Source organism: Panthera tigris, chromosome A1 (assembly GCF_018350195.1).
Source record: "Panthera tigris isolate Pti1 chromosome A1, P.tigris_Pti1_mat1.1, whole genome shotgun sequence".
NCBI classification, from domain to species: Eukaryota; Metazoa; Chordata; class Mammalia; order Carnivora; family Felidae; genus Panthera; species Panthera tigris.
In genome coordinates, this window is record NC_056660.1 from 135438186 (window position 1) to 135509774 (window position 71589).

Below are 71589 nucleotides of genomic sequence, written 5' to 3' on the forward strand. Positions count from 1 at the left end.
TAGTTTTTCACTGCTATTTACTCAGTGCCTAGAACTGTCGCAGGCCCACAGCAGGTGCTCAATAATACTTGTTCCATGAACAGCAGGAGCAGCGGGGTCTTCCCAGAAAACCGTTGTCCATCAAGGTTCTGGCCCAGCTGCTTCTGCTGCTGCTGCTGCTGCTGCTGCTGCTGCTGCTGCTGCTGCTATTAGAGTCATTCACGCCAACCTTTTAGAAATAATATAACAAAAATCAAGCTCGTCAGATCCTGGTAGACGGCGATCACTCTTCCCACCTCTTTGTGAATAACTGCTGGAAATGGGGTAAGAGGACCTTCCTCGCACCCTAAGTCAGCTCCAGCTACGTGTCCGCCCACGAGGGTCCAGCACCAGCACCGGCTCGAAGCAACCGGAACGTTTCGTCCGTCGCCGCCGCGCACAGGGGAACGATTTCCGCATCGTCCTTGGAGCGGACTGGGCGGGGCTTCCGGGTAGAGCGGCATTCTACGAGACCGGTGAGTCCGCGGCTAGAGCTCCTAGAGGAGCCAAGGTGGGCACCGGCTGTTTGGGGAGCGCGGCAGCTTGGAAGGCTTTCGCGTGCGGGCGCGGAGGCTGAATGGTTCCGAGCAGCCTCGTAGGGATTCGTGAGTGGGAGGGAGCGTATGGAGGGGGAGGAGGGCAACTTCCGTGTGGGAGCTGCAAAGAAGCGTGTGGGTCTGTAGTCCAGGGAATGGCTTTCCTTCCTTAAGGCAGAACGCGAGTTTTGGGAATTGTGGTCCTGGGTCCGAGTTTGACCTACCTCCAGCTATGTGACCTCGACAGAGTTTACCAGCCTTTTGACTCTTCGAGTTCCGAGTCTGAACACAGGGCAGTGATCACCCGTGCCTGGCTCGAAGCGCTTGGCAGAGTTAGGTGTGAGTAAAAGCTTCATAAATTGGGACGTTTGGTCCAGATCTCATTTGTTTTTGGAAGCATTCTGAGCTCATGTGCCTGGAATCACACCAACAGGCTTACCCTAGGAGAAATAGCTCTTCTGGGTTTGGATTCCCATGAAACGAATCAACTTTTGGAGATGCTGACCGAAGAGGTCACTAAGTACATCTTTTGCCAGGATGCATAACTTCTTTCTTTACGAATAACATGCATTATAAACATCCAGATTCCCTTGGAATATCAGCAAATATCAGGGAGCTTAATACCTCTGTAATTTCCCATTGCACACAACTCTAAGTCCTTGTATCCAATGAGCCAGAAGTGTTCCTGTTTGCAGTCTTCTGCTTGTCAGTTCTGTTTCTCAGCTTTCAGAGAATTAAAAGTAGAAACTAAGAATAAGATAACAGTTTAAATATTGATAGGACGGTTGGCAATAGTGACATTTCTAAGAATTTGAGTTTGAAAACATCAAGAACACTATGTAAACTTTGATTTTTGTAATTCACAGTAATTCAGAAACTTTGATGGAGGATCAAAATGTTCAGTTTAGTCGCCATATGCTGTTTCTACATGGACCATTAAGTTTACAAGCACCAGCATAGTGTGTTAGAATAACACAAATGTTAGAATTAAGTCACTTGTCATTTCATGCAGTCTACCTAAGTTCATACTATAGTAGATCACCAGACTCCATGAAACAAGTAGATCTCTTCCAATGCCAGGGAGTGGTTTGTGACTTAAATGAGAGACATACAGAATTTTAGCAAATAATACCTGATAATAGCAGATGCCTCAGAAAGCACTGATGCCACAAAAGCAGTTTGCAACTTGTCAATAGATTTTAATTCCAGAAACCCATTTATAGATCAGTTCTTTAGATCTTAAAATGTATTTTTCTATAGTGTAAGTGGAGGGGCGCCTGGGTGACTTAGTGGATTAAGTGTCCAAATTCCACTCAGGTCATGATCTGTCAGTTCATGAGTTCCATTCCCACCTGGGGCTCTGTGCTGACAGCTCAGAACCAGGAGCTTGCTTGGGGTTCTGTGTCTCCCTCTCTCTCTGCCCCTCTCCCGCTCACACTCTTTCTCTCTCAAAAATAAATAAACATTAAAAAATTTAAATATATATTATATATATATAATATATATAGTGTGAGTGGGGTGTAAGGTCTTGCATATGATCCTTATTACAGAAATTAATTTTTCCTCTGCCAGTGGTGGGATTTGTTTTGTCCTTAATGTCTTCTTGGCTCTTAGGATTCCTTTGATCTTTCATTTATGAAAGAAGGAAGCTGATAGTGAAAGTGTAGGGTAGGCATGGAGATTCCACTGGGGAAGAAGGGAGTGTAGAAGTGACTAGGATGTTTTATTACTTGGTTATGGTTAATAGATTACCCCCCTATTACCTGTTTTATCCCTGATTATTAAAGAAATACATGCTTATATGAAAAATACAAAAATATGGGGATGCCTGGGTGGCTCAGTCCATTAAGCATCCAACTCTTGACTTCGGCTGAGGTCATGAGCTCAGTTTGTAAGATTGAGTCCCGTGTCGGGCTCTGTGCTTTTAGCCCCCTCCATGCCCCTGCCCCCACTCGCGTGCATGTGCGCTCACTCTTTATTTTTTTCAATAGTTGAGATAATAATATAGTTTTAATATTGTGTCCTTTTTTGAATTTTGAGCCATAAGCCTTTACCATTTATAAATAATAAATTTCAGGAGTGCCTGGGTGGCTCAACTGGTTAAGCACCGACTTTGGCTCAGGCCATGATCTCATGGTTTGTGGGTTGAAGCCCACCATCGGGTTCTGTGCTGACGGCCTAGAGCCTGGAGCCTGCTTTGGATCCTGTGTTTCTGTCTCTCTCTGCCTCTCCCCTGCTCGTGCTCTGTCTCTCAAAAATAAAATGAACATTAAAAAAATTATAAATAACAAATTTCATTTTATTTTTTATTTATTTTTATTTTTTTAATTTTATTTTTTATTTTTTAAAATTTACACCCAAATTAGCATATAGTGCAACAGTGATTTCAGGAGTAGATTCCTTAGTGCCCCTTACCCATTTAGCCCATCCCCCCTCCCACAACCTCGCCAGTAACCCTCAGTTTGTTCTCTATATTTATGAGTCTCTTCTGTTTTGTCCCCCTCCCTGTTTTTATATTATTTTTGTTTCCCTTCCCTTATGTTCATCTGTTTTGTCTCTTAAAGTCCTCATATGAGTGAAGTCATATGATATTTGTCTTTCTCTGACTAATTTCGCTTAGCATAATACCCTCCAGTTCCATCCACGTAGTTGCAAATGGCAAGATTTCATTCTTTCTGACTGCCAAGTAATACTCCATTGTGTATATATACCACATTTTCTTTATCCATTCATCCATCGATGGACATTTGGGCTCTTTCCACACTTTGGCTATTGTGGGTAGTGCTGCTATAAACATGGGGATGCATGTGTCCCTTCAAAACAGCACACCTGTATCCCTTGGATAAATGCCTAGTAGTGCAATTGCTGGGTCGTAGGGTAATTCTATTTTTAGTTTTTTGAGAAACCTCCATACTGTTTTCCAGAGTGGCTGCACCAGCTTGCATTCCCATATTTATTTATTTTTAATATGATTTATTGTCAAATTGGCTAACATACAATGTGTAAAGTGTGCTCTTGGTTTTTGGGGTAAATTCCCATGGTTCATCGCTTACATACAACACCCAGTGCTCATCTCAGCAAGTGCCCTCCTCAGTGCCCATCACCCATTTTTCCCTCTCCCTTACCCCACCCCCCCGCATCAACCCTCAGTTTGTCCTCTGTATTTAAGAGTCTCTTATGGTTTCCCTTGGTTCCCCTCTGTTTGTGACTATTTTTTTCCCCCTTCCCTTCCCTTCCCCCATGGCCTTCTGTTAAGTTTCTCAAGTTCCACATATGAGTGAAAACATATGATATCTGTCTTTCTCTGACTGACTTATTTCACTTTGCATAATACCCTCCCATTTCCATCCACATTGCTGCAAATGGCAGGATTTCATTCTTTCTCATTGCCAAGTAGTATTCCATTGTATATATAAACCACATCTTCTTTAGCCATTCATCAATGGATGGACATTTATGCTCTTTCCGTAATTTGGCTATTGTTGAAAGCGCTGCTATAAAAATGGTGGTACATGTGCCCCTATGAATCAGCACTCCTTTATCCTTTGGATAAATTCCTAGTAGTGCTATTGCTGGGTCATAGGGTAGTTTTATTTTTCATTTTTTGAGGAACCTTCACACTGTTTTCCAGAGCGGCTACACCAAGTTACATTCCCAGCAACAGTGCAGGAGGTTTCCCGTTTCTTCACATCCTCACCAGCATCTGTCGTTTCTTGAGTTGTTCATTTTAGCCACTCTGACCGGTGTGAGGTGGTATCTCATTGTGGTTTTGATTTGTATGTCCTTGATAGTGATGTTGAGGATCTTTTCATCTGTCCGTTGGCCATCTGGATATCTTCTTTGGAAAAGTGTCTATTCGTGTCTTCTGCCTGTTTCTTCACTGGATTATTTGTTTTTCGCATGTTGAGTTTGGTAAGTTCTTTATAGATTTTGGATACTTACCCTTTATCTGGTATGTCATTTGCAAATATCTTTTCCTATTCCATAGGTTGCCTTTTAGTTTTGTTGATTGTTTCCTTTGCAGTGCAGAAGCTTTTTATCTTGATGAGGTCCCTATAGTTCATTTTTGCTTTTAATTCCCTTGCCTTTGGAGACGTGTTGAGCAAGAAATTGCTGTAGCTGAGGTCAAAGAGGTTGTTGCCTGTTTTCTCCTGTAGGGTTTTGATGGTTTCCTGTCTTGCATTTAGGTCGTTCATCCATTTTGAGTTTATTTTTGTGCATGGTGTAAGAAAGGGATCTTGTTTCATTCTTCTGCATGTTGCTGTCCATTCCTCCCAGCACCATTTCCTTAAGAGACCATCTTTTTTCCATTGGATACTGTTTTCCTGCTTTGTCCAAGATTAGTTGGTCATACATTTGCGGGTCCTATTCTGGGTTCTCTATTCTCTTCCATTGGCCTATGTGTCTGTTATTGTGCCAATACCATACTGTCTTGATAATTACAGCTTTGTAGTAGAGATTAAAGTCTGGGATTGTGATGCCTCTGCTTTGGTTTTCTTTTTCAACATTGCTTTGGCTATTCGGGGTCTTTTTTGGTTCCATACAAATTTTAGGATTGTTTGTTTTAGCTTTGATAAGAATGCCGGTGCAATTTTGATTGGGATTGCATTGAATGTGTAGACTGCTTTGGGTAATATTGACGTTAAATAATATGTATTCTTCCATGAGCATGGAATGTTTTTCCATTTCTTTGTGTCTTCTTCAATTTCCTTCATAAGTTTTCTATAGTTTTCAGCATACAGACCTTTTCATCTTTGGTTAGGTTTATTCCTAGGTATTTTACGGTTTTTGGTGTGATTGTAAATGGGATCGATTTCTTGATTTCTCTTTCTGTTGTTTGCTTATTGGTGTATAGAAATGCAACTGATTTCTCTACATTGATTTTGTATCCTGTGACTTTGCCAAATTCGTGTATCAGTTCTAGCAGCTTTTTGGTGGAGTCTTTTGGGTTTTCCATGTAGAGTATCATGTTGTCTGCAAAAAAGTGAAAGTTTGACTTCTTTGCCAGTTTGGTTGTCTTTGGGTTAGGACTTCCGACGCTATGTTAAACAACAGTGATGAGAATGGACATCCCTGTCGTGTTCCTGATCTCAGGGGGAAAGCTTTCAGTTTTTCCCCATTGAGGATGATGTTAGCTGTGGGCTTTTCATATATAGCTTTTATAATATATAAGGTAATATAAGCATATATTAGGTATGTTCCTTCTATCCTGACTTTCTTGAGGGTTTTTATTAAGAAAGGATGCTGTAATTTTGTCAAATTCTTTTTCCACATCTATTGACAGGATCATATGGTTCTTATCCTTTCTTTTTAATGTGATGTATCACATTGATTGATTTGCATATATTGAACCAGCCTTGCAGCCCAGGAATGAATCCCACTTGATCATGGTGAATAGTTCTTTTGTATGCTGTTGAATTCGATTTGCTAGTATCTTGTTTAGAATTTTTGCATCCATGTTCATCAGGGATATTGGTCTGTAATTCTTTTTTGTGGGAGTCTCTGTCTGGTTTGGGAATCAGGTAACACTGGCTTCATAGAATGAGTACGGAAGCTTTCCTTCTGTTTCTATTTTTTGGAACAGCTTGAGAAGGATAGGTATTAACTCTGCTTTAAATGTTTGGTAGAATTCCCCTGGGAAGCCGTCTGGCCCAGGACTCTTATTTGTTGGGAGATATTTGATAACTGTTTCAATTTCTTCGCTAGTTATGGGTCTGTTCAAATGTTCTGTTTCTTCCCGTTTGAGTTTTGGTACTGTGTGGATATCTAGGAATTTGTCCACTTCTTGCAAGTTGTCCAGTTTATTGGCATATAATTTTTCATAGTATTCTCTGATAATTGCTTGTATTTCTGAGGGGTTGGTTGTGATAAGTCCAGTTTCATTCATGATTTTATCTATTTGGGTCCTCTCTCTTTTCTTTTCTTTCCTTTTCTTTTTGAAGTTTCTTTTTTTTTAATTTTTGGGTTTTTTTAATGTTTATTTATTGTTGAGGGAGAGAGAGACAGAGCATGAGCAGGGGAGGGGCAGAATTCAAAGCAGGCTCCAGGCTCTGAGCTGTCATCACAGAGCCCGATGTGGGGCTTGAACTCATGAACCGTGAGATCATGATCTGAGCCAAAGTTGGACGCCCAACCAACTGAGCCACCCAGGCGCCTCTCTCTTTTCTTTTTGTGAAGTCTGGTTAGGGGTTTATCAGTTTTATTTTTTCATAAAACCATCTCTTAGTTTCATTGATTTGTTCTACTTTTTTTTTTTTTTTTTGGATTCTATATTGTTTATGTCTGCTCTGATCTTTATTATGTCTTTTCTTCTGCTGGGCTTGGGTTTCTTTGCTGTTCTGCTTCTAGTTCCTTTAGGTGTGCTGTTAGATTTTGTATTTGGGATTTTTCTTGTTTGTTGAGATAGACCTGGATTGCAATGTATTTTCCTCTTAGGACTGCCTTTGCTGCATCCCAAAGAATTTGGACTGTCGTGTTTTCATTTTCATTTGTTTCCATATATTTTTTAATTTTTTCTTTAATTGCCTGGTTGACCCATTCATTCTTTAGTAGAATATTCTTTAACCTCCATGCATTTGGAGGTTTTCCAAACTTTTTCCTGTGGTTGATGTCAAGCTTCATAGCATTGTGATTTGAAAGTGTGCATGGTATGATCTCAATTCTTTTATATTTATTGAGGGCTGTTTTGTGACCCAGTATGTGATCTATCTTGGAGAATGTTCCATGTGCACTCAAGAACAATGTGTATTCTGCTGCTTTTGGATGAAAAGTTTTGAATATATCTGTTAAGTCCATCTGGTCCAGTGTATCATTCAGGGCCATTGTTTCTTTACTGATTTTCTGTTTAGATGATTTGTCCATTGTTGTTAAGTGGAGTATTAAAGTCCCTGCAATTATCACATTCTTATCAATAGGATTGCTTATGTTTGTGATTGTTTTATATATTTGGGTGCTTTCATATTGGGTGCATAAACATCTATCATTGTTAGCTCTTGTTGATGGATAGACCCTGTAATAGTGATATAATGCCCTTCTTCATCTCTTGTTACAACCTTTAGTTTAAAATCTAGTTTGTCTGATATAAGTATGGCTGCTCCAGCTTTCTTTTGACTTCGAGTAGCATGGTAGATTGTTCTCCATACCCTCACTTTCAATCTGAAGGTGTCCTCAGGTCTACAATAGGTCTCTTGTAGACAGCAAATAGATGAGTCTTATTTTTTTATCCATTCTGATACCCTAGGTCTTTTGATTGGAGCATTTAGTCCATTTACATTCAGCATTATTATTGAAAGATAGGGATTTAGGGTCATTGTGTTATCTGTAGGTTTCATGCTTGTGGTGATGTCTCTCGTCCTTTGTAGTCTTTGCAACATTCCACTTACAGAGTTCCCCTTAGGATGTCTTGTAGGGCTGTTTTAGTGATGATGAACTCCTTCAGTTTTTGTCTGGAGGAACCTTTATCTCTCCTTCTATTCTGAATGACAGCCTTGCTGGATAAAGGATTCTTGGCTGCATATTTTTCCTATTCAGGACATTGAATATTTCCTGTCACTCCCTTCTGGCCTACCAAGTTTCAGTAGATAAGTCTGCTACTTCCCTTATGTGCTTACCCTTGTAGGTTAAGGCCCGTTTGTCCCTAGCTGCTTTCAGAATTCTCTCTTTATCTTTATACTTTGCCTGTTTCACTATGATATGTTGTGTAGAAGATCGATTCCTGTTATGTCTGAAGGGAGTTCTCTGTGTCTCCGGGATCTCAATGTCTGTTTCCTTCCCCAGATTGGGGAAGTTCTCAGCTATGATTTGTTGAAGTACACCTTCTGCCCCTTTTTCTCTCCCTTCTTCTTCTGGAACTCCTATTATATGGATATTATTACATTTACATTTTCATTGAATCACTTAGTTCTTTAATTCTCCCCTCATGGTCTAGAGTTTTTTATCTCTCTTTTTCTCAGCTTCAACTTTTTCCATAATTTTATCTTCTATTTCACTTACTCTCCTCTCTGCATCTTCAGTCCTTGCTGTCACCACATCTAGTTTATTTTGCACCTCATTTACGGCATTTCTTAATTCATCTAAGAAATAGTTCCTTGATCTTTACAGCAATAGATTCTCTGCTGTCTTCTATGGTTTTTTCCAAGCCCAGTGATTAATCTTATGACTATTATTTTAAATTCTTGGTCAGATATATTGTTTATATCTGTTTTGGTCAGTTCTTTACCTGTCATTTTTTCCTGGAATTTCTTTTGAGCATAAGTCTTCCATTTCGTCATTAAGGCTAGTTTTTTGTCTCTTATGTGTTTTAAAAGCTTGTTATGTGTCCTGCACCTGTGAGCACTACTGTATTAAAGAGTGGTGCTGCACTGTCCAGGGCCTGGCCGTTCAGGAGGTGTTTTTTGGAGTGTGTTACTTACTCTCTGTTGTTGTGACTGTGGTTTTTTTATGTTCCTACTCATAGTGATGTTTTGGGCCCTCCACCAGGTGTGCTTTGATTTGTTCGTTGAAGTATCCCTGGAGAAAAAACAAAACAAAACAAAAACAAAAAAACCACAAAACAACAACAACAACAAATATCAAAGGGGGGGGTGGTGTTGGTGGAAGAGGCCTTATCCCATACAAAGAGAGAAACAACAGGGGCGGAGAAAAAGAAGAGAAAATAAAATTGACCAGTCAGAGAAACTATATGGGTTAATCCAGAGAGAGAGGGAGGAAAACAAAAAAGGAGATATAGAACAAGTATAAAGAGAATAGATCAAATATGTCTGCTTAATCAAAAAGAATGAAATCCTGCCATTTGCAACTGCATGGATGGAACTGGAGGGTATTATGCTAAGTGAAATTAGAGAAAGACAAATATCATATGACTTCACTCATATGAGGACTTTAAGACACAAAATAGATGAACATAAGGGAAGGGAAACAAAAATAATATAAAAACAGGGAGGGAGACAAAACAGAAGAGACTCTTAAATATAGAGAACAAACAGAGGGTTACTTGAAGGGTTGTGGGAGGGGGGATGGGCTAAATGGGTAAGGGGCATTAAGGAATCTACTCCTGAAATCATTGTTTCACTATATGCTTACTAATTTGGATGTAAATTTTAAAAAATAAAAAATAAAACTTTAAAAGTAAGAAGGTAAAAAAAAAAAAATGCTTAAACAAAACAACAACCAGAATAATCAGACTAGAGGAAGGAAGAAATAAGAAGGAGAAAAGGAAGAAAAAATATATATATAATAAGAATTGTCCAAGAATTAAATCAGAAAATGCAAAAACACTGAGTGCCTTGGAATCTCGGTGGCAGCACTGGTCTGGAAGAGGGGCTGTCTGGTTCATCAGCACATCAGTTCTGCTCCAGTAGATAAGCAATTACCAGGCATGGAGGAGCGGGGTTTGGTGTAGGTGGGTCCTGCCTCCACCATGGGCCTGCTGTTGGTTCCCTGAGGCCCCACCTGTGGCCCTCCAGGTTGTCCCCGTGGGCCCCTGGAGATGGCTCTGTCACTCTGCAGCCGGGACTCTTGGAATTCAAAGTCCTTTGGTCTAAACACTGCTGTGTTTGACGGACAAGGGATCTTCGGGTCCCCCTCCTTCTCTGCCATGTTGGATCTGTCAATAAATTTCATTTTAAAACTTCTGATTATGATGGGCTGCCTGCCTGGCTCAGTCAATAGAGTATGTAACTCTTGATCTTGAGGTTGTGAGTTCCAGCCCCACACTGGGTGCAGAGCTTACTTAAAATAAATTTTTGATAATGAGAAAGTTCACACACACAAAAGTGGACAGGTAATACAGTGAATCACCATGAATCCGTCACTCAGCTATAATAACGATCATTTGCAGCTAATCTTGTTTCATCTACTCCTTCACTCACTTCCCCTAATTCTGTGGCCTTATCCTATGACACATCTATAATGCATTTTTGTTTTTAAAAATTGTAAAAAGATGCTTATCTCCATTGGTGCCAGATTTGTGCATAAATGTTTGTATTTTTTCCTAAGAATGGGAAAAGGTTTCATGAGAATTTTGTGAAGTATTTTCAACAACAATTAGTGAATAAATTGCTAAGAATTCAATGATCTTGCATTCTCCGTTTTTATTTATTTATTTTTTACTTTATATGTTTGCTTCCCTCTCTTTACTTTTCAAATTGAAATGTATGAATTTGGTGGCAAATATTTTTAGAAAATTCACGATCTAGTGATTTTTACAGGATATTGAATAATACATTTAAGAGAAGAAATGGATGACGAACCTGAAAGAACTAAGCGATGGGAAGGAGGCTATGAAAGGACATGGTGAGTAGGGCGTTCTTGTTCTCTTTCTCTTTTAAACATTGTTTCTCAGTGTTGTTTTACGGCTTTATCTCTCTTCCAGTGACTGTTTTTTTTTTAATATTTATTTATTTTAAGTTAATTTATTTTGAGAGAGGGAGAGCTCAAGCATGAGTAAGGGAGGGGCAGAGAGAGAGGGAGACATAGAATCCCGGGCAGGCTGTCAGTGCAGAGCCCGACGCAGGACTTGAACTTACTAACCTGTGAGATTATGACCTGAGCCGAAATCAAGAGTCAGACACTTAACCAACTGAGCCAGGCACTCCTTGGTGATTGGTTTTTCTAACACATTTATTAAAATATATTTAACACATGTTTTCACCACCCCAGTAAGATCCTTCATGCCCATTTGTGATTAATTCCATTCGTACCTCTAGCCCTAGGCAACTACTAATCTACTTTCTGTCTCTATGGATTCGCCATTTTAGATATTTCATATAAGTGTAATCATATAATATGTAGTCATTTATGTCTGGCTTCTTTCATATAACAATATTTTCAAGGTTCATCCGTGTTGTAGCAGTAGCAATAATTCTTTCCTTTTTATTGCTGAATAGCATTATATTGTATACCATGTTTTTATTCCTCTATTCACCAGTTGATGGACATTTAGATTGATTACAACATTTGGTTTTACGAATAATGCCACTGTGAATGTTCATGTGCAAATATCTGTGCAGATACACATTTTCATTTCTTTTGGATTAATAAATTTTTAGCTTTTCTTTTCAAATGAGTCATTATTCCTTATAGGGAGATTCTTAAAGAAGATGAATCAGGATCACTTAAAGCTACAATAGAAGATATTCTCTTCAAAGCAAAGAGAAAAAGGTATGTAAACTGTTTGTAAGTGTGTTATAAAAGGTAAAACTGACTCCTTTAAGTCTTTCTCTCCACCTATACCCACTCTTTAGTATTTCATTACAGCTGTGTTCCAGGGAAACTGACCTTTAAACTCTTGAATAGGGGGAAGGAACCAGCAACCTAGCATCTCAGCAGGGAATTGGGTCTTCAGGGACTATCCAAATGCCTGTAATTATGTGGATCCCATAAGTTAATAATTTATTTCACTAAAATTCTGGTTACTTGAAAAGTTATATTGATTTTCGGGGTAATAAAGGACATTCTATTAAAATGTTTGCATAATTTTAACAGAGTGTTTGAGCACCATGGACAGGTTCGACTTGGAATGGTATGTTAATTTTTTTATGTAATTTGTTTTATTATTTATTCATTTTAGAGAGAGAGCGAGTGGAGCAGGGGCAGAGAGAGAGGGAGACAGAGTATCTGAAGCGGGTTCTTCACTGACACAGAGAGCCCGTTATAGGGCTCGAACTCATGAACCGTGAGATCATGACCTGAGCCAAAGTCAGATGCTCAACCAACTGAGCCACCCAGGTGCCCCTATTTTTTTTTTCTTTACCAGGACAGAACTAGCTGGGTTACAGAAACATTTTGTCTTGACAGAATAAACAATACTAAGTCAACAGACCTTTTAAAAGGATATATTAAAAATATAAGTTAAGAGGGCTCCCTGGGTGCCTCAATTGGTTGAGTGTCTGACTCTTGATTTCTGCTCAAGTCATAATCTCATGGGTTTGTGAGTTTGAGCCCCTCCTTGGGCGCCACCTTGGGCATGGAGCTTGCTTAACATTCTCCCTCTCCCTTTGCCCCTCTCCCCCGCTCGCCCGCACATACCCCCACTCTTAAAAAAAATAAAGTGTGTGTGTGTATGTGTGTGTGTGTGTATAATATGTAAATAGTAAATGACATTTTTATTTCTTGGTCAAAAATGTTTTTGAAAATTGTCTTCATTTTTGAATTGTCTACCTTTTTTTTGGTAGATGCGTCATCTTTATGTGGTAGTAGATGGATCAAGAACAATGGAAGACCAAGATTTAAAGCCAAATAGATTGACTTGTACTTTAAAGGTATAGTAAAATCATTCTTATTTATACTAAATGTGGGAAAGGACACTGAATTCTAAAATAAATTTTTTTTTTACTATAATAGCTTTATTAAGATGGAATTCACATACCATAAAATTAACTTATTTCAAGTATACTGTTAAAGTTTTTTGTAAATTTACAGTTGTTCAACATTATTACCACAGTCAATTTTAGAGCATTTTTATTATTACTAAGAAAAAAAAAACCTGTACCATTTAACAGTCACCCCCTGTTTTCCCCCAATCCATCTCAGGCCGAGGCAACCACTAATGTGCTTTCTGTCTCTATAGATTTTCTTATTTGGAACATTTCATATAAATGGAAACATACAACATGTCATCTTTTGTGACTGACTTCTTTCACTTAGTATAATGTTTTCAAGATTCATCTGTGTTGTAGCATTTCAAGTACTTCATGTCTTTATTTTTGCAAACAATATTCCATTATATACAACACTGGGTTATTTCCACTTTTGGGGGGCTTTATGAATAATACTGCTGTGAACCTTCATGAACAGATTTTTATGTGGATCATCTTTTCTTTTCTAATGCTTAATTTTAGCCTGGGTGTTTTGTATTTCATGCACTTTTCCGTGACCTAAGAGAATAGCAACTGGGATGGAGTGTGTGCATGCAAGGAGGGAGCTCAGCTTGGGTGGCGTGCAGGCTGTGTTGGGTTTCTGGGGATCCGTTTTTCTCTTTTGAGATTATGTTGTCCTGTTTCTTGTTTACTCTTAACTAATGGGCAAGGGAGGGAGGGTGTAATGCATTTCCATGAGGAGATATTCTCATACTTTGAACTCTTCCCCCCAATTAAGCGTGAAGTTTGAATTGTTATCTTCTGACAAGGAAAGTCTGTTTTTGATTTCTTTCCCTATGCATTCATAATTTCTGGCAGAAGAGGGAAAAAATAAAAATACTTCTTCTCTTTAGTTTTTCCCAAAAGCAAGTGTATTGGTGAAATTTTGTGGGACTTGTATGAGTCATGAATGGGGCTTCAGAGGAGTAGGGTGAGGGAGAAGCCATCCTTCTTCAGAATCCTCTGCTCCATTTTTTGTACACAAGTTCTTAAAATTTACTAGATTCGATTTGTCCTTTACCTTCTCTTTTAGTGAATTTGTGTGCGCTTATTCCAATATTAGTCAGCTCTCTACAGTTTAATATCCACAGCATTCTCTCTTTAACATACTCCAATTGGAATGTTGTCTTCACGACTACATTTTAAAGGTCCACCATAACCTCCAGGATGTGAAATTCAGTGCCTTTTTATCTTTATCAGAAACTGAAACAGTTGACCACTTCTCCCAGAAAGGTGTCCCTCTTTTGTTTTTTGGTTAGTGTGTGTGTGTGTGTGTGTGTGTGTGTGTGTGTGTGTGTTTGTGTGTGCACGCGCGTGCTGTAAGTAAACTCTACCCCTGATTTGGGGCTCGAAGTCTTGACCCCGAGATCAAGAGTTGCACTCTCTAAGGACTGAGCTAGCTAGGCGCCCCACCCATTCTTCTTTTGACTTTGGTTATAGATAGTCTCTTGATTTGCTTCTCAGGCTCCTCTCCAATTTTCGAATGCTGGAGTGCCTTGGAACTTGGTCACTCTTTTTCTTTCTATCCTCTTCCCCTGAGTAAATATCGTACATTCCCATGAAGAAATTTTTTTAAAGAATGTAATTTTTTTTGAGTTATAAACTATAAGTAGAAGTGCTACCACATCATTTTGAAAAATGATACGCCAAAATGGCTAATTATTTATGCTCTTAATTTCTATCCTCCTACTCCAGTCAGCATCTTGCTTTGTCAGTCAGTTATCCCTTTTCCTTACCGAATTTTCACTGTCTCTGGACTTAATTCAAATCAGTCCCCTTAGCTTATAAACATATTCATATTATTCCTAATTTGTCAAAACCCATCCCCACTTCTGCTCATTCTCCTGTGTTTGGCTTCATTGGATCTTTCCATGTTTAGATTGTTCCTGTCTCACCATCTACCATTTTAAATTCAGGCTTATTTAGTGTTGTGATTTTTATTTTTAATATTTTTAAACTTATTCTCATTTAATGTTTTTACTAAGCATTTTTTAAAAATCATAAAGTGATGCTTAATAAATAGGTTTCACCAAACATGTTCTGTATGGTTATTATTTTGCCCTTAACTAGTGTTTTTGTTTTCTTTAAACAGTTGTTGGAATACTTCGTAGAAGAGTATTTTGATCAAAATCCCATTAGTCAGGTATGTAGATAAGTGATAGAATTCACAATTAGATTCCTGATACTACTGCCAATTATAATTTATTTTTAGAACATTGGGCATACATTCTGTGGATTATTAAGTGATCCAGATTGTGTACCAGTTTCTGGTACATTTGTCAATGAAAAGTAAGGTAACTCTAGAAATTAAATAATGTGCAGTGAAATCATAGCTAAATTTATGTCAAAAGCATCATGAGAAAAAATTTCTCTTATTTCTTTTGTAATTACTAATTTAGGTTATGTACATTCTTTTCAAGAAAAAATAAATTGTTAAATTAATGATCATTTTTGTTTTTATTTTGAGATTGGAATAATTGTAACAAAGAGTAAAAGAGCTGAAAAACTGACCGAACTCTCAGGTATGCATAAAATTACCTTCATAGGATTCAAGGACTTGGCTCTATTTACTCAACCTTGTTTGTAACCCTGTTTATAAGGTTGCCTAATAAGTAAAATGAAGACTTCTTTTATACTCTCATTGTGAAACACTTAATAAACCCTCCATTAAATCCTCCATTAAACTCTTGGTATTTAAGATGAACTGTTTTAAATTGAGTTCTGTACAGTAATGAATACTACTGCAGTGAATGTAAATGTTTAAGATTCATACAGTCTTATCTCGAAAGAATTAAGATAAAATTATTGTAACCATTCTAAAAATCCACTTAGTCTTAAAATTAATTTTTTAAAAGTTAAACCTCTAGGGGCGCCTAGGTGGCTCTGTCGGTTGGGCGACCTACTTCAATTCAGGTCATGATCTCACAGTTCGTGGGTTTGAGCCCCGTGTCGGGCTCTGTGCTGACAGCCCAGAGTCTGGAGTCTGCTTCAAATTCTGTGTCTCCCCCTCTCTCTCTGTCCCTCCCCTGCTCTCACTCTGTCTCTCTGTCTCTCAAAAATAAATAAACATTAAAAAAATTTTTTTTTAATTTAAACCTCTAAAGAACAAAGAGTTTAAAAATTGAATTGTAGATATTGTTAATAACTCAGTTTTTCTGCTTATATGGCATGCCTAACTGAATTTTATCATCTTAAAAGTTCAGGAGGGGAGCCTAGGTGGCTCTGTCGGTTGGGCGTCCGACTTCGGCTCAGGTCATGATCTCACAGTTTGTGGGTTTGAGCCCCGAGTCGGGCTCTGTGCTGACAGCTGACAGCTGACAGCCTGGAGCCTGCTTCGGATTCTGTGTCTCCCTCTCTCTCTGCCCCTCCCCCGCTCACACTCTGTCTCTCTCTCTCTCTAAAAAATGAATAAATGTTAAAAATTTTTTTTAATTAAAAAAATCCTCTCGATATTCTGATAGGCCTCTTGAGGGCACCCTTTGTCTCTCTGATTAGAATCACTGTTATAAACCACACTGACAGTAATGTAGTAGGCTTTTTTCCTGTACTCACAATATAGTAGGAGATGAACAAAATATTTTGTATGGTATGGTAGAATGAGAAGTGGATGGAGAGCCAGGAAATGTAGGTTTAAGTTCTGGTCATGCCACTGGGTAGGTGTTTGTCTTGTGGCCAATTATTTAACTTGTTAGGTTTGTTTCTCACTTAAGAAAGGAGGAATTTGGACCTAGTGAGTTACTTTGCATTTCTTTCTTTTCTTTTCTTTTCTTTTCTTTTCTTTTCTTTCTTTCTTTCTTTCTTTCTTTCTTTCTTTCTTTCTTTCTTTTTCTTTCTTTCTTTCTTTCTTTTAATGTCTATTTATTTTGAGAGGGGGAGAGAGAGTGCTAATCAGGGAGAGGGGTAGAGAGAGAGGGAGAGAGAATCCCAAGCAGGCTCCATGTTCAGCAAGGAGCCCAACACGGGGCCCAATCCCTTGACCTTGAGATCATGACCTGAACAGAAATCAAGAGTTGGACGCTTAACTGACTGAGCCACTCAGGTACCACTATTTCTTTTTTTTTTTTAATCTTTATTATTTATTTTTGAGAGAGAGAGAGTGTGTGTGTGTATGTGTGCAGGCAGGGGAAGGGCAGAGATAAAGGGAGACAGAGAATCCCAAGCAGGCTCTGTGCTGACAGTACAAAGCCTGCCTCAGGGCTTGAACTCAGGAACTCAGGAACCGAGAGATCATGACCTGAGCCAAAATCAAGACTCGGGTGCTTAACTGACTAAGCCATCCCAATGCCCTGGTAATTTTCATTTTTTAAATTTTATGATTACAAGAATAAATACTTGAAAAATATATTAAATAATGGCAAATGCTTAGTATTTTAAAACCTATTTAGATAAATAAGAACACCAAGAAGCTCCAAGGAGATGAATGGACAAAGAAGACAGATAATTCATACCAGAATAAAAAGAAAAACTAAATAGCTCTGTCATCATCTCACGGTTTATAAGATTGAGCGCCATGTCAGGCTGTGCACTGGCAGCATGGAGCCTGCTTGGGATTGTTGGGATTGACTCCTTTTCTCTCTTTGCCTCCTGCCCCCACATGCACTCTGTCTCTCTCTCTCAAAAGAAATAAACTTTTTAAAAAAATTTTTAGACAAACAAATGATCAAAAAACAAAGCAAAACCACTCAACAACATTTAGTTGTTTTATGTATTTTCAATGAGGAGAATGAAGTTTGAGAAGCAGTATACTGCTTGTTGAACCACGGAGAAACTGGTACTTATAGTGCTTATGGGCTGATTAATTTTTTAACATTTTTGGGAAAAGACATAAAAATGGTTGTTCCTTGTAATTTATACTTAGGAAACATTATGAAAGAAGAAAAAGCCTCATTTTACAAATATACTAGTGACAAATTGGGAAGAATTGTTCAACAGTATGGAGGTAGTTGGATGAAGTATATGGTAAAATCAATTTAATAATGTTTTGATTTTCATTAAAGTGAAGACCGTGTTGAAATAGAAAATGTCTAACTATATTTCATTGAATCTCAGATTACATCATTTGTAAGATGCCTTTATTTTATGAGCCATCAAGAAGGAAACACTCTAGCAGTTAAACTTTGACATAGTATCCGATGATGATGTAAATTGTTCATACCAAAAAAAGAAAAAAATTATATTTTACACTAGCTCCTTGATAATTTGACATGTCTGATACCTATTCTCAAGAACTTGGCAATGTCTCCTCACTTTATATGTACTGCTTGGTATGAAATAGACCATCTTTTCAGATGTTGCTTCAGTAACAGAAGATAACACAGCTATGTTTATTTGTGGAAATCTTCCTTTCTTAGGTCATATAAAATTCCTTTTTTATCCCCTGAATAAAAATAGGAAATTACAGTCATTCTTCTTTCAATGCATTTTTGCTTCACTAATAATAAATTTATACTTCACTGCTCTGTTCTTTGCCTTTCTACATAAAAATATCACCTTTTGCATTATAACCTTTTTTAGAAATACTTTATGTTATGTTACATTACATTATGTTAGAGAGAGAGCGCACAGGCAGGGGAGAGGGGCAGAGGGAGAGAGAGAAAGAATCTTAAGAGGCTCCCTGCTCCACGCGGAACCTGATGTGGGGGTCAGTTCCACGACCCTGGGATCATGACCTGAGCCAAAATCAAGAGTCAGATGCTCAACAGACTGAGCCTCCCAGGGCCCTAGAAACACTTTAAATGGCAGTTAAACTGAACATGAATAGGACAGTGTATGTAATGCAGTTGGTACAACATCCCAGTAGCCATTCATAGGTTCACATGTAACCGGGCAGTGATGCTGCCTGGCTGCTACTGGTTGTAAGACACAGTGTGATTTCGGAGATGTTAAAATGTTAAAATGTATGAGTTTCTAAAATGATGAAATAGGGAAAAAAGTAAAAAGTTGTGCACTTTAATAACATTTAAAGTATGTGCTAATAGGGCGCCAAGCTGGCTCAGTTGGTAAAGCATGCGATTCTTGGTCTCAGGGTCATGAGTTCTAACCCCATGTTAAAAAGAAACGTGTGTTGGGGCACCTGGGTGGCTCAGTTGGTTAAGCATCTGACTCTTGATCTCAGCTGAGGTTTTGATCTCAGTTTTGTGAGTTCAGGCTGGTCATGGGCTCCTTGTTGGATTTGGAGCGTACTTAAATTATAAGAAAAAAAAATGTGTGCTAATAGATAGAAGCAGGTTATTTTTATTCTGTTTTTCAATATGAAGTAAAAGTTTATGTAACAAACATTCCTCATAGAAGAGTAACTTGCTATAAAAATGTAAATTGAGGAGATTCTGTTCTTTAACAACATGGATAAGTAAATTTAGGGAAAACACAAATTTCTATAATGTATAATAAAATTTTATTATAAGTAGATTATTACATTTCTATTTTAGGAAAACACAAATTTCTATAATGTATAATAAAATTTTATTATAAGTAGATTATTACATTTCTATTTTAGGAAACCCAAGGAAACACATTACATCTTTGAAGAAAGCTGTAGATATGACCTGCCATGGAGAACCATCTCTCTATAACTCATTAAGCATGGCTATGCAAACTCTAAAGTTGGTATTTTACATTTTTTTATTTATAATTCATTTCAAGCTTTTTGAGTGAATTGAGATGATAATGTTTTGATATGTGTGTCCATAAACTGAGCTGTAACGAAACTATTATTAAGAGAAATATGTAATGTCATTGATGATGTTTAGTGTGGTATTGATTTGTAATTTTTATTTTACATTTTAGCTGGTAAGATAGATTCTTAAAGATTTTAGAAAAATATAACTAAAACTGTAGCAGTATTAGTACAAAGAAAATGTTGATGGGAAATGTTTTTTTGAAAATTGATTATATATGGAATTTAATGTGAAATTAATTGTGAGTTTGTTGTACATTTATTGACGTTTCTTGTTTTGTAGTATATCTGCTAATCAATAGCACACTTTTCCAGCAAGTTCAAGTATGTGGAATGTAGCTAAGACCCTAATAGAAATATTCAGTTAGTATTAGCTCATATATTTTATTCCTGGATTGTCCGTCCTGGTTTTTGTACTTTTATATAATAGGTATTTTTCTAGTTTTGAAGTAGGTGAGGAGGTAACACCCATATTAAAGGTAGGCACAATAGCAACATCCACAAATGAAATCAGCCCAACAATGAAGATAAAAGCAAGAAAGCTAGAAATAACTGACAAAATTGCCCCCCAAAAGCATAAAAATCTGTTTAATAGAGTGGAAAACAGCTCATCACATCTTAAAGTCCCATGAATTATTGTGTAATTGATACACAAAAACTACTGTTGGTGAGTACTGTGAGTCTGAATCAAATATGAGGTTAAATTATAGCCTTAAAAAAGAAGTATGTTGGGGTGCCTTGGTGGCTCAGTTGGTTTAGCATCTGACTCTTGATTTTGGCTCAGATTGTAAGATCAAGCCCCATGCTGGGTTCTGTGCTGGGTTCTGTGTTGGGTGTGGAGCCTGCTTAAGAGTCTTTGTCCCTCTCTCTCATGCTCTGTCTCCCTCAGCTCCTCTGCTTGCTCTGCACTCTCTCAATAAATAAATAGATAGATAAATTGATCAATAAGTCAATCAATAAGTGTAAAAAAGAAGTATGTTACTCTTGTCAAGATACACCTTAAAGTCGATCTATATGGTATTTTCATACTTTCCAATGTACACTTTAGACTTTGTATGAAATGAATCTCCTAGTTTGTAAGCTTCATGATGTCAGGAATGTTGTTCAGTCTTGCTTATTACTCTATCCCCAGAACCTAAAAACAGTATTCAGTCAGTATTTATGGAATGAATGAATGAATCAATTTTTTGTGCAGCTAATTTTAGAAAAATTTACATTGACGTATTTAGAGTATACTCGCAATTCATTCCTTTGCGGTGTTAAAACAGTAGTCTAAATAAATAAACCACCTATACTGTTTTTTCTAGGTAAATTAATTAATTAATCTCCTAATTGGAATATGTTTTATCTTTCTGTAGACACATGCCTGGACATACAAGTAGAGAAGTGCTAATCATCTTTAGCAGCCTCACAACTTGTGATCCATCTAATATCTATGATCTAATCAAGGTAGAATCAGTACATTTCTTTATAATAAAAGCCAGAGGAGAATTCTGTAGTGAATTTATTACTAGTTTTCAGAAACTTGTTTTTCAAGCACATTAATTCTTGCATGTTTTTTTCTTCCCCCCCAAATGCTCCGTTTACGTGGATTTTATGAAGACCCTAAAGGCAACTAAAATTAGAGTGTCTGTTATCGGATTGTCTGCAGAGGTTCGGGTTTGCACTGTACTTGCTCGTGAAACTGGTGGTATATATCTAGAATCTTCAGTATTTATTCATAATTACTATGTAAGAAATAACAATTGATTAATTAAATTAGGATGTTTTCGGGGCGCCTGGGTGGCTCAGTCAGTTGGATGTCCAATTCTTGATCTCAGCTCAGATCATGATCTCACAGTTCTTGAGGTAGAGCCCTGCGTGGGGCTCTGCACTGGTAGCGTGGAGATTGCTTGGGAATCTCTCTCTCTCTCTCTCTCTCTCTGTCTCTCTCTCTCTCTGTCTCTCTCTCTGGCCTTCCCCTGCTCTTTCTCTGACTCTCTCTCGAATTAAATAAATAAACATGGGAAAAAATTATAAATTAGGATATTTTCAAGCTACTAAATTTGAATCACTTCATGTCCTGAAGTCTGTAATATGTATAGTCATCTTTTTTTTTTTTAATTAAAAAAAAAATTTTTTTTTTAATGTTTTTATTTATTTTTGAGACAGAGCATGAACGGGGGAGGGGCAGAGAGAGAGGGAGACACAGAATCGGAAGCAGGCTCCAGGCTCTGAGCCATCAGCCCAGAGCCTGACGCGGGGCTCGAACTCACGGACTGCGAGATCGTGACCTGAGCCGAAGTCGGACGCCCAACCGACTGAGCCACCCAGGCGCCCCGATAGTCATCTTAAATGTATTATTGATTCTGTAAGATATCATCTCAAAATGCAAGAACTTTTTAGTAGTTATGGCAGTATTTAGAGGAAGTGTTATGACTCTTGAAATGCTAGAAATTTCACTAACGTGTAATACTTTGTAAGGATCTTAGGGGCACCTGGGTGGCTTAGTTGGTTAAGTGTCCGACTCTTGATCTTGGCTCAGGTCATGGTCTCACTGTTTGTGGGATCGAGCCCTGCATCAGGCTTTGCCTGCTTGGGATTCTTTCTCCCTTCTTTTCTCTCTGCCCCTTCCTTGCTCAACCTCTCTCTCTCTCTCTCTCAAAATAAATAAATAAAACATTTAAAAAAATAATAATAAAGATCTTATAACTTGGCTCTAATTAAATTGTAGTTATAGTTATTCCTAGAGAAGTCAATTTAGAGATGTCAGTTAAACGAGGTTTTTGAAAAATGATGATTTAACTTAAATACTTAATTTTGAAAATGTACATTTTCAGATGGTATAACTTACAGAATTATGTAGAAATTACAATTGATACTCATGTCTGGAAAGCTGATTTTTTTTTCTTTTACTTTTCGTCTTCCTAGGCACATACCATGTTATCTTAGATGAAAGCCATTACAAAGAATTGCTGACACATCATGTCAGTCCTCCACCTGCTAGCTCAGGTTCTGAATGCTCACTTATTCGTATGGGTAAGTGTTTATTTTATGTTGTTGTAAAATGGATTTTTAAAAATGACTGGGGTCAAATTAGACTTGCTGTTTTCATTTGTACAAATTTATTTTAATGCTTAAGAATTTATTTCTTTTAACTTAAATATTTTATAATTAGAGAAAATTATCCTGTTGAAGCAATCTTGGAAAGTACAAAGAAGTTAAAAGAAAACTAAAACCGGGGTGCTTGGGTGGCTCAGTCGGTTAAGTGTCCAACTTCGGGTCAGGTCATGATCTCACAGTTCATGGGTTTGGGCCCTGTGTGGGGCTCTGTGCTGACAGCTCAGAGCCTGGAGCCTGCTTCGGATTCTGTGTCTCCCTCTCTCTCTCCCTCTCCCCCACTCACTCTCTGTCTTTCTCTTTCTCTCTCTGTACCTCAAAAATAAATAATAAAACATTAAAAAAAATAATAAAACCATTTGTTGTCCTGTCACAACAGCCATTACTGATTTTGTTTTATTTTTAAAGCTAGAAAGGTACAAAGACACTGCATTTATAGAAAAACTCTTATTGTGTTAAGAAATTTAAAAGATAAGCTACAAAATTCTTTGTACTGTTTGATCAAAGCTATGTAATACAAACTGCAAACACAGAAGGTTGCAGGGAGGTACATCACATTGTTTAAAAGGGATTTTGGGGGGTTGCAGCTGGCTGCCTTAGTTGGTAGAACCTGTGAGTCTTGATCTCAGGGTTATAAGTTTGAGCCCCACTGTACGTGTAGAGATTACTTAAAATCTTTTAAAATAAATAAAGTAAAATATTTTTTTTAAAAGGGATTTTTTTTCAAGAAAAGAAGAATGATGGGTTTTGCATCGTCTGAAACAATTTTTCGTTTTCTTCTATTTTCCAAAACTTTTATAATGAACACTTATCATGTTTACAATGGAAAAAGGCATAAACTTTTTAAGTATGAGAAAGAATTTCTTTATACATTTTTTTAAAGTTTATTTATTTATTTTGAGAGAGAGAACGAGATGGGGAGGAGCAGAAGAGAGAGGGAGAGACAGAATCCCAAACAGACTCTGCACTATCAGCATGGAGCCCGACGTGGGGCTTGAACTCATGAACTGGTGAGATCATGACCTGAGCTGAAATAAAGAATTGGATGCCTGACTGAGCCACCCATTCTCTGTCTCCCTGCCCCTCCCACGCATATGTGCTCGCTCGCTCTCTCTCTCTCTCAAACATTAAAAAATAAGTTAAAAATAAAAATGTTTATTATTTATTTTGAAAGAGAGAGCATAAGCAAGCGCTTGCAAATGCCGCTGGGGAAGGGTCAGAGAGAGAGAAACACAAGCAGGCTCAGTGTTGTAGCGCAGAGCCCATGGGGCTCAATCCCAGGAACCATGAGATCATGAACTGAGAAATCAAGAGTCAGAGGCTTAAGTGACTGAGTCACCTAGGTGCCCTTTGATTTATTTTGTTGTGTTTAAAAAAAAATTTTTTTTTAATGTTTATTTATTCTTGAGAAAGACAGCGTGAGTGGGGGAGGAGCAGAGAGAGAGAGACACACACAGAATCCAAAGCAGGCTCCAGGCTCTGAGCGCTCAGTGCAGAGCCTGATGCAGGGCTCGAACTCACTGACTGTGAGATCATGACCTGAGCTGAAATCAGCTGCTCAACTGACTGAAGCACCCAAGCACCTCTTGTTTTCTTTGCTAATACACATTTGTTAACTGTTAGTGAGATGGAATGCTTTTCTGTCTTTTTTTAGTCCATTTCTAGTACTGGTCAACCTCTCCTGTTTCCTTATCTGTAAAATGATGTGTCTATCTCGTGTGTTGCAACAATTAACGTAATACGCTTAAAGCATACAGAATAATACTTGCCATAAACAATTAATATATTTTAAATGTTATGGTTGGCTAATTTTTTTTATTTACTGATAACATTTCTTTAGCCCATTTTAAAGTTATTTAAACTTATAATAATGTATTCTTCAAATTGATTTGTTAGAGCCATTTAGGAATATCAACCCATTTTTGTCACCTGCCGCAAATATTTTTTCATTTGGCCATTTACCTTTACCTTTACTTGTTTTGATCTGTAGATAGACTTAAATTTTTTATGTAATGAAATGTTTTTTTATGGTTTCTGCTTCTCTTGGACTTGTTTTCAGAATTTAAAAATATGTATGGAGGGGGACCTGGGTGCCTCATGTTAGCCGCCAACTCTTGATTTTGGCTCGGGTCATGATCTCATAGTTTTATGACATTTAGCCCCACATCGGGTTCTGCACTGACAGCATGGAGTCTGCTTGGGATTTTCTCTCTCCCTCTATCCCTACTCCTCTCCTGCTTGTGCTCGCGTGCTTTTTCTTTCTCTCTCAAAATAAAGAGATAATCATTAAAAAAAGAAAAAAGAACTTCCTTAAAAAAATATGTATGGAAAGCAAATTACATGGGTTTGGGCATTCCAAAATTTTAAACATAGAAGTATATTCTTATATAAAATGAAAGTGGACAGCTATGTAATAGACTTCTCAATTGTGTCAGAAGGATTTAAAAATTACAAACATTTTCTTTTTAAAAAGCAGCACGTGTTGTTACTGAACTAGAAAATTATAAACTTTAGAATCTATGGCCATATGTATGGACCGATCTTTCCCCCATATTCTCAACTTTTAATTTTTTTATAACCTGGTATTACTATACATACTATAAACCATTCTAAAAGGCAGGAGAGAGAACTTTTGTACAACTTTGTGGGCTTTCTGGTAGGAACATTTTTAGCTTCCTAGTCCTAGAATTTTGCTATGTGCTTGGAAAAAGAAAGTAATACATTTTCTTCTATGAAGGATTTCCTCAGCATACCATTGCTTCTCTGTCTGATCAAGATGCAAAACCCTCTTTCAGCATGGCGTAAGTAAAAACTTTGAAACTGTCAGTGATGATGTTTTTACGTTTTAAATTCCTTCCTATAAGTTATAAGTTAAAAAAAAAATGCTAAAGTTATATGGGCTTGCAGTGTATCGGCTTTTGTAAAAGGTTACCTTCTATGTAGCTATAACAAGGAGTGAGGACTATCTCCTTTACTCCTGTGGAGTAATCTTCAGGATATATTATTAGGTAAAACAGCAAAGTAGAGAAAAGTGTATAGTATACTGCCAGTCCTCTAAGATGAAGGCAGAGATTTGACTAGATATACAGTATGTTTATATTAATGATAAAAAGACTAATTGAAATAAAAAGTAAACACTAAAAAAATGTTTACCTGAGCAGTGTGTAGAGAAAGGCAAAGGGATGGCCCCTAGACTTTTCTGAACATACCTTGTTTTAACTGTAGAACTTTATATTTTACATAATTATAAAGCAAAGTTAAAATAATTGTTAAAAATCACAAGTAAGACTTGTGTCTCCAGCTATAAAGGTACCATAGGGACTGAATTTACTTTTCTCCCTCCTGCCAGACAAAACATATAACAATGATTTTCAGACATGGACAACAGACAGTGCAGGTAAATGATCCCTGAAAGAAGGGAAACAAATGAGGTGAGCCCTGTGAGTGCAGCTTACTGCCTAGAAGAAATATCTAGGCTGCATTGTAGGAGGGGAAACCCACACAGAGCCTAGAGGTCTTGATCAGTTGAAGAAACAAAGTTCAGAGTTTGGGGAGGCTGAAATGGCTAGAATTTTCTAGGCACAGTACTAGAAAGTAAAGGGCTGTACAGAGAACTCTTAGGATTGCAGGGACTTCCCTGGAGTCATCAGCTGAGTTATGGTTATCCCACTCCTATGACTGCTACTAGAGGCCCAGGAAAGAACCACTGAAGAGGAACAGGCAGCATAGTCACTGGAGCTCACACGGGGCAGGAAATATTTCATGTTCTCACAGTCATTGTGGAGAAACCTTTTAACAATGGGCATTGAACAGTGTTCACAGCAATGGAACCAAATTAATTCCAGACTAACAGCTATTATGGACAGCCTAATGAAATAAAAAGCAAGTTTTGAACAGATCAAACTATTTCCAAGTATATTCTAGAATATTCTATACTTCATTTCCAAGTACATTCTAGAAAAAGCCCCAGTATATTTAAGGGAATACCAGAAAAATCCGGCACCTAAAACATAAAATTCATAATGCCTGGCAGCCAATCAAAAATGACCAGGCCTGCAAAGAAGTATGAAAATATCACCCATAACAAGGAGAAAATCATTGAATAGAAACATATCCAGAAACAACACAGTTGATGGAATTAGTGGTTAAGGTGTTAAAACAGCTATTACAAAAAAGACCCAAATCAAAGTTCTAGACACAAATGTCTGAGATGAGAAATACCCTGGATGGGATTAACAGCAGGTGAGTCCCTGAAGAAGAAAACATGAGTGAGAAGAAGAAAACATGGGGTGCCTGGCTGACTTAGTCAGTAGAGCATACGACTCTTTATGTTGGAGTTGTGAGTTTGAGCCCCATGTTGGGTGTAGAGATTACTTTTTAAAAAACCCAGAAAACAAAGACATTAATGCACACTATTCAAAACAAATGCAGAGAGAAAAAAAAGTAAAGAATGAACCTTGCGTAAGTAAACTATGAAACAACTTCAAGATTTTACAGGGTAGGATACTCTCTTTTGCTGTAACCATTCACATTGTCATATATCATTTTAAAAGTAATGTTTCCTCCCACAGGCACTTGGATAGCAACACTGAGCCAGGACTTACATTAGGAGGGTATTTCTGCCCACAGTGTCGAGCAAAGTACTGTGAACTTCCAGTTGAATGTAAAATCTGTGGTAAGAAACAAACTATCCTTTATCCAGTAAATTAATCTTTAATAGCTTCTTACATATATTGCTATTAAAGTAAATGTTAGTATTAAGCTCTGCCTATGTTTCTGTATTTAATCTGTGAGAAGAGTATATCTTTTAATTGAATGCTCAGTACTTCATTTCTAAGAATAACCATGGCATTCTAGAACAGTTTTCTGATTCTCTTTCTGAAATGAGTATGTTCTTTAAAGGTATTGCAGTAGATCTGGTAGACGTTTTTGCAGCTCTTACTTTCTTTTTAAACTAAAAAAAAATTTTTTTTTAATGTTTATTTATTTTTGACTGAGAGAAAGAGAGAGACATAGCGTGAGTCGGGGAGGGGCAGAGAGAGAGGGAGACACAGAATCTGAAGCAGGCTCCAGGCTGTCAGCACAGAACCCGATGTGGGGCTCAAACTCATGGACTGTGAGATCATGACCTGAGCTGAAGTCCGATGCTCAACCGACTGAGCCACCCAGGCGCCCCGCAGCTCTTACTTTCATAAAATATATATGTGTGTGTGTGTGTGTGTGTGTGTGTGTGTGTGTGTGTGTGTGTATGTGTGTATATATATATGTGTGTGTATATATATGTGTGTGTATATATATGTGTGTATATATTATATATATATGTGTATATATATGTGTGTATATATATATATGTGTGTATATATATGTGTATATATATGTGTGTGTATATATATGTGTATATATATGTGTGTATATATATATATATGGAGAATGAGGAATTAAAAGTAATAGAATTGTAGCATTTTGTTTCATTTATAAGTTGGCTAATGGCCAAGAGAGGTCCACACAATTAGTGACAGAAGTAAGACTCCATCCTGGAATCTCCTTTTTAAGAGACATGTAAATAAAGAAATGAATACCAGCAGTCCTAAAAAAAAAAAAAAAAAACCTTGAAAATATTTAGCCTATCATTTCACATTTTAGCTGTTGTCTGTTTTTTTTTTTTTTTTTAACATTTATTCATTTTTGAGAGAGAGACAGAGCGTGAATGGGGGAGGAGCAGAGAGAGAGAGAGGGAGACACAGGGTCTGAAACAGGCTTCTAGCTCTGAGATGTCAGCACAGAGCCTGACACGGGGCCCAAACTCACAGACTGGGAGATCATGACCTGAGCTGAAGCTGGATGCTTAACCGACTAAGCCACCCAGGTGCCCCTCAGCCATTGTCTTAATGAGGTTTGGGCTATTAAATATGACTCTGTGTTTTATTTGTTAGGTCTTACTTTGGTGTCTGCTCCCCATTTGGCACGGTCTTATCATCATTTATTTCCTTTGGATGCTTTTCAAGAGATTCCTCTAGAAGAACATAATGGAGAAAGGTATATGAGTTTTGATTAATTTGTATCTACTATACATGGTAATGTTTGAATGCATTGTCACTACATATAAAAAGATAGTCATATTAATTTGGGCAAGATTACTTCTGATACAGAGAATAAGATGGTAGAATGCCTTCGTTATGACTGAAATGACTCATTATTAGAGAGATCTGGATTTCCAGAAATTAATTTTCCTAAACCCATCGATATATAGTAAGTGTAGTCGTATGCTGATACATCAGCTCTCCAAAACAACAAAAGAGCCCTGATTTGTAGCCTTAGCCAGTTTCTGTGGTGTAAAACCAAAGGATTTATCCAGAAGGTCTAATACTGTGGTCTAATGTTCTTTAGCTATTTCTTTCCTAAAGGATACTTTCTACTTTTGAAGGACAGAACTTGGTGGATTGAAATGGATTGCCAAGTGCCTAACATAGTTAGGAAATATAGACCCACACTAAAATTTATTGCTGTGAAATTTTAGAATATGCAGCAAAATACTAACTGTAAGCATTTCTGGAGAGGGAAAGTTAGGTTACATAATCTGGAATTAAAATTATTTTGCTTTTCAGCAATACTGGATGCTGCCAGGGAGCAATTTCCATCAAAATTTGGAGTGACAATTGTTACCAACCTAAATTACATACCTGGCAAACCTATCAAGTAAATGTAGGTAGAATAAAGACATTTTCAGACTTGTAAGGCCGCAAAACAAGACTTTCTGGGGAAGCTGTGGAAGAGATGGTCCAAAGGAACTGAGAAAGAGAATAACCAGAAGAGAATAGGAATATTTATCTAAAGAAAGCCCTAGGAATATTTATCTAAAGAAAGCCCTAGGATGATGCTAAGGGGAGATTACAGAATGACAATTGTGTATCAGATATGGAGAATAAATAATCCAATTTGGAGAAGGTCTGAATGCTCCAGCCAGGAGAGATGTCACCTGGAGGATGAATTCCTGATGGAGGCGAACATAGAGAAGGCTTTGAGACTTCTCAGGGAAAGGTTGGGGCTGAGTTGGTGATAATTACATAGAAAACTAAGGTTGTGGACCACAATATAGTTATTAACTCCAGGAAAAAAAATATTTTTTTAAGTTTATTTAGTTATTTTGAGGGAGAGGGAGAGAATCTGCTCTCAGAGTCCCATGCAGGGGTCTATCTCACAAACCGTGAGGTCACGACCTGAGCTGAAATCAAGAGGAGTCAGATGCTTAACCAACTGAGCCACCCTGATGCCTCCAGTGAGAAAATATTTTTTTAATGTACTTTATTATTATTTTCTAAATGTTTATTTCTGAGAGACAGAGCACGAGCAAGGGCGGAGGGGAGCAGAGAGAGAGGGAGAAACAGACTCCAAAGCAGGCTCCAGGCTCTGAGCTGTGAGCACAGAGCCCAACGTGGGGCTCAAACCCATGAACCACCAGATCATGACCTGAGCCAAAGTCAGAGGCTTAACCAACTGAGCCATCGAAGTGCCCCAAGAAATATTTTGAAGAAAAGAAGAGTTTTATTACATGACTCAGCTGAATATGTTTATGTAGTCATAATAAAACCAAACATTTAATATTGTTCTATTCAAAATTATGTCTTTACGTAGAAAGAATTGAGAATTTGTTGTGTGTATACATGCTGTTGGTTCAAGAAGGTTGAAAGAGAATTAAATTCTCATCTTCCATAGTAGGAGGTCTATAGCCAATGCCAGAAAAAAACGAGATCTCACTGTAAGCGTAGGTAACTATCAAACAGTTAAAAGTTTTGCAAGTGGGGAACTGGAAATGAAGTGGGGGTGGATGGGGAGAGGGCCTCTATTTTTTTGCAGTCAGGTTTTTTTTTTCTTTTTTTTTTTTAAGTTCATTTATTTATTTTGAGAGAGAGAGAGAGAGAGAGAGAGGCACAGAGAGAGAGAATACCAAGCAGGTTCTGCACTGTCAGCACGGAGCCCAACACTGGGCTTGAAATTCGGGAACCACGAGATCATAACCTGAGCCAAAGTCAGTTGCTTAACTGACTGAGTCACCCAGGTGCCCAGAACTTTTTCTTTTTTTTTTTTTAAGTCTATTTATTTATTTTGAGAGAGAGAGAGAGAGAGAGAGAGAGAGAGAGAGACAGAGGGAGAGAGGTAAAGAGAAGCCCAAGCAGGCTCCATGCTATGAGCATGGTGCCCAGCACAGGGCTGGAACTCACAAACCCTGAGGTCGTGAGTCTAAATCAAGAATCAGATGCCAGAGCCACCCAGGTGCCCCCGTTTTGGGATCTTGTAACTCTTTAAACCATTCCTTGAAAATTAAGCACTTAGGCATCCACATATAAATTAATTTCTCTTCTGTCCACCTAGAATTGTACCAGCTGTCTGCTGTCTTCAGGAGAGTTGCAAAATAGTCACTCAGATTATTTTCTGTAGGGCTTAATTCCCTGGCAGAATCCCAGTAGGAAAGGTGTGTTCGTATTTAACTTTGATGAAAATAAAATTAAAAATTTCTTACGACTTTAATTTATTTTTTATTTTTTAGCCAAAACAATTTTTTATTGACGTATAATTGACATAGATCCTGTTATTTTCAGGTGCACATCATAGTGATTCAATTTTTTTTTCCAGTTTATATATAATTATGTATATAATTGTATAAAATATAATGAAGTACATATGTATTTTTTCAAGCTACCTAACATAGAGTGTATATGGTGTGCTCTTGGCTTCGGTTGTAGATTCCTGCGGTTCATCACTTCCATGCCACAGCCAGTGCTTCCTCCCAACAAGTGCCCTCCTCAGTACCCGTCACCCATTCCCCATCCCCCACTCCCTTCCACCCTCCATTTGTTCTCTTTAAAAGTCTCTTATGGTTTGCCTCCCTCTCTGTAACTATATAGATATATATTTTTTTCTTTCCCTTCTCCCATGGTCTTCTGTTAAGTTTCTCAACTACCTCCTATGAGTGAAAACATGATACCTGTCTTTATCTGAAAAATTAAAAATTTTTTAAGGTAGAATTTTGCTTTGTGAGATGACCTTGGGACTATAGAATTTTCTTAAATTATTGGTATTCTTGATTCTGTCTTTCTCACAAAAGTCATATGTAAAGATAATTACTTATTAATTACAGGATTCTTGTTACTGAGATTTTGCCGAACTGTATTAACAAGTGAGTTCCTAACAAATAATTCTTAAACTTTCTTTTTCAGATTTTGTTATGGATGTCAGGGGGAGTTAAAAGACCAGCACGTAAGTTCATGTGCTTTCTAAATGCTAAGTATTGTCTAAGAAATACCGAGGAAATAGCATTAGAAGTTTACAATATATTATTAAAAACCAGGCTCTTATCAGGTTATCCCTCAGAAGGGATAACAGTAGGTAGAGGGTAAATGGAAGTAAATTAGTTTAAATAGGGGCACCTAGGTGGCTCACTTGGTTGAGCATCTGATTTCAGCTCAGATCATGATTTCACCAGTTCGTGAGTTTGAGCTCCGCATGAGACTCGCTGCTGTCAGCACAGAGCCCTCTTCAGATCCTCTGTCCCCCTCTCTTTCTGACCCCCACCCCCCCCAATCATGCTCTCTTTCTCTCTCTCCCAAAAATAAATAAAATTTTTAAAAATTAGGTTTTTTTTTATAATTCTCCATTCTAATTTTCCTGTAATAATATTTTATTTTATTTTATTTTATTTTTTTCAACGTTTTTTATTTATTTTTGGGACAGAGAGAGACAGAGCATGAATGGGGGAGGGGCAGAGAGAGAGGGAGACACAGAATCGGAAACAGGCTCCAGGCTCCGAGCCATCAGCCCAGAGCCTGACGCGGGGCTCGAACTCACGGACCGCGAGATCGTGACCTGGCCGAAGTCGGACGCTTAACCGACTGCGCCACCCAGGCGCCCCTCCTGTAATAATATTTTAGTACTTTAAACTGTCTTTAGTTTGCAAGCTAAAATGCATTTAGATGGAAAGTATTAAAAGTTTTTTCTCCATACCTTGCTTTAGGCTCTGTCACAGTGTACTTTGAAGTTACCATTTAAGGTGGTTTCAGACCAGAGGTTGTTCCCCGATTGTGCCAATTAGAAAATATTTTCAAAAATTTTGAAGGGTGCAATTTGAATGTATACACTGATGTAAAGATGCAGATAAGATCAGTGTGTAGTTTTATTTTTATTGGTAATGTGTCCATATTTAAAACTGTACTTGTATATTATACACTATATAAAATATTATATATTATATATATAATATATATATATTATACACTATATAAAATATTAGTTGGCAGGATTGCTTGCTTGTTTTACTCTCATATTTGATAAAACAATTTTATTAACTTTTGCGTGCCTCTGACATTGGTAGCTTCATCCTCATTATAACCACCATTGAATCTTTTGACTTTTTTTTGGACGGGGAGTGGGTTTGATTCTTACAGTTTTTTTGCTACAAGCTATGATGCAGGGAACATCTGGTACATATTTCTTTCTGCATATACACAGTGGTTTCTCTGGGGACTCAGAACAGAAATTGTTAGGTCAAAGAGTATTCATATTCAGCATTCATATTTGACATTTTAATATATGCTACCAGACTGTCCTTCTGAAGGTCTGAACTTAGACTATGCTGTTAAATGTGCTTTTTTTTTTTTTAATTTTTTTTTTTTTAATTTATATCTAAGTTAGCATATAGTGCAACACTAATTTCAGGAGTAGATTCCTTAATGCCCCTTACCCATTTAGCCCATCCCCCCTCCCATAACCCCTCCAGCAACCCTCAGTTTGTTCTCCATATTTATGAGTCTCTTCTGTTTTGTCCCCCTCCCTGTTTTTATGTTATTTTTGTTTCCCTTCCCTTATGTTCATCTGTGCTGTATCATAACATCCTCATATGAGTGTAGTCATATTGATATTTGTCTTCCTCTAACTAATTTCATTTAGCCTATTACTCTCTAGTTCCATCCATGTAGTTGCAAATGGCAAGATTTCCTTCTTTTTGATTGCTGAGTAATCATATATATATATATATATATATATATATATATATATATATATACATACATACATACAGACACACACACCACATCTTCTTTATCCATTCATCTGTCGATGGACATTTGGGCTCTTTCCATACTTTGGCTATTATTGATAGTGCTGCTATAAACATTGGGGTGCATGTGTCCCTTCAAAACAGCACATCTGTATCCCTTGGATAAATACCTAGTAGTACAATTGCTGGGTCATAGGGTAGTTCTATTTTTAGTTTTTTGAGGAACCTCCATACTGTTTTCCAGAGGGGCTGCACCAGCTTGCATTCCCACCAACAATACAGAAGAGATCCTCTTTCTCCACATCCTTGACAACATCTGTTGTTGCCTGAGTTGTTAATGTTGGCCATTCTGACATGTGTGAGGTGGTATCTCATTGTGGTTTTGATTTGTATTTCCCTGATGATGAGTGATGTGGAGGGAGCATTTTTTCATGTGTCAGTTGGCCATCTGGAGGTCTTCTTTGGACAAGTGTCTGTTCATGTCTTTTGCCCATTTCTTCACCAGATTATTTGTTTTTTGGGTGTTGAGTTTGATAAGTTCTTTATGGATTTTGGATACTAAGCCTTTATCCGCTATGTTGTTTGCATATATCTTCTCCCATTCTGTTGGTTGCTTTTTAGTTTTGCTGATTGTTTCCTTCACTGTGCAGAAGCTTTTTATTTTCATGAGGTCCCAATAGTTCATTTCTCCTTTGATTTCCCTTGCCTCCAGAGACGTGTTGAGTAAGTAGTTGCTGTGGCCAAGATCAAAGAGGTTTTTGCCTGCTTTCTTCTCAAGGATTTTGATGGCTCCCTGTCTTCCATTTAGGTCTTTCATCCATTTTGAGTTTATTTTTGTCTGTGGTGTAAGAAAGTGGTCCAGGTTCATTTTTCTGCATGTCGCTGTCCAGTTTTCCCAGCATCACTTGCTGAAGAGACTGTTTTTATTCATAGGATATTCTTTCCTGCTTTGTCAAAGATTAGTTGGCCATACGTTTGTGGGGCCATTTCCAGGTTCTCTCTTCTGTTCCATTGATCTTAGCATCTATTTTTGTGCCATCATTTGACTGTTTTTAAGAACACATCTTTACTTGTATACTTTTTGAGATTTAGTAATTTTTTTATCTGTGTATGGTGCTGCCTTGGCAATTTTACTCCATGGCACAAGTATCCCTATATGTAATACTGATAGAATTATAGATTTTTAAATTTTATCTTATTGGTGTCTTTTCCCATATTAAGTAGTTCAATAGTTAAGTAAAAGGGGAATATAATTTGTGCAGTTGTGAGGTCATTCCCCAGCAATAACTAAATCTGTGTTACAATTTTGTGCTTTTCTTTTTATTTTTTTTTAAGATTTTTTTTAAGTTTATTTATTTTGAGGGAGAGAGGGAGAGAGAGAATCCCAAGCAGTCTGTGCCATGACAGCCCAGAGCCCTGGGTGTTTAATCCGTGAGATCATCATGACCTGAGCTGAAATCAAGAGTCGGACACTTAACCGACTGAGCCACCAGGTGCTCCCATGCTTTTCTTTTTATTCGCATCAGAGAAATGACCACTCTAAGCCTTTGAAACCAGCACTGCTTTCAAGTTCATGTGTCTTCCCCAGACATTTACATAAAATGAAGCAATTGACAGTGTCTTACAATACAACAGACTGTAATGAGTCAAAACAAAGTAATTTTCTGATTTCTAAGGAATAGGGTTTTTTTTGAAAAATAACCATCTGAGATTTGAGAATAAATAGTACAGTGGAAATAATAGGTAGGTGGGCGGGGCAAATTGATAAGGATAATTGCAAATTGATAATGGAAGAGCAAAGCAGTGTGAATGTCTTCTAGCTATGCTGCACTTAACTCTGGGAAACTATTTTTTAAAATCTCTTTTCTTCTTTTCACTGCAGGTCTATGTTTGTGCTGTGTGCCAAAATGTTTTCTGTGTGGACTGTGATGTTTTTGTTCACGATTCTCTCCACTGCTGTCCTGGCTGTATTCATAAGATTCCAACTTCTTCAGGGATTTGATTCCAGCATATAGTGCACATTGTATGTGTTAAAAGGACATCTGCAACTGTAAATGAAATGATCCTTTAAAAGAAGTTCCAGTTAAAATATGAAGACCAGTTTGAAAGGAAAATATGATTTAAGAAGGTTTTGCTGAAAAAATAAGGGATTGGAGCACCTGGCTAGTTCCGTTGGAAGAGAATGAGACTCTTGATCTCAAGGTTCTGAGTCCGAGCCCCATGTTGGATTACTAAAAGATAAAATAAACTTAAAAAAAAAAAAAAGTAAAAAATAAAATGTAGGATTTTATTACATTTTAAAATTTATGTCTTGTCATAGAAATGCCCAGATTTCAATAGTACTTTACTCAATTTTGTTTTCTATTATTTTGAGTTAACAATGTTTTCAGTCATTATACATTATTGTATTTAAGTTATTTACAATTATTAAATTGATATGACAGTTTTACTGCCTTATAATTAAAGTAAATGAAGAATCTGTAGTTTATTTTTATTCAATTTTAGTGTAAAAAGAAAAGTATAAGTGTGAATTCACTGAGATTCGTCTCACATGAAGCAGTAGTTAGGGGCGCCTAGGTGGCTCAGTTGATTAAGTGTCCAGCTTCGACTCAGGTCACGATCTCGCAGTTCATGGGTTCAGGCCTTGCATCAGGCTCTGTGCTGACAGCTTGGAGCCTGGAGCCTGCTTCGTATTCTGTGTCTCCTCTCTCTGCCCCTCCCCCTCTCACATTCTGTCTCTCAGAAATCAATAAATGTTAAAAAAAATTAAAAAAGAAAAGCAGTAGTTAGGAAATTATTATGGCTACACCCACCTGAGGGGTTTCTTTAGGCTTAATTAAACAATTAGAATATAATTACAGAATTCATGCATCTAAAATTATTATTTTTTTTAATGTTTATTTATTTTTTACAGAGAGAAAGACAGAGCATGAGTGGGGAAGGGGTAGAGAGAGAGGGAGACACAGAATCGGAAGCAGGCTCCAGGCTCTGAGCTGTCAGCAGAGCCCGACGTGGGGCTCGAACTCATAGGCCGCGAGATCATGACCTGAGCCGAAGTCGGACGCTCAACCGACTGAGCCACCCAGACGCCCCAAAAGGGGTCTTTTTAAGTTTAAACATTCAAACTTAAAAGATTACCGTGGCCACATGTAGCACCAGTATACTCAAAAGAGATAATAAATGGGAACAGCGGGCTGCCAGTAGGACACTGTCCAGCAGTCCTTCTTAGCACGAGAGGTTCACCCAAAACAGTTTAGGTGCAAGGTGATGAGATCATTCACAGGCCTCAAGGAGCCACTATCTCTAAGTACAACTTCCAGGGTCCCCACAAGGGACATATCAGGCTTAAGAGATACCACACTCGGAGGAGCCCAAAGCTTGAGGTTCCCATCCGATGATTTATAGTGCATTCAGTCCAGATACAGTTTAGTAGCCAGGAGTCCTTTATGTCACCAGAAAGTTGCCTAGAAACAGTTGACATTCCTACCTTCATCAGTTACTGTGATAACACAGCCAGAAAGCTTAACTAAAGGGGACATTCACATGCAGGGAAAGAAAAGGTCTTCCTTCACTTTCATAAGGTAAGCCTACTGCATCCTTTTTATAGTTGGTAAAGGATTTTACCTAATGGAGTATATCTAATACCACCATTTTGTTGGATATGAAACTGGTTTACCTTTTTGTTCAGGCTAATGAAGCCAAAGTTGTGTCTATTCCTGTTAGCCTCATTCAGGTTCATACCCAGGGATTATTCAACAAAATCCCCTTTAACTTTCCCAGTGTTTTTACTGGAAAAACTTAGGTGAGAATGCATGAAGAGGTCTGTATTTCAGGTTCAGTATAGATGTACCATTATAGGGAGAAGTCTTCATGGTATACCCTGTTGAGAATTATTAAGGTTTCCATAGCAAAGGTATGTTTATTTTAAATCTACAAACTTTACTCTAGATTGAGTGTCACTATGATATTTATGATTTTATAAAAGCAATTCTTAGTGAAAAACATTATCAGTAAAGATGATATAATCCTACCTCAGAGAGTCTATTCAATAAATCTTGGGGCACCCACATGGCTCAGTTGGTTAGGCATTCAACTCTTGTTTTGGCTCAGGTCATGATCTCATGATTCGGGGGACTGAGGCCTGTGTTGGTCTGCGCTGACAGTACAGAGCCTGCTTGGGATTCTCTCCCTCTCTCTCTGCACACCCCCCCCCCCCCCGCCAAATAAATAAAACTTCAAAAGCTAAAAAATATCTTGAACTGAGCCCAGGAATATGCATTTTGAATAGTGTGCACAAACACTCACGAAGACATAATGTGACCAAATGAAAGTAATAGATCTTTCTCCCATGAGTCTTATTACTCTCTGAGCCTCTCCCCAAATTGTTCTTTATGCAGAAATAGATTTCAGCTATAGGTAAACTGCTGTCTTCCTTCTGTTCTGTCAACAGAGGTTATCAGTAGCTTATAGGAGATTCCTTAACATGATCACAGTATTGTATCCCCCTCACCTGACTTAGAAGAAAGGCCATGAATCTCGAAAAGTTACTAGACATATATTAGAGATACACCCTCGCTACCTTATATAAAAGGAATATTCAGTGTCATCTTTTTTTTATCTGCTTTATCTCTCTACATGGTTGCATTTCCTGTGCATACTTGGTAAGAGTAAGGTGAATATTTTAGTTAGGCTTAAGGAGGAATTTCTGTCACAATTATAGAGAAGATATTGGCTTGTTGGAGATGACAGAAATAGGGGCGCCAACTGGGTGGCTCAGTTGGTTAAGCATCTGACTCTTGATTTCGGCTCAGGTCATGATCCTGGGGTTATGGGATCGAGCCCCGAGTTGGGGGCTTATAATTCTCTTAAAATTCTCTCTCACTCCCTCTTTGCCTTTTCCCCTGCTCATGCACACTCTCTCTCAAATAATAATAATAATAATAATAAATAAAAAATTTAAAAAGATTACAGAAATAGAAATGGTGATCTAAGACTTAGTTCCGGTCTTTACTTTCCGTGTTGGAACTTCACAGTATACTATGATATTGAAGGAAATTATTTAACATTAGAGATCTTTCTGAATGGTATGGATTTCTCAGTTCTTTTATTTAATTAATGAGAAAACTTTTTAATACATAGCATTCGTTATGAAAATTAGATTCATTTTAAATACTTTTAAATGCCTACGATTTACTTCATATATTTTTTAAATGTTTTAAATGTTTATTTATTTTTGAGAGACAGAGTGTGAGTGGGGGAGGGGCAAGGAGCGAGGGAGACACAGAATCCGATGCAGGCTCCAGGCTCCATGCTGTTTGCACAGAGCCCGATGCGGAACTCTAAACCATGAACCATGAGATCATGACCTGAGCCCAAGAGAGACATTTAACCAGCTGAGCCACCCAGGCACCCCTTACTTCATATTCTCTTTTATTTGGCCTGACAATCTTTGTTTTTTAATTGAAACATTTAGTCCATTTATACTTAATGTGCCTGCTGATATATTTGGGTTTAAATTTACCATCTAACTTTGTGCTATTTGTTTAAACTATTCCATCTTTATTTTTCTTTTCTTGTCCTTTTTTGGATTGACAGTTTACCATTTTATGTTTTTCCTTGTCTAATTTGGAAAGCGTATACTTGTTTTTATTCTTTTAGCATTTATCCTAGAATTTACAATACACACCACTGTTCAACTTGAGTCCTCTAGAAAGTAGAACTTGAGGCAGAAAATGAAAGTATTAGGAGGTATAGATTCCGGGAAGTGAGGGTAGGGAAGAAAATGGAAAGTCCTGATGTGATGTGTTCCCACAGTGGCCAGGCTTGGTCATGAGCTGTGAAGAGTCATGGGCGTCTCCCAGCGTGCAGTGTTTACTCAGAGCGCGTGACTTCTCCTCAGAGTGCGTGACTTCTCCAGGAGGTTTATAAGAACAAACTGCCCCTCCGAGCAGTTCTTCAAAGGGAGGAAGGAGGGCAGTGTGATTTCCTAACTTCTTCCATCTCACATTTCCCATTGGCCAAGGCTTGCCACACAGAGTTGTCACTTGGTCCATCGGCAACTGCTTAGGAAGCCAAACCTCCTGCTCAGTGGTGTGGCATTGCAGCTAACTGTGGAAGGTGGGGGAACCTCGGGTCAGATAGGCTTGGTGTACTTCAGTTTGGAGGCAGGCAAGAGCCCAGAAAGAAGGAAGCAGCCACGGGAATGTAAAGGGGCATTAGAAGTTTGTGTTCAGGGGCGCCTGGATGGCTCAGTCGGTTAAGTGTTCAACTCTTGATTTCAGCTCAGATCATGATCTCACGGCTCATGAGATCAAGCCCCGTGTCGGGCTCTGCTGACAGTGCAGAGTGCTTGGGATTCTCTCTCCCCTCTCCCTCTCCCTCTCTCTGCCTCTCCCCCCCGCTGTCTCCCCGCTTTCAAAAATAAATAAAAAGTTTGTGTACAATAACTCATTCATAACATGAGAATCTAAAGTTGATATGGGCCTTTACGCTCCTCACAGATAATACAGTAAACCTCATTTACCTTCTTCCTCATTTCTATGTTACTGTCATTGTATATATAATTATTTCCTTCGTTTCATAAAACAATATTTGTTTTAATCAGTCGTCGTTTATTAAGATCTAATTACATATTTACCACTTTCATGGCTCTTCATTTCTTCTTACATCTCAGATTTATTTAGGACCATTTTCCCTCAGTTACATCCTTCAGAATATACTGGTGCTCAAAGTACACAGTGTGCTACCTCCTATTTATGTAAGGAAGAAGGAAAATTCAGATGATTTGTGTTAGTGCAAAGAAATACTAGAAAACAATAGAGAAAATCAACAAACCTAAAGTTGGTTCAACAAAATTGACAGATCTTTAGCTAGATTAACCAAAAAAAAAAAAAAAAGAAGACTCCTATTACTGAGATCAAGAATGAGGAGCCCCACAGTGGGCATAGAGATTACTTAAAAAAACAAACAAAAAACAATATACGTTAAGATGCCTGGCTGGGTCATTAGGTAGAGCATGAGATTTGATCTCTGGGTTGTGAATTCAAGCCCCATGTTGGGCCAAAAAAAAAAAAAAAAGAATGAAGGAAGAGATATCTCTCTGCACCTTAGGAAAGTAAAGATTGTAAACGAGTGCTGTGAACAGCTAGGGCAATGAGTGAATGTTAATGGGCATAGAGCTACTTTCTGGAGTGATAAAAATCTAGAAATGTGTGGTGGTAATTGTTCAACTCTGTGAACCTACTGAAAACTGATGTATTGTACACTTTGAATGGGTAGGTCGTGTGGTATGTGAAGTATATCTCAGTAAGGGGCCTTTAAAAAATAAAACACAGGGGCACCTGGGTGGCTCAGTTGGTTACGCATCGGACTTCAGCTCAGGTCATGATCTCATGTTCCTGAGATCAAGCCCTGCATCAGGCTCTGCACTGACAGATTCACTTTCCCTCTCTCTCTGCCCCTCCCCAACTCACGCGTTCTCTCTCAAAATAAATACACTTAAAAAAAAATAGGGGTGCCTGGGTGGCTCAGTTGGTCGAGTATCTGACTTCCGCTTGGGTCATGATCTCGTGGTTCATGAATTTGAGCCCCACATCAGGCTCTCCACTGTCAGCAAGGAGCCTGCTTCAGATCCTCTGTCTCCTTCTCTGTACCTCCCGTGGTCACTCTCTCTCTCTCCAAAATAAACACTTAAAATAAATAAAACACTGGAAGAATACTTATCTGGGGTGAGGGTCTAGAACTGAGTAGACAAACAGGGAAGAGAGTGAGAATTATTTTTCAGTATTTTTACACAGTTTAAATTTTTGAGCCCTGTAAACAAATTATTCAAAAATAAAATTTATGGAATCCTGGGAAACTGTAATGAAGCAAATGAAAATAAAGTAATGTAGTTAAATGTTAGCTGTTAGTTGAGGGCCTGAATAATAACGCAAAAGCGGTCATGTTCATCAAATAAGGTAGGAAGTATGGAGCTGGAGGTTGGAAGGGAACTGGAATAAAATTTTATTTGGGTCATTGGTTCAAGCAATACATTTTCCATATGGCAATATACCCTTGAGGATAACTATATCCATGCAAGATGAAGAAATGAGTAAATTAAAAGCCTGTAGGTCCTGTGTTTAAGTGACCCACTGTATATCTGAATACATGCTGTACTCACAGTTGGAAACTGTGAGGGGACAACAGGGCCACTGATGCTCCGAATGGCAGTCAGAAGAAGAACCATAAACATTTTGCAACATTTCTCAATCATTTGTAACTTCCTCATGTTTGCGGCCATATCTGTGTTCAGCTGTCTGTATCTCTGTAATGATTGGCTAATACATAACAAGAGGAATGGTTTCATGGTGGTGACATAGGGTATGTCCAGATGACAGAAAGTGGGGTGGTAGAATCTTAAGGCCTTTAGTGGGTGCAAGAGTTCATGAGAAAGGGTGAGAAGTTTGAGTCCCGGGAACCTAGCAAGGAAGAAGGGGTCAGAAGACATTGGCACACTTTTGGGAAATAGTCTTAGGAGTGTCCTAATACCCTCTCTGGATCTGGTTTTATAAGAATAGAGGGTTCATTATATTCTTTCCATGTTCTCTAATCTCTGGGGCCTCCAGTTATGAGGTTGACTGGGGACTCTCCCGGGGTTTTCATGGGACTTAAATTCTTTGTTTCACTTGACTAAATTGCTATTTGAGTCACACCTCGGGCCAGGGCCCTGGAAATAATACACAGCTTCTTGATTTATTAATTCTCTAAATAAACCTTGTACACCTGCTGCCTACCTGATGGGATCGTAGGCATTAGGACGTAGACACCAAAAAAAGGACACAAACTCTAACCCTGTGGATCGGTGGACCTCCCAGCCTAAGAGGCAGAGCTATGAAGAAGCCAGTGTGAAAGTGCTAATAATGAGTTCTCCTAAGTTTTAAGTGTTGACATCTAATTTTTAAAAAGCGCACAGCCTATACGATGTATAGAATTGTTGAATCGCTACTTGTACACCTGAAACTAATAAAACGCTATGTTAACTGTACTAGAATTAAAATAATTTTTCAAAAGCCACACAGGCTAAATAACACTTACCTACTGGCCTGTCTCTACCTTACCGTAAGGGCAGATAATCTTTTAATTTTCAGGTATCTGACTTTCGTGAGATGTGCCTCTCTTGGGATAATTCAGTTCTAATTTTAGGTATTAAGAATCGACTCTTTGGAGGAAGAGGGATGTTTCAAGGACCTCTATAATCAATGATTGTAAGGGTGGTGCCTGGACCAGTAGCATGAGCATCACCTGGGAACTATAGACAGGCATATTCTCGGGCCTGTCACCAGCTTTGGGAATGGGCCTAGACATCTGTGTCTCAGCAAATCCTCCGGTGGCTGTGATAAATGCTAAAGTAGGTAAAGCACTGCCTCTCACCATATTGTAAACGTGCACAGAGCTTAAAAACAGGTCCTAATAATAGAATTCTACGGACTTTTAAGGCTATGCAGAGTTCAGTGTCACTGGGAGTAAATGGGGACTTCTTTCAACTGATAAGGGATATCCACTAAAAATCCACATCAAATATTCTTTGTTTTTTTTTTTAACATTTATTCATTTTTGAGAGAGAGAGACAGAGTGTGAGCGGGGGAGGGTCAGAGAAGGAGAGAGACACAGAATCCAAAGCAGGCTCCAGACTCTAAGCTGTCAGCACAGAGCCTGACATGGGGCTCAAACTCTTTAACTGCGAGATGATGACGTGAGGCGAAGTCAGACGCTCAACCAACTGAGCCACCCAGGCACCCCCCACATCAAATATTCTTAAGGGTGAAAGTTTAGAAGAATTCCTAGTGAAGTCAAGAATAAGGGTGGGGTGTCTGGGTGGCTCAGTCAGTTGAGGGACTCTTGACTTCGGCTCAGGTCATGATCTCACGGTTGATGGATTCGAGCCCTGCATCTGGGCTGACGATGTGGAGCAGCCTTTGGGATTCTCTCTCCCTCTCTCTCTGTCCTTCCCCTGCTCACACTCTCTCTCTCAAAATAAATAAATTAACTTAAAAAGAATCTTATAAAAAGTAAGATAGGATATCTATTATCACTGTTTTAAAGCAACATAATATTGGGCCAACCTCAGTCGGTTGGGCGTCTGACTTCAGCTCAGGTCATGATCTCGTGGTCCGTGAGTTCGAGCCCCGCGTTGGGCTCTGTGCTGACAGCTCAGAGCCTGGAGCCTGTTTCAGATTCTGTGTCTCCCTCTCTCTGACCCTCCCCTGTTCATGCTCTCTCTCTGTCTCAAAAATAAATAAACGTTAAAAAAAATTTTTTAAATAAATAAATAAAGCAACATAATATTGAAGCATATAATCCATGTGACAAGACAATGAAATGACTGTAAAAGACCAAAGTGTCATCATGTTGAGAAGATACAAATATCTCCTTCCAATATACAAGAGGATTTACACTCATACATTTTAAAAAAAGTTTTTTTAACGTATATTTATTTTTGAGAGAGAAAGAGAGAGAGTGTGAGCAGGGGAGGGGCAGAAAGAGAGGGAGACACAGAATCCGCAGCAGGCTCCAGGCTCCGAGCTGTCAGCACAGAGTACGACGCGGGTCACAAACTGTGAGATCGTGACCTGAGTTGAAGTTGGACACTTAACAGACTGAGCCACGCAGGCGCCCCATTACATACATATCTTTAAAACAGACCAGAAAGAGTCCTGTACATCACCAATAAATATTTTGAAGATAGAATTTTAAGTTAAAAAAAAAATCCAATCCATAGAGGCAACAAAATCTATAAAGTGCTACAATAAATGTAATGTGCATTGGGCAAGACGCACACAACATTATAGATGAACAGTAAGGTCGATTGGGGAAAATTTTATAGGCAGAAGGGTCAGCGGTGTGGACAGATTCCACCGACCTCTGGACTGCCTATAAGAGGAATTGTTGGTTCAGCTGCAGCGGGATGCACCACGGAAAGTGCTTCAAAACAGCACTGTCCCTGTAACATTATACATGCTATTAGAAAAGTGAAGAGGGGCTGGTGAATACCTGGTCATCTAGTTAACAATGATTGCTTCTTAGCTGGGAAACTGACCTTGTTGGATCAGAGCTTAGCCAGTGAGTTCACATTCCAATGATGTGGGTAACAAAAGCCTCCCTAACTCAGCAATTTGCTCAACTACCAAAAAGGGTAGGGAATGAGCTTTCTGGATTACCTAGGTTTGCCTTTCCTGAAAATCTAGCCTTATGGCAGCATAACATAGCAGTTAAAAGTGCAGACTCCAGGGGCACCTGGGTGGCTCAGTTGGTTAAGTGTCCGACTTCAGCTCAGGTCATGATCTCACAGTCTGTGAGTTCGAGCCCTGCATCCGGCTCTGTGCTGACAGCTCAGAGCCTGGAGCCTGTTTCGGATTCTGCGTCTCCCTCTCTCTCTGCCTCTCCCCCGTTCATGCTCTGTCTCTCTCTGTCTCAAAAATAAATAAACGTTAAAAAAAAATTAAAAAAAAAATTAGATGTGAAAACAAGGAACCGTCACCACAAGAAAGAGCTGTGGGGAAATAGAGGTAGAATGGCTGACACTAAGGATTGTTGTGGGAGAACTGAAAGAATATAGGAGAGGAAATCTCCAGGAAGTAGAGCAAACTGGTAAGAGAATGTTTGAGGGAAAAGAAAGTTAAGACTTAGATTTCCAACTGAATAATGGGGATACCAGGCAGAGTGAAAAGAGAAAAACAGTAGGAAGTTAGGAAATTAAAGATAATTGCCCAGGGCTGTTGGGAGCTCCACCTGTTCAGAATGAAAAAGCCCGCTGGGTGCCCAGGGCAATGGATGTAAAAGCACCCACACCTAGACACTATCCTAAGAATGTTTATAACCTCAAAGATAAAAGAGAAAATCCTCAAAGATACCAGAAAGGTAGAAACTGCCATCATCCCAGAAAGAAGATTTATATTAGCATCATAAGCTTTCATGAATCATGAACTATTTAGAATAAAATACTTTCTGCTGTGGGACATGGCAGGTTTTATTATTCCTTTCGAGTTCTGACCTAATGGCTGTTGACTCACAACCCTGGAACACTGGTAACTTCCCAGTGAACTGTGCAATTTGAGTTTTGGTTCCTCAAATGTTTTCTCAGTGCTTCCCATTAAAGGGCTGGCACAGAGGCTCAGCCACACACTCTCCTTCCTTCTGAGTGGGACTCCGGACAAGCCTCTCAGTAAGTAAATGACCTTCTCTGACCATGGTGCTTTGCTTCCACACCTCACCTCGCAGTTCTCATGTTTCTCTCATTCCTGTTTGTCTCTTGGGAGGCCAGAGGACAGGCACTAGGGTCACACAGATGGGTTTGAATCCTAGCTGCACGACACAGGACCCTCTCTGGCTCTCTTAGCTCTTGTTGTAAAAGAACAGGAAAGCTGGAGAGGGCTTCGGAGGTCTCTTCTGCCCAGAAACAGCCTGGGGACCAGCAAAACTGACCGGTGAACTTTGTTGTCTACGTACAGGACAACTGCGGACCAGCTGGTCTCTTGCAATCCTGTACTTCCGTACCCCCGGAGAGATAGGGATCAGAGATGCTGCATGTTGGCCAAACCTGAATGAAATGTCCAAACTGGTGATGAATGTAGTCAGTCGTGTGCTAGGGTCTGAAACAGACCGGGGTGGGGGCGGGGGAGCAGCTGGCGTCAGCTTGTTTCTGGTTTTGGGACGGGTCACGCAGCCTAGTTTTGGTCACAGGACCAGAGGGGTCTCTAAGACTCCTCCTCAGATGAGATTATGGTTTCTCTAAGAGCTATCTAGGTGGTTCATTACCTAAAATGAAGAATGTCCTGTGCAACAGAGAAAAATCCCTAGGTACTGATCCTGGAGTCTGAGTCCCTCTCTCGTGTAGACCTGTTTTTAATTTTTTTTTTTCAGTATTTATTTTTTGGGAGAGCACAGGTGAGGGAGGGACGGAGTGAGGGAGACAGAGGATCTAAAGCAAACTGCGCTGACAGGCTGACAGCGGCCAGCCCGACATGGGGCTCGAACTGAGCAACCGCAAGATCATGACCTGAGTAGAGGTCAGACGCTTAACCGACCGAACCACCCAGGAGCCTCATGAATTTTAATTTTTGTATCTTATCTTTCACTGTTGTTAAAGCCTTATGTAACTATACTGTGTAGAGTCTTGTGAGTTTTTTCAGTTAGCCAACCCTGGGTGATGGCTGGAGACAGGGCACTGTGATTGGCATACTGGAAACCCGTGGTTCCTCTTTTAAATTTAAATGATGGCTAAGACTTTGGGAGAAAAAAAAAAAAAAACAAACAAACAATGAAAAGTGGGAGAATGAGAAAAGAATGAAAAGAGTTCAAGCCACAGAGGCCAGGCTGGCTGCTGAGGCATCAGTGGCTTGATTTCAAGTAGGAGAACTATTGATGGGAGGAAAAGCAGAGCAGGGAGGGACCGGTGGTAGATCCTGAACCAGAGCAAAGAGCTAAGCTATTAACACAAACTCAGAGAGGAAGTCCTCCCAGAAAACCATTTCTTGGCTGGTTTGGGCTGCTTTGGCAAAAATGAAAGTAAGAGCCTCAGGCAGCCGAGTCCACCAAGGTTTGATCTGTTCGTTCTGGGAAGGGATGTGATGGCAAAGGAGAGTTGGGGAGATATTTCTTTTGGTCATAATGTGACTCTCATCTGCTAGCCACCAAAGGGAATGTACAGGGCAAAAGAGAATTGAAACAAAGGGGCGATTCCATTGAAACCTCAGTAACCTTCTGGTCTGATAGACCTTCCTGGATAACCTCCGCGGAGACAGATTTCCTGCACTAATGACAAAGGAGCTCTTCCTTGCACTGGATCCTGCCAAATGAAGGGCATGCTTGCTCTTAATCAAGATCCTCAGCTGCAGCTTTTGCAGAAATGTGGGTAGATTGGCAAGTTCTTGATCAGCTGAACCGGGTAAAGGCGGGAGTGGGTGGGAAGTGCATAAACCCACCTTGCAGAGCTGAACCACCCAACTTCATGTTGGGTTTAACAGAAGATTAACAGAAGATTAACAGAAAATTAACAGGGATTAACAGAAGACTCCTGAGGCTCCCAGAGTGTGGAGAATGCAAGCAGGCATGTTGCGGCTTGTTATATGATGGTGCTATGGGAGCCCCTGCTTTATGCCTTTGACCTAAGTGGTGACTTACCTGCAGCTGCTCAGGTGGAAGTTCATCAACCTGTTTTTCTTTCCTTTTCAGAAAATGGCGGCCCAGGAGGCGGCCCAGGAGGATAGGATTTCCGAGTTTGATTTTGCTTTGCTCCCGGAGCTGTCTGCTTTTCTAGGCATAGATGCAGTTCAGTTCGCCAAAGAAATGGAAGAAGGATTTCAGAAGGAACGAGAAAAAATGCAGAAAGGCTTTAACTCACACATGCGCAGTGAAGCAAAAAGGTTGAAGAGTTTTGTGACCTATGAGCACTACAGCTCATGGACGCCACAGGAGATGGCAGCAGCCGGGTTTTATTTCACTGGTGTAAAATCTGGGATTCAGTGCTTCTGCTGCAGCTTAATCCTCTTTGGTGCCCACATCCACAGACTCCCCATAGAACTTCACAAGAAGTTTCGTCCACGTTGTGAGTTCCTTTTGGGCAAAGATGTTGGTAACGTTGGCAAGTATGATATAAGAGTCAAGAATCCAGAGAACATGCTGAGAGGCGACAAAGCAAGGTACCAGGAAGACAGGGCCAGACTCGAATCCTTCCAGAACTGGCCATTTTACGTGCAAGCGGTATCCGTGAGGGACCTCTCAGCTGCTGGCTTTGTCTTTACAGGTAATTTTTTTTTTTAATGTTTATTTATTTTTGAGACAGAGAGAGACAGAGCTGAACGGGGGAGGGTCAGAGAGAGAGGGAGACACAGAATCTGAAGCAGGCTCCAGGCTCCAAACTGTCAGCACAGAGCCTGACGCGGGGTTTAAACCCATGGACGGTGAGATCATGACCTGAGCCGAAGTCAGATGCTTAACGGACTGAGCCACCCAGGCGCCCCTTTCCTTAATTCTTTTAATGGCTGCAGTATTGGGAGGGGGGGAGTTGTTTGCTTTAATTTTAAGGCTAACTTTAATGTATAGGGAGAATTACACTCTAGAAAACTGCACTATGTTTGAAATCTCCTGGCCATGCCATAAATGTTAGGACAAGTGTGAATGACAATTTTGAAAGCAGCAGTCATTTACTGAGTATGTGTTTGATGCTAAGTTCAAATTCAGCCTTAATTCTAATCCAACAACTTGCCCCTTCCCCATGTCTCACAGTTGAGTTTATTAGGCTCAAAGAGTTTAAGAAATGTGCTTAAGTCTCCACGGAAACTTCATGGCAGAACTACAAGTTACAGCTTCTAATGGTACCTTACTTTATGAGTGCTGGTGTTTCTTGGCTTCCTGACTCCTTCCCTGAGAGCTCAAAGAGCAAAACACCAGCCCTTGGAAGGAATTGGGGCGGGTGCATAAGCAGCTGACCATTCTGTATGTGAAGTAGGGCTGTGGCTGAGGGGTAGGGTACCCTAACTGCTCCCTTAGGGGAGCAGGGCTGTGTGTGGGGTAGAGATTCAGCCTGCAGGGGGTGTGAACAGACAGACATGCTGCAGTGCCTTTTGCTCATGCACCAAGCAGTCAGCTCCTGGAAACTCGTCTTCTGCACTACTCCATGGAGCCATTGCTGGGCGATCTAAATGTGTCCTTCACATGTAGGTAAACGGGACACTGTGCAGTGTTTTTCCTGTGGTGGATGTTTAGGAAACTGGGAAGAGGGAGACGATCCTTGGAAGGAACATGCCAAGTGGTTCCCCAAGTAAGTAGATAAATATATTTTTCCTGTAATTATCTTTGTTTTTGTTGTTGTTGTTGTTGTTGTTGTTGTAAGGCAAAAGACAAGTCATCTGGAGTAGCGTCTTCAGTCTTGATCGTTTCCTATCCGATATTGGAACATTTCAGAATTTATTCAAGAAAGGCTTGATTACTTTGTGGAAAATGTGAATTGTATCATTTAAAATCATTTTGGGGCACCTGGATGGCTCAGTCGGTTGAGCGGCCATCTCTTGGTTTCAGCTCAGGTCATGATCCTTGGGTTGTGTGTTGGGGAGCCCCGCATTGGGCTCCACACTGAGCTTGGAGCCTGCTTAAGATTCTCTCTCTGTCTCTGTCTCTCTCTCTCTGCCCCTCTCCCCTGCTTGTACTCTCTCTCTCATTAAATAAAAAATAAAATAAAATCACTTCTTTTTTTAATGTTTATTCTTCGAGAGAGAGCACATGCATGGTCATGCATGTGAGCAGGGGAGGGGTAGAGAGAGGAAGAGAGAAATCCCAAAAATTCTGTGCTGACAGCCCAGAGCCTGTCATGGCGTTCAAAGTCACCAACCCTCAGATCATGACCTGAGCCGAAACCAAGAGTTGGACACTTAAGTAAGCCTCCCCAAGCGCTCCATTATAAAACCACTTCTTAAAGGTTGTTTTATTAGAATCCTATCTGTTTGGCAAAGTAGTTCCAGATCTGCCTTAATTAATAAAGAATAATTTGCATGGGGATGATGTAAAATAGTGTATAAAGGAAGTTGGAAAGTAACACCATGTTTAAAATCTTACTACACATGTTTACCTGTACTGCTGAATATATACCTCGTGTAAATGTTTTATTTCAAAAACTGAAAAGTTTTGATTACAACGTTTAGTTCTCTGCTTAGAAAATGAAGTATGTTTCAATTATCTTTAATGCTATATTGAGTAGTATTTTCTACATGACTTTACATCTCCCAAATACGGATTTATTGCTTAAACCTTTTTTTAACTTTGATGTTGAAAATTTTTAACGTTTATTTATTTTTGAGAGAGAGGTAGATAGCGAGCAGGGGAGGGGCAGAGAGAGAGGGAGACAGAATCCCAAGCAGGCTCCCTGCCATCAGCACACAGCCCGATGTGGGGCTTGAACCCATGAACCATGAGATCATGACCCGAGCCCAAACCAAGAATTGGATGCTTAACCAACTGAGCCACCCAGGAGCCCCTGATGTTGAAAATTTTAAACAAAAGTAGAACAGTTGGGGCATCTGGGTGGCTCAGTTGGTTAAGTGCTGGATTCTTTTTTTTTTTTTTTTTAATGTTTATTTTTACTTTTGAGAGACAGATGTTTACTATTGTTTACCAATTACAGATGTGAATTTCTTCAAAGTAAGAAATCCTCAGAGGAAATTGCACAGTATATCCAAAGCTACAAGGGATTTGTTGGTGTCACGGTAATTTATAACAGCAAATATTTTCTCAAGTTGGCTTTTGGTTACCTGATACTTTGTGAATTAGAAGGGGGGGTGGCATTCTTTTTTTGTCATGGGCTCCATTTGTTTCTTCTTCCCTTCTTTCATTTCTCCTACCTCTCTTCTGGTCGACTGCAGAAAACCACATTGTCTTGCTGAACTACAACCAGTCTTACCCTCTTTGACTGGAGTCACCCCAGCCCCACCCTGCTTCCACTTCCGATGGCTGCCCCCACCTGAATGCCTGCATAAGATATTCACACCTGGTACCCCCAGCCCAGCTGGCCTCAGAGCTGCTGCCTCCCAGCTGGTTACTTTATACTCTATTAGTAAGGATTCCCTAGTGTCCGGTCACTTCCTGAATTGGCTTAAACAAGAAAAGAGTGGATTGGCTAAGAGGACTCAGAAGGTGAGAACCCTGAAAAGAAGATGGCCTGAAAGGGAGGAGGAGTGTTTGCTCAGAAAGAAATCTGGGTGCAGTTTCAGGATTGGTTGCTTAACACCTAACCACCTCACTGAATCCGTTTTCCTCCATATAGCTTATACTGCCTCATTAGTCAAAGTACATCTGTGCAATGTTAATATAACTCTGATTTTGAACTGGATCTTTGGAAAACATGACCCTGAGAAGGCTCCCTGTTGGCTATAGATAAACACTCACAGGTGTTTTTTTTGTTTTTGTTTTTTGCACTGCATTAAGAAATTCCAACATCAATAGAGATGGAAATTAGGAATGATCCCACAAACCTGCCGCAACCCAATGAAACTATGGGGGGCGGGGGAAGGAGAGTTCTTACCACTTGTGATTCATAGATTACTGTATTGTCTAAGTCAAATAGTTGATAACTTGAATTTTAATTTTCTTCAGGGAGAACACTTTGTGAATTCCTGGGTCAAGAGAGAGTTACCTATGGTGTCAGGTAAAGACTCAGGCATATCCCAAAGGCTTTGCTTATTTCTTCCTTTGCTTTTTTTTTTTTTTTGTCATCTTTTTTTTTTTTTTCCATTCTCTTCCTCACATTATGGTGTCATAATCATTTTTTTTAATGTTTATTTTTGAGAGAGAGAGGGAGACACAGAATCAGAAGCAGGCTCCAGGCTGTGAGCTGTCAGCACAGAGCCCAACGTGGGGCTCATACCCACAGACCACGAGATCATGACCTGATCCCAAGTCAGAAGCTTAACCAGCTGAGCCACCCAGGGGCCCCTATGGTGTCATAATAATTAAAAAAAAACAAAAACAAAAACAAAAAACTATTTTCATAAGAGATTTCTAGTCTTCGGGAGTGACTTAGTTTTTTGTTTTTGTTTTTGTTTTTAATGTTTATTTTTGAGTGAGTGAGACAGAGAGTGCAGGCAGGGGAGGGGCAGAGAGAGGGATACACAGAACCGGAAGCAGGCTCCACTCTGGGCTGTCAGCACAGAGCCCGACGCGGGGCTTGAACTCAGGAGCTGTGAGATCATGACCTGAGCTGAAGTCAGACACTTAACCTACTGAGCCACACAGGTGCCCCTGGAATGACTTTGGTTTTTTTGTTTTTTTGTTTTTTTGGCATAAATGAGCATACGACAGAGTTGGGTCTTCGACACTTTCTTTAGAACAATGTCCTAAATTTTCTGGATAAAACACTTCTGAATATGTTCTTAAATGGATCAGTGTTAAGAAATTAGGTGTGAGATAATAGAAAATACATAAATTCCCCCAGTTCCTGGCACCTAGCGCCTAAAACCTTTAAGAATCCCTAAGTGATCAGGGGCACTTTGGCTCAGTCGGTTAAGTGTCCTACTTCTGCTCGGATCAGGTTCTCTGTGAGTTTGAGCCCCGCATCTGGGCTCTGTGCTGACAGCTTGGAGCCTGGATTCTGTGTCTCCTTCTCTTCTTACCCCTCCCCTGCTCATGCTCTGTCTGTCTCTGTCTCTCAAAAATAAACATAAAAAAAAAAAAGAATTTCTAAGTGATCAGAGCACTGAGAGGATCTTTTGTTCTAATGAGGTGGGTGGCTCTTGGATGCTGTGGGTGGGATCCTGGATGGGGGCTGCTCATTAGGAAGGCCAAACCACATTTAGAAGCTTGGAATTTTCAGTCCTTCCTCCCATTCTTCAGAGAGAGAGAGAGAGAGAGAGAGAGAGAGAGGGAGGGAGGGAGGGAGGAGGGGCTGAAAGTGGAGGTAATGATCAATCAGGCCTACATGAGGAAGCCTCCTTAAATAGCCCAGTAGTATAGTGTTCAGAGAGCTTCCCGGTGAGAGAATACACCCACAGCCAACTCCCCGCGGGACAGAAGCTTCTGTACAGAAGCTTCCCACACACACATACACACTGGGTCTATGTATGTCTTCATCTGGTTGTCCATGTGTATCCTTTATCATCCCCTTAAAGAAAGTGGTAAGTGTTTCCCTGAGTTCTGTGAGCCACTCTAGCAAATAAAGTGGTGTGGGAGCAGTCTTGTGTGGCTGAGCCCTTAACCTGTGGGATCTGACATATCTCTGGTAGAGTTAGATTTGGGTAAATTGTAGGACACCCAGCTGGTGTCAGAGAATTGCTTCAGGGGGCGGGCATAGGACCCTCACACATCTGGTGTCAGAAGGGTTGTGAGTGCGATAGTTGTGTGAGAGCATTGGACACATAGGAAAAGATGGGTTTTTCCAAAATACTAAGTAATATTCAGATTAAAAACGAAGTTAATGGCAGGATCCTGTGTTCAAAGGTAGAACACCAAGGCAAGCTTTCATGTTAAACACGCAGAACCAAGTTAACATAGGTTAGTTTTCTTTTTTTTTTTTAATTTTTCAAAAATGTTTTTATTTATTTTTGAGATACAGAGAGTATGAGTGGAGGAGGGGCAGAAAGAGGGAGACACAATCTGAAGCAGGCTCCAGGCTCTGAGCTGTCAGCACAGAGCCTGATGCGGGGCTGGAACTCACGGACTGTGAGATCATGACCCGAGCCGAAGTCAGACGCTTAACCAACTGAACCACCCTGGCGCCCCCATAGGTTAGTTTTCAAGTCCTCACAGGGTACGGAAAGAAGACAGGAACGCAACCCCAGGCCCAGCCCAAGGTGGGAAGTCCAGTGGAGACTACCTCACAGAGTGGATAGCCCAAAGGGTATCCTGCCTGCTCTTAAGGGAGATAACAAGGAAAACTTGATATTCTCGAATCTTGACACTAAGCTGGGGAGAAGGGGAATCTCCTCTAGCACTGTCTTGTTTTATTTTGATGGTAGTTGATGAGGGAGCCTGGGGCGAGCTGAGGGCAAAACACAGGCTGGCACATACACCCCCCGACCCCCAGGTGGGTGATATGTGATATTCCTCAGACACTCCTGTGTTTAAAGAACACCAAGGCAAGCTTTCATCTTAAACATGCAGAACCAAATTAACATAGGTTAGTTATGTTCGAGGACAGACGAAAGGGGTATGAGTGCTTGCCATGGTGATGTGGGAAACTAAGGCAAATGAAAAATTGAGTTCCCTTACTGCCTACAGCCCACTGACAAGTCCTTGAAACCGGCAGACTGACCTCCTCGGAGCTCAGCTGTCTGATGATGACACTTTGCTGGGGGCAAAAGGGAATCTTAGTCTAACATTATCCCAATCTCGAGGATCCTGTAAGTCTACTTCCTTTACCTCAACTGCCCCAAGATGTATGCTGGCAATCATCCTCCAAGCTTATGGCCCCCTGATATGCATCTGCAGGGTCTCATGACTGAGGTTTTATTAGATATTAATAACTGGCATTTCCCTAGCAACAGCTAGCCCCTCAAGGTCCTGGAAACCTTGCTTTCAAAATACCTTAGAGATTTAGTCTATCCCTGACCCCCTCCTAACATGAGGGTATATAATGAGTTACCCCTCACGACCCCATGAAGCTCTTCCTGCCCATGGGTCCTGTCCCCGTATTTTAATGAGATCACCTTTTTGCACCAAACATGCCTTCAAGAATCCTGTTTTGGCCATCGGTTCTGGACCATCCCGCCATCACCCCAAAACTTCATCAGTAGATGATGAAGAGATCCTTTTGAAATGTTTTATTATAGAAAAATTTGAACTTACGCAGAAATGAGACAGTAGTATTTAGCCACCACATATCTACCAGTGCTTCAGCGCTTCGACATGTGGTCAGTCTTGCTTCATCGTAACTATTCCATCTTTTCCAACCCCTCCTCCAATTGCATTGAAGCAAAACACAATGCATCCATATTCCATCTCTAGATACAAAGGGGTAATTTGAACACTGATAGTTGGAATCTCAAAGCTTGCTGATCTCCCCATATGCCTTTTTTTCAAGCGTATTGCAATGACAGCATCTTTGCTAATGAAGGACTACGACTGGAATCTTTTAAGAGCTGGCCCCATGCATTCCCTGCAGGAGTTTCAGCTCTGGTCAGAGCAGGTCTTCTCTATACAGGTGAGTTGCTAGTTTCCGCCAAGCTCTGGTCTTGCTCTTTCTTATGTCCACTTAAACTCCATTTATACCTTATGGTCCTGGACTTGTGTTTATGTAGACTCAACAGTCTCTGCGTTTCTTTTTTAAATGTTTATTATTATGAGAGAGAGAGAGAGAGAGAGCGCTCACAGGAGAGGGTCAGAGAGAGAGAGGGAGAGAGAGAATCCCAAGCAGGCTCTACACTGTTAGTGCAGAGCCCAACGTGGGGCTTGAACCGTGAACCATGAGATCATGACCTGAGCGGAAACCAAGAGTTGGATGCTTAAGTGACTGAGCCGCCCAGGTGCTCCTACAATGTCTTTTACTTTCTACACCTTATTCTCCAACCCTCACCCCCTACCAACCTTGGCTTCCCTGGAAACTGTCACATGACCTTTGTACTTCCCTTCTGCTTCTATCTCTGTAACCTGAACTTAGTAGTCACGTGGCCATACCTACCTATAAGAGGAGCTAGGACGTTGTTTCTTTTTCCTGGATGACTAGCAAAAAGGGGGATTTCTGTTACCATGGAAGAAAGAGAGATACTGGGAGTGTGGATAGCAGCCTTTGCCATACTCTATTTGGAAGAGAACATCAGGAAATTCTTGTGTTTTAGGTAAGTTTTTTTTTTTTAATTAAAGTTGATTTTTTTAGTCATCTCTACACCCAACATGGGGCTCAAACTCACCACCCCACAACCATGAGTCACATATTCTTCCGACTGAGCCACCTAGGCTCTCCCAGGAAGTTCTTCTTTATGATTTCCGACCATGTAGCATCTGCTGTCAGTTGGTAATGTTCTCTGTTTAGTTGTTGGTCCTCAGGCAGCTCCACTCTGTAATCCAGAGTGGGTTCGTTCTCCTCAGCAAAATATCCGTATGAGTACAGCAAGATGATCAGAGAAAAGATAGTGTGCCCTTCCTAGGTATCTTGCTGGCTGCTGCCTTTTTTTTTTTTTTAAGTGACCTCTAGGCCCAATGTGGGGCTTGAACTCACAACATGAGGTGCAGGCTCTACCAACTGAGCCAGCCAGGTGCCCCTTGCTGTCTTTCTTTAGACCAAATACACACATGGAGTGATGATAGCAGAGGTCCATGCAGATCTCGTGCTGAGTGGTCAAGTAGGTATCAGAAATATCACAGGGCATTGTGGGGTACGGGAATGCTATGGTCACTTTAGCAGACCTATTCCATTGGTACAAAAAAAATTTTTTTAAGATTGCACATTAAAAAAAAAAAAAGTATTGAGAAAGTGGGAGACACAGAATCTGAAGCAGACTCCAGTGTCTGAGCTGTCGGCACTGAGCCTGACGTGGGGCTCGAACTCGTGAACAGTGAGATCATGACCTGAGTGGAACAGACGCTCAATCAACTGAGCCACCCAGGTGCCTAGTACAGAAAAATCTTAATGCCTCACAATTTTAAGCATTTGAAAAGACATCATTCCCCCACCGCCCCCACCCAGCCCCGCTTTCTCCATACTCTATTCTTTCTCTTGCCAGTGTCCTCAAAGATCCTCTGCCCAGTGTCCTCACCCTCTTCCTTTTCAAACCTCCAGCTCTCCCCACAAATCTGAGTCCTCTGACCCTTGTAGGATTTTGCAATCTCTAAGACCTTGTATTTTTGTCCAGATACAAAGGGAGGTTTTCTTCTGCCCTAGCTTTGCGGTGCCTACAACGGTCCAAGAGTAGAAGGAAGATGATGGATGCTCCATTTCTATTTCAATCATTTGGTGGGTCCTAATACTAATTTCCCTTCAGAGAAATAATTTCATAAGGAGACTTGATGTTGCTTGTAGTGAAATAAACCAGGGAATCATGTAGTAAGAGGCACTTGATTCTTCATGAATTTACTTATATATGGGCTGCTACATTTCCTCAGAGATTTTTCCCCTTGAGCTCCAAATACATTCTTTCTGTCCTATTCCTTAAACAAATACTTATTGAGTGTTTAATAAGAAGTGCTAGGTATTTTTCTAGGTCAGTGAGATTCATGAGTGAGCGAAACGGACAAAAATCTCTTGCTTCGAGGAGCTATAATTCCACATTCTGATTTGCAAATCTCTCTCTCCATTAATGGAGGATGGGACAGGGAAAGGGTGTTTATCAAAGTGCCTGGTACCTTAGGAGCGTTTGGTTCGTTAGTTGATTACTCTGTTGTCCAAGAGAAGAATCCTACATAGAATATCACCTTGCTGGTGACCCAAACTGTGACTCTGTCGCAAAATCCGATTGGAAATACGAAGAACGTTTTGGTCATAAAGGCTTCGTGATTGTTATCTGTGACAGTTGACAAATGCACATACAAGTGGATGGAATTTCCTTACTTTTAGGCACGAAGGACATCGTCCAGTGTTTCTTCTGTGGAGGATGTATGGAGAACTGGAAGGAAGGTGATGACCCATTAGAAGATCATGCCAAATATTTTCCCAAGTGAGTGGAATGAATGTTTAGTGTCTGTGAATTTGGATGCACGTTTAATAATTCTCCCCGTCCCCCAGTTTTATTTTCTAAGTCTTCACCCACCTCGTGGATTCATGTTATGTAGCATGAGTGTTTATTTCTTTCATCCTCTTGCTCTCGTGGCATCCTTCACATGTAGAATTCCTTGTTACATGTGTAGTTCTGGTTAGAGCAATAATTTTTACATTACATGTTTTTATTATCATGACTATATAAATGCTATGCAGAGCTAAACCTTGTAGTAAATTAACACTTACTTTTCTTCCCTGTACAACTTTTAATTTTTGTAGGAAGTGATAACTTTGTTTGGCTTAATTTTTGTTGTTTTCAGGTGAGATTCATACATTAGCCATTTTATTTAAAAATTTTTTTCTAATGTTTATTTTTGAGAGTGAGAGAGAGACAGCGCAAGCAGGGAAGGGACAGAGAGAGAGGGAGACACAGAATCTGAACCAGGCTCCAGGCTCTGAGCTGTCAGCACAGAGCCTGACATGGGGCTCAAACTTGTGAACTGTGAGATCATAAACTGAGCCAAAGTCAGATGCTCAACCAATTGAACCACCCAGGCACCCCCCACCTTTTAAAATATTTATTAAAGAAGGTATAGCCATTTGCTTAGTTTTTTATATATAGTTAGTTCATCTTCAAATTCTCCCAAACGTTTAAACCTCCAATCCTTCATTTGGACCTACAAGATACCCCAGCATTTTCATTTTCTTGAAAGGGTCTGTTCTGATGTCTTCTGACCTGATCCAGTATGAACTACTTGTCCTGTAGGCACCTGGGATCCCGGGATCTTCCCTCACATTCATCCTAGGTATTCCCATTTCTTCCCTCCTGTGTTGTAGCTCCCGCTTGCTGGATCTAATGCCATCCTCTTGGTTCATTTACTAGTGCAGAAGATTATGCATATATTTATACTCCAAACCCCACACTTGTGTTTGGGTAGTTTAGCTAGTTTTAGTACTCTAGGTTGGAAGTCCTTCTCATTCTGAATCTTAGAGGCATTGCTACATTTCCTAATAGCTTCCTGTGTTGCTGTTGAAAAGTTCCATGCCTTTCTAATTCTTAATCCTGTGAGTGCAAACTACTCTACCCCTCTCTGGAAGCTTTTAGAATTTTCTGTTTGTTTCCAGTGTTCTAAAATTTCATGAAGAAATGAGGAAATGCCCATTTCTTTAATATTTCTTTTCTGTGAATTTTTAGAAAAAATTTATTTTAGAGAAAGAGAGTGTGAGAGGGAGGGAGGGAAGGAGAGAGAGAGAGACAGAGACAGAGAGAGAGAGAGAGAGAGAGAGAGAGAGAGAGAAAGAGAGATTGAGAGGATTAATTCCAAGCAGGCTGCACGCTTAGCACAGAGCCTGATGCAGGGCTCAATCCCACAATCCTTGGATCATGACCTGAGCTGAAACCACAAGTTGGACACTCAACCCACTGAGCCGCCCAAGCACCTGCAAGAAGAAATAGGTTCTTTTCACTTGGTAATTAGTAAGAGTTTTCCCAGAAATACGTATTAATACATACAGATCTTCAAATACTTCCATCTAATTCTAAGATTCTAAAGAGGATACTGCTTCGAACAGGTTTTGACAGGAGTAGTTGTTTAGTTGTCCTTTATTATTTGGATTTAGTATCTAGTAAACTGTTGGGAACAGTAAGGACATTTTTTTTTTATTAAAAAAATTTTTTTTAACGTTTATTCATTTTTGAGACACAGAGAGAGACAGAGCATGAATGGGGGAAGGTCAGAGAGAGAGAGAGGGAGACACAGAATCTGAAGCGGGCTCCAGGCTCTGAGCTGTCAGCACAGAGCCCGATGCGGGCTGTGAGATGACCTGTGAGATCATGACCTGAGCCCAAGTGGGACCCGTAACCAACTGAGCCACCCAGATGCTCCTATCTACCTTTTTTGAAAAAAAACAAAAACAAAAAAACAAAAGCAAACTAGGATGCCTGCGCTAGAGTACCTAAAATATTTACGTATGATTTAAAGGACTGTAATAAACCGATGAACCCATCAGTAAAGTTATGAAATGGAACATTACTAATTCTTTAGAAGGTCCCCGTGTGCCCACCCTCCCCAATTCTGATTATATCCTCATCCTTCCAATCCAGAATTAAACATGATCCTGAATTTTGGGTTAATTGTTCCTTTGCTTCTCTTTAGGGTTTTATCAACTAAGTGTATATCCTTAAACATATTTAACCGCCTGTTCTTCAAGTTCAAATACATGTAAACATACTGTGTGGTTGCTGTGTGATTGTTTTGTTTCATATGGTTTTTGAGACTCATCCATAATTAAACATTGAGCTGTAGTTCAATGTCTTCACTGCTGGGTTCATATGTTATTTTATGAATATGTAAGATTTATCCATTTTTTTCTTAACTCAACACCTGGCTTGTTTTTGAAGTGTTGCAAGTAATGCCACCGGGAACATTCTTGTATGTATTTCCCAGGGCTCGTGTTTGTTACTCTAAAATACATAACAAACCATAAAATTGCAGGGTCATAGGTTTGTACCTATTCACCTTTGCTAGGTTATGCAAAACATTTTTCAAAGTCGTACCAATTGATTTTCCCACGAGCATAGATGAGTTTCCACTGGTCTGCTTCCTCACTTGGTATTGCCCAAATTTTAATTTTCATCAGTCTAATTACTAAAGATATTTAGCATAATTTCATATTTTCTGTATAACTGCTATGTTCTTTTCCTTCAAGAGAATCTGTCTTGGCTATTCTTTGCCCTTGGCTCTTTCATAGAGAATATATGAAATGTTCTTCCCTATCCTTCATAATATTCCTTATTTTTAAGTCATTATCTAATATAGACAGTCCAGCTTTACTATAATCAGTTGTTACATAAGTCTTTTTTGAAATCATTTTTTTTTTTTAATTTGAGAGACACCACACCAGTGGAGGAGAGGGGCAGAGGAAAGAGAAAGAAAATCTTTTTTTTTTTTTTAATTTTTTAAAAATGTTTATTCATTTTTGAGATACAGAGACAGAGGGAGACACAGAATCCGAAGCAGGCTCCAGGCTCTGAGCTGTCAGCACAGAGCCCAACGTGGGGCTCGAACTCACGAACTGTGAGATCATGACCTGAGCCAAAGTCAGGCGTTCAACCGACTGAGCCACCCAGGCGCCCCAAGAAAGAAAATCTTAAGCAGGCTCCACACTGAGCATGGAGCCCGATGTGGGACTCTATCCCACAAACTTGGGATTATGACCTGAGCCAAAATTAAGAGTCGGACACTCAACTGACTGAGCCACCCAGGCACCCCTTTTTTGAAATAATTCTACTTTTATATCTATGACTTGACATTTAAAGTGAGTTTCTGGTAGGCATAGTTGTGTCTTTGATTTTTTTTTTTAATAGTCTAATATCTGCTTTCTAATGTGGGTGTTTAAAAAATGTATATTTAGGGGCGCCTGGGTGGCTCAGTTGGTTAAGCGGCCGACTTTGGCTCAGGTCATGATCTCGTGGTCCGTGAGTTCGAGCCCTGCGTCGGGCTCTGTGCTCACAGCTCAGAGCCTGGAGCCTATTTCGGATTCTGTGTCTCCCTCTCTCTGCCCCTCCCCCGTTCATGCTCTGTCTCTCTCTGTCTCAAAAATAAACGTTAAAAAAAAAATTTAAAAAAATAAATAAAAAATGTATATTTAATGTAATTATTGATATGGTTAGATTTAAACATACTATTTTGATACTTGCTTTCTATTTCTCCCATCTTGTGTTGACTTTCCTTCTTTCCCAATTGTTTCGAATTTGTTTTTTTTTTTTTAAGTATTCTGTTCTACTGTTGGCTGATTAGCTGTGCATCTTTATTTTGGCCTTTTACGGCCTGCTCTCGAATTTACAGTGTGAATGTTTAATACATTACAGTCATCTTCAAATACTATTATAAGACTGGACATAGAATGTATGAACCATATAACAGTAGACTCCTGTTTCTCCGCTCTTATGCTTTGTGCTTGTGTTGTCCTATGTTTTTACTTTCCACATATATGACAAATCTCACAATACAGTGTTAGGTCTTTGCTTTCAACTGTTAACTTTTAAATACATTTTAAAAAGAAGAAAAAAATATTTTTTTTATTTACCATCCAAGTTAAACATCCAAAGCACTCTTCGTTCCTTTACGTCTATCTGTTACCATTTTGCTTTTACGGAAGAACAGTGCTGGTCTGCTGGCTACCAAGTGTATTGGCTTTGTATGAAAAAGTCTATATCTTATCTTCCTTCAGAGTCCTTTCCTTGATGGTTTTGTCAGTATAGTAACCTTGGACAGAAAAATTAAAAGTCCTACTTGCTGATGGGGCGCCCTGGGTGGCTCAGTTGGTTGAGCGTCTGACTTTGGCTCTGGTCATGATCTCACAGTTAGTGGGTTTGAGCCCTTCGTCAGTCTTCTGCACTGTGGGCACAGAGCCCGCTTCAGATCCTCTGTTGTCCTATCTCTCTGCCCCTCCTGGCTTGCGCTCTCTCTCTCAAAAATAAATAAATATTTTTTTAAGAAGTCCTACTTGCCATTTACCTGCAACTATCCTTTTATTCCTGGACTCCTTTCCAACCATGTAGGAAAATAAGAATGTATTATCCGTTGTTTTGATTCTGCAGCATGAAAATGAGCCTGAGACAGTTGGTTGTTCCTAGTTATCCAACTTATCTAGTCACTTCTACAGTTTTCATGTGTCCAAGGTAATCATTGTAGAACTCTTTAGAAATTTCCCCCTTGGTTCTTCAGGCAAACATCATACCTGGGTTTAAAAGATATCTACACCCAGTTTGATGATGTCTGGCAAATAGCTTTTGTTTCAAATTTTTATTTGAAACAAATTTAAATTCTAAATTCTAGTTAACATACAGTGTAATAGTGGTTTCAGGAGTAGAATTCAGAGATTCATCACTTACATATACCACCCTGTGCCCATCATAACAAGTACCCTCCTTAAATTAATATGCATCACCCATTTAGCCCATCCCCGTACCCATCTCCCCTCTAGCAACCCTCAGATTGTTCTCTGTCATTAAAAGACTCTTATGGTTTGCCTCCCTCTTTTTTTTCTCCCCATGTTCATCTGATTTGTTTCTTAAATTCTGCATATGCATGAAATATATGGTATCTGTCTTTCTCTGACTTACTCACTTAGCATAATACATTCTAGCTCCACCTATGTCATTGCAAATGGCAAGGTTTCATTCTTTTTGATGGCTGAGTAACATTTCATCTTCTTTATCCATTCATCAGTTGATGGACGTTTGGGCTCTTTCCATATTTGGCTACTGTTGATTGTGCTGCTATAAACATTGGGGTTCATGTGCCCCTTTGAATCTGTACTTTTGTGTCCTTTGGGTAAATACCTAGTAGTGCAAATGGTTTTTAAGTATATTTGTGGTTTTTATCTATATTCATGTTGATGGAGCTCTTTAGAAAATAAACTTTTGATTTGAGAATGACTTTAGATTTAGAGATCAGGTACAAAGATAAAACAGAAAGTTCTTATATTCCCACACCCAGTTTCTTAAATCATTGTGGTATATTTGATTTAAATCACATTGGTATGTAGCCAACATTGGTACATTACCATCAATTCCAGCTTTATTTACATCTTAGCAGTTTTTCTATTGATGTCCTGTTTTTTGTTTCGTAATTCATAGACGGAGTTTTCTTCTCTGTTTTTGAATCTTTAGGTCCATTTTAGTAAGTTTCATGGATGAGTATTAAATGTGCACTCATTCCTCCAAATTTACTGGCTGTCTGCATTGTTATTTTGTGAACCATTTGCATTGCTGTTGCTGAGAACCATTCTAGATGTTTAATTTTTGCCGTTAAAAACTTGGTAACAGTGGGGTGCTTGGGTGGCTCAGTTGGTTGAATGTACGACTCTTGATTTCAGCTCAGGTCATGATCCTAGGGTTGTGGGATCGAGCCCCAGGTCTGGCTATGTGCTGGGCGTGGAGCCTGCTTGAGATTCTTTTGCCCTCTGCCCTGCTCGTATGCATGTGCACTCTCTCTCAAAAAAGAATACCAAAAACAGAAAACACAGAATTCTATTACAGAATATTTGAAAACCTAATGCAAACGTTTAATTGCATACAACTGGTTTTATAACTTTTAACTTTGTGCTTAGTTGTCAGTTTCTCCAAAATCTGAAGTCCTGTGCAGAAGGGATTCCAGATGACCACAACCACTGTGAACTTTCTGAATTAACGGTAACGAACATCACCTTGTGAATTTTAACAGTATGTGATCATGTGATAGAAAAAATGTTTTTAAGTTTGTTTGTTTGTTTGTTTGTTTGTTGTTTGTTTAGGGAGAGAGCTGGAGAGGAGCAGAGAGACACTGAGAGAGATTCCCAAGTGGTCTCTGTGCTGTCAGTGTAGAGCCCCACGTGGGGCTCAGACTCACTAATTGTGAGATCATGACCTGAGCCGAAACTGAGTTAGATGCTTAACTGACTGAGTCACCCAGGCACCCCTAGAAAATGGTTTTTGAACAGGAATTGCTCATCCTAAATAAGGAAATACGTTCTACAAATACCTATTAAGCACCTATCGTGTACTAAGTATAGATGAGGATACTATAATAAGACCTAACACTTAGCTTCACGAAATGTAGAGTCAGTCCCTTCTACTTTGGGGCCCAGACTCTTAGACTTAGATCTGATTAGCATCCAGGCTACCTGGATTCCCTATGTGATCTTTATTTGGAAGACCATAAAATTTGACTTGGCCTTTTTCTAGGGCTCAGAAGATAATATTTTTCTTTACAAAAGCAAATGACCAACTGATAAATCCAGATCATAGGTTGGTCCCTTTAAACTGAGAAATCCTACACTGTTCTCTGAGATCAAAGTCACTGTTAACCTAGTACAGATGTACACACCTCTTCTTTGAGGCTGTATGTTAGATCTTTTATGTCTTTGATTCTACGAAAAGAAAGTAACTTGATCTGCACTTGATGGAAAAATAAAATTGAAGAAGAAAGTCTGGGGTATCTCAGTAACTTCTTTCGTAAGAAATACGATCGTTCCATATCCCAGGTATGTATATTAAAAATGTGAATAACTATGGTCAGAAGCTGCACTCAGTTATGTTTGGAGGGCCCCTCTCGTTGCACACGTTGTGGTTCTGGTTGTCTGGAGAGGAACCACTGCCCGATTCACCCGTAGCATGTGTCATACATGGGCCACCTAGGAGACACTTGAGGGTATTTGCAGATCATTTATTGTTTCATATTTGTGCTGCTCTCCCCTTCAACCGGCATAAACATCTGGGCGGGGGGGGGGGGGGCTTTGTTTAGATGTTTGGTCCCCAGCTGTGACATGATGCCCTACTGTCTTACACAGAATTTGATTTAACAGAGGATTTTATTTTCAAAGGACACCACAAGTGAAAGCTATGGTGAAGATTCAGCAGCAGTTAGTTCTGTAGTACCAGGTAAGGATTTCAAAGCGACACAGGGGATGATACGCATGTGTACCTCTGTTTGTGTGTAGCAGATTTGAAGAGAGAGAGTACATCTTTGCAGCTGTGCCTTTTTTCTTCTCTCCACAGCAGTGGCCCAGGGTGAAGCCCAGTGGCTTCAGGAGGCGAAGAATCTGAGCAAGCAGCTGAGAGAATCCTATACCAGTGCCAGTTTCCGCCACATGTGTTTGCTTGAGGCCTCTCCCTCTCTGGCCACCGACCACTTGCTGGGTTGTGATCTAGCCCTGGCTTTAAAACACATCAGCAGTCCTGTGGAAGAGCCCGTGGTGTTGCCGGAGGTCTTTGCCAACTTGAACTCGGTCATGTGTGTGGAGGGCGAAGCAAGTAGTGGAAAGACAGTCCTGCTGAAGAAAATAGCTCTTCTATGGGCATCAGGATGCTGTCCCTTGCTGAACAGGTTCCAGCTGGTCTTCTATCTCTCCCTTAGTTCTACCAGACTGGACCAGGGGCTGGCCACCATCATTTGTGACCAACTCCTAAAAACGGAAGGCTCTGTCACCGAAATGTGCCTGAGGAACATCATCGAGCAGTTAAAAAATCAAGTGTTATTCCTTTTGGATGACTACAGAGAGATGTGCTCAGTTCCCCAGGTCATAGAAAAACTAATTCAAAAAAACCACTCAAGGAGCTGCTTATTGATTGGTGTACATACAAACAGGGCCAGGGACATCCGCCGATACCTAGACACGATTCTGGAGATAAAAGTGTTTCCCTTCTATAATACCATGTATTTATTACGGAAACTCTTTTCACACGATATGAGTTGTCTGCGAAAGTTTATGGTTTACTTTAGAATGAGCGAGAATTTGCGGGGAATTCACAAGACTCCTCTCTTTGTAACATCACTGTGTGCTAACTGGTTGCAGTATCCTTTGAACAAAGCCATTGATGGTGTGGCTGTTTTCAAGTCGTATATAGAATGCCTTTTCTTAAAGCACAAATCTAAAGCTGAGCTTGTCAGAGCAACCGTGTCCTCTTGTGGCCAGCTGGGCTTGAAAGGTTTGTTTTCATCTTGCTTTGAGTTCAGTGACGATGACCTTACAGAAGCAGGAATTGATGAAAGGGAAGATTTAGTTTCGTGCCTGTTGAGCAAATTCACAGCCCAGAGACTAAGACCGGTCTACCAGTTTCTAAATCCCGCATTCCAAGAATTTCTTGCAGGGAAGAGGCTGATTGAACTTCTGGATTCTGACAGGCAAGAAGATCAAGATTTGGGACTTTCTTATTTGAAACAAATTAACTCATCAGTGACGGCTGTAGGTCTCTACAGCAATTTTTTGAATTACTTCTCCTGTCACCCTTCAACAAAGGCAGGGCCAAAGATGGTATCTCATTTGCTTCATTTGGCAGATAGTAAAGAGTCATTGGAGATAATAATGAAAAACAATGACTACCTGAAGCACCATCCAGAAATTTCAGAGAAGTTGGAATGTATGAGGTCAGTGTGGCAGGTATCTCCAGAAAGTTACTTTTCAATCATTTCAAACCAGTTACTGTCTCTTTCCATAAAAATTGCTTACCAAAGCCACACTGTTGCTGCCTGCTCTCCATTTATTTTGCAGTTCCTTCAAGGGAAAACCCTGAATTTGGATGTACTTAATTTACCGTATTTTTTTGACCACCCAGAAAGCCTATTATTGTTGAGGAGCATCCAGGTCTCCATAAGAGGAAATGAGGTACACACACTAGATTTGTCAGTCTTGGAAACATGCATAGACAAATCACAGGCACCGACTGTTGATCAGGACTGTGTTTCTGCCTTTGAATCTGTGAGTGCTTGGAAGCAGGATATAGCTGAAAAAGAAGAAAACGTAAAGCACTTTCAGAACCTGAGACTCGTGAAACCACCAGACATCAGTTCTGGCTATTGGCACCTTTCTCCAAAGCAGTACAAGATCCCCCTTCTGGAAGTGCATGTGTCTGGAGGGGCCACTGTGAACCAGGAGATGCTCAGGGTTCTCACAGTCATTTTCTCGGCCTCGCAGTGCATCGAACTCCATTTACAAAACAGTGGGGAATTTATGGTGGGCATCGGCCCTGCTCTGGAGCAGAGTAAGGACTCTGTCACCAAGTGCTCAGTGTTCTGCCTGGAGCTGAGCACAGCAGAACAGGAATTGCTTCTCACCCTGCCTGCCCTGGAGTCTCTTCAAGTCTTGGGGACAAGGCAGGTACCAGGTACACCTGAATATATCTTAGATGATTATTCTGATGTGTAATTTTATTTTCTCACTCTTAGTTTTAGGTGGGTGGAAACTTCTGAAAGCATGAGACCATAAATGCTGGCTGATAGAATAGATATAAGATAATCCTTTGACAAAAAGGGAATTAGATGACAAAAAAAAAAAAAAAAAGATAACTGTTGACTAACCTATTTTTTCTTTTTAAAAAAAAAATTTTTTTTTAACGTTTATTTATTTTTGAGACAGAGAGAGACAGAGCATGAATGGGGGAGGGGCAGAGAGAGGCAGACACAGAATCTGAAACAGGTTCCAGGCTCTGAGCTGTCAGCACAGAGTCCGACGCGGGGCTCGAACTCACGGACCGCGAGATCATGACCTGAGCCAAAGTCAGCCGCTTAACCGACTGAGCCACCCAGGCGTCCCAACTAACCTATATTTTCAATAGGATTAGTGAAAGGCCTCTGAATAATAGAATGCTTTTTGAATAATTAACATAAAATTAAAATATTAACCAATGAAAGCTTTTTTTCTTAAAGTTTGCTTATTGATTGATTGCACATGGGGGAAGGGGCATTGGGAGGGAGAGACAGATCCCAAGCAAGCTACACACTGTCAGATGGAGCCCAACTCGGGGCTCAAACTCAAAGTGAGATCATGACCTGAGCCAAGGTCAAGAGTCAGCCACTTACCCGACAGAGCCATCCAGGTGCCCCCCCAATGAAGGCTCTTAATAACCAGACACAAATTACTTACTCGTAAAAGGATAGGGGAGCCTGGGTGGCTCAGTTGGTTAAGATCTGACTTCGCCTCAGGTCATGATCTCATGGTTCCTGAGTGTGAGTCCCACATGTGCTGAGCTTGAGCCCGCTTCGGGTAAAACAGGAGCCTTGCTGCTCTTTCTCTCTCTCTCACTCTCTACCTCTTGTGGGATTCTCTTTCTTTCTCCTTCTCTCAGTCCCATGCTCACTTGTGCCCTCTAAATAAATTCATTCATTCATTCATTCATTCCATGTACCATGATGCTTGAAAATTACCCTTACCCTGCCTGCTTAACAGAAGAAAGGGCTTGTACCCTCTGGGAAATAATCGCTCTCATTTGTGTCCCCTGTCACTTGTCTAAGCAATACTTGAGATGTTTCAGTGTCGCCTTTGTGTGTCCTGCATTACATTTATTCCTAGGTATTTTAGACACTTTTGTAAATAGTGCTTACGTTGTTGTTGTTGTTTTTTTAATTTTCTGCTGCTAGTATGGCTTTGGTTTTCAGCAGTTTGTTATATGCCTAGATGTGCTTTACTCTGTGTTACCTTGCTGGAGGGTCACCAAACGTTATTAGGATCTGTGGGTAGATATTTATCCTCAAATTTAGAAAACAACTTACTCTTTTTAAAATGCCTTTTTATGGTGAAATATTCCTAACACTTAACGTGTTAACCATTTTTGAGTGCACATTTCAGTGTCATTAAGTACATTTCCAGTGTTGCACAACCAGCACTTTTATCCATTTCCAGAACGTTTTCATCGCTCCAAACGGTAACTCTGTACCAGTGAAACAGTGCCTCCTTCCTCTGCCAAGCCACTGATAAGATCTATCCTACTTTTCATCTCTATGAATTTGTCCATTCTAGGTATTCTGTAAGTGGAATCATACAACATTTTGGCTTTTTGTGTCTGGCTTGTTTCACCTGGCATATTTTTGAGATTCATTTGTATTGCAGCCTGTATCAGAACTTGGTTCCCTTTGATAGCTAATCTTCCCGTGTATATATCAGGTTTTGTTTATCCATTCATCTGTTGATGGACACTTGCTTTTCTTCTGGCTATTGTGAGCAATGTTGCTGTCAACATGGGTGTACAAATATCTTTTTGAGATCCTGCTTGCAATTGTTTTGGATATATACCTAAAAGTGGGGTGCTGGATGATGTTAACAATAATTCCAATTTCTGTGGAACCTCTAAACTGTTCACCACAGTGGCTACACCAGTTTATATTCCCATCAGCAATGTATGAGGGTTTCAGTTTCTCCACAACCTTGTCAACACTTGCTGCTACCTATATTTTTTTTAATTAGAAAGTCATCCTATTAGGTGAGAAATGGTATCCCATTGTGGTTTCGATTTGCATTTCCCTAATGACTAACGGTTTTGAGCATCTTTTCATGTACTTACTGGTTATGTGTCCTTTTTTGAGACAGGTCTATTAAATCTTTGCCCATTTTTAAAATAATTTTTAACATTTATTTTTGAGAGAAGGAGAGAGGGAGAGACAGACAGACAGAACATGACCAGGGGAGGGGCAGAGAGAGAGGGAGACACTGAATCTGAAGCAGGCTCCAGGCTCCGAGCTATCAGCACAGATAGCTTGAACTCATGAACCATGAGATCATGACCTGAGCCAAAGTCAGACGCTTACCCTACTGAGCCACCCAGGTGCCCCATTCCTTGCCCATTTTTTAATTGTGTTCTCTTTTTGTCTTGAGTTGTAGGAGTCTTTATAGAATAACTAATATTCTACTTATTGAATCCTTAATGGACATATGGTTTGAAAATATTTTCTATTTTGGAGATAGTCTTTTCATTGTGTCAATAATGTCTTTAAATGCACATAAGTTCTAAATTACTGTTTTTGGTAGCATATCTAAGAATCCATTGTCAAAGCCAAGGTTATGAAGATTGACTCCGATCTTTTCTTCTGGTGGCGGTTCCATTTTAAGGTAGCTATGTATGGTGGTGGGAGGTAGGGTCCAACACCATTCTTTTGCATGTGGAAATTCTGTCATTTCAGCACTGCTTGGGAAGACGTCTTACTTTTGTGCATCCAGAGTAGCACAGGGCTTCTCATAGAGTAATCAGTAGACGCTACAAAAAGCAGCATGTTCATATATGTGCTTTCTAGAAAAAACAATGTTTTATGATATATGGAAGGTTTTTATTTGCAAATAAGAAAATGGATTGCTGACTCAAAATGACAGTTTCAAATTTTCCATTTGGAATTCCTTAGATTAATAATGGCAAACTGTGTGCTGCCTTCTAGGTAAACTTTTTACTAATTTGGACAAGTTCCTATGCCTGAAAGAACTCTCTGTGGATCTGCATCATCAACAAAATGTTTTTGCACTCATTCCTGAAGAATTCTTCAATCTCCACCACATGGAGAAATTACTGATCAAAATTTCAGCTGAGTATAGTCCTTCTAAGCTAGGTAAGGATGGCACTTTGATTGACGTGTTTTTGCATCGTTTGGAAAGGCAACTTGGCCAATAACTAAGAGTTACAGCTTTTGTAAATCTCAGGTTGTAGCCTGTATCCATAATGAATTGTGGGAATAGCACTCTTCCTCGTTAAGAAAACAGAGAACTGTAGGGGCACTTGGCTGGCACAGTCGGTAGAGCCTGCAACTCTTGATCTTGGCCTGAGTTTGAGCCCCATAGTCAGTGTAGAGATTAAACAAATCTTTAAAAAGAAAGCAGAGAGGTATTTGAAGTTATTGAGCCCTTACTATACACGTCCTAGCAATTGTTTTTTTCCTTAAAACTTTGAGCGTTTTTGAGAGACAGAGACAGTATGTGAGTGGGGGAGGGGCAGAGAGAGAGACATACAGACGTGGGGCTCGAACCCACCAAAGGTGAGATCATGACCTGAGCTGAAGTCAGACGTTTAACTGAGCCACGAGGTGTCCCGACATGTTAGGAATTGTTCTAAACATTTTACAAATATTAACCCATTTAATCTTCAGACCCTTCTATGAGGTAAGGTACTATTAATGTTACCTTAAAGCTAGGGAAATTGAAGTATAAAGAAGATAAGTAATTTGCTTGAGGTCAACCAGCTAAGGAAATGGTAAATCTGGGATTCAATCAGATCTAGGAGTTCTGATTACTCCTAAGTCTGCGCTTTTAACCACTGGTAAAATGTCTCTCCAAACTATTTGGGAGAATTATTTTGATTTTATTTAATTTGCTCTTAAATTTCAACTTTCAGATCTTCCAGATTGGAGTGGAGGAGGGGAAATCTGCTGATGGGTAGCAATTGGAAGCATTTCCCCTTT

General features: G+C 39.7%; 2 protein-coding genes across 8 annotated transcripts in view; both read left to right on the forward strand.

The window, feature by feature from the left end:
• The first annotated feature begins 455 nt into the window (after window positions 1–455).
• Window positions 456–36123, forward strand: LOC102972834 (general transcription factor IIH subunit 2). 3 transcript variants are annotated; one of them, XM_042987884.1, is made up of 17 exons: window positions 456–529; window positions 10763–10847; window positions 11637–11714; window positions 12039–12075; window positions 12728–12814; window positions 15003–15053; window positions 15378–15432; window positions 19407–19512; window positions 20945–21035; window positions 21189–21276; window positions 22497–22604; window positions 25423–25486; window positions 27257–27360; window positions 28619–28721; window positions 29291–29387; window positions 31901–31940; window positions 35618–36123. In XM_042987884.1, exons 2-17 carry the CDS (start codon window positions 10792–10794, stop codon window positions 35662–35664), a joined length of 1212 nt encoding a protein of 403 aa, XP_042843818.1. In that variant the 5' UTR covers window positions 456–529; window positions 10763–10791; the 3' UTR covers window positions 35665–36123. The 3 variants fall into 3 exon arrangements, with proteins under 3 accessions (XP_042843818.1, XP_042843821.1, XP_042843831.1); XM_042987887.1 differs by having other exon boundaries at window positions 464–494; XM_042987897.1 differs by lacking the exons at window positions 456–529; window positions 29291–29387 and adding an exon at window positions 592–893.
• Window positions 36124–45843: 9720 nt separating this feature from the next.
• Window positions 45844–71589, forward strand: part of LOC102972559 (NLR family apoptosis inhibitory protein) — a 37192-nt gene continuing 11446 nt past the window's right edge. For 4 of the 5 annotated variants that reach the window (XM_042987921.1, XM_042987908.1, XM_042987915.1 and 1 more), the window contains exons 1-11: window positions 45844–45937; window positions 47947–48517; window positions 49435–49534; window positions 50891–50972; window positions 51859–51910; window positions 55280–55399; window positions 57749–57848; window positions 64007–64088; window positions 65258–65315; window positions 65433–67538; window positions 70576–70743. In XM_042987921.1, the coding sequence (XP_042843855.1) occupies window positions 47950–48517; window positions 49435–49534; window positions 50891–50972; window positions 51859–51910; window positions 55280–55399; window positions 57749–57848; window positions 64007–64088; window positions 65258–65315; window positions 65433–67538; window positions 70576–70743 (3436 nt within the window). In that variant the 5' untranslated portion in view covers window positions 45844–45937; window positions 47947–47949. The remainder of the gene's footprint in view (window positions 45938–47946; window positions 48518–49434; window positions 49535–50890; window positions 50973–51858; window positions 51911–55279; window positions 55400–57748; window positions 57849–64006; window positions 64089–65257; window positions 65316–65432; window positions 67539–70575; window positions 70744–71589) is intronic. The other variant, XM_042987937.1, reaches the window with a different exon arrangement.

What these genes read in the sequence shown, in the direction of transcription:
- LOC102972834 (XM_042987884.1), top strand. Translation starts at nt 10,792, where the DNA reads ATGGATGACGAACCTGAAAGAACTAAGCGATGGGAAGGAGGCTATGAA. An exon ending in ATATCTATGATCTAATCAAG is followed by an intron (nt 21,036 to 21,188) that starts GTAGAATCAGTA and finishes GATTTTATGAAG; the next exon opens with ACCCTAAAGGCAACTAAAAT. An exon ending in GGGAGTTAAAAGACCAGCAC is followed by an intron (nt 31,941 to 35,617) that starts GTAAGTTCATGT and finishes TTTTCACTGCAG; the next exon opens with GTCTATGTTTGTGCTGTGTG.